The sequence below is a fragment of the Meriones unguiculatus genome, assembly GCF_030254825.1.
Source record: "Meriones unguiculatus strain TT.TT164.6M chromosome Y unlocalized genomic scaffold, Bangor_MerUng_6.1 ChrY_unordered_Scaffold_32, whole genome shotgun sequence".
Taxonomy (NCBI): Eukaryota; Metazoa; Chordata; class Mammalia; order Rodentia; family Muridae; genus Meriones; species Meriones unguiculatus.
In genome coordinates, this window is record NW_026843711.1 from 10808165 (window position 1) to 10880253 (window position 72089).

Consider the following 72089-nt stretch of genomic DNA (forward strand, 5'->3'; position numbering starts at 1 on the left):
TTCTTGATTGATTCCACTTAACCAAAACTGAATCAACCCAGGTACATCTATTAAATAGTGCTATATCCCCCATGGAAATAGAAGCTCTCATCTAAATCTCCCATCCAAAGGAAGGCCAGGGTCAGATGTTTTCAACACAGAATTCTACCAGAATTTCAAAGAAGACCTAACTCCAGTTCTCTACAAAATATTCTACAAAAAGAAACTGAAGGAGCACTACCAAACTCATTCTATGAAGTCACAGTCACTTCAGAATTTAAACCTGTGAAAGACCCAACAAAGAAAGAATTTCAGGCCAATCTCCCTTATGAACATTGATGTGAAAATACTCAACAAATTACTTGCAAATTGAATACAAGATCACACCAAAGATATCATCCACTATGACCAAGTAGGCTACATCCCAGGGGTGGTTCATATGCAGGGGTGGTTCAATATAAGGAAATCCATCAATGTGATCCATCATAATAACAAACTGAATTAAAAAACAAAACAAAACAAAATAAAACATGATAATCTCCTTAGATGCTTAAAAAGCATTTGACAAAATCAAACATCCATTCATGTTTAAAGTCTTGGAGAGATCAGGGATAAAAGGCATATATCTAAACATAGTAAAGGCAATATACATCAAACTGAACAGAGAGAAACTTAAAGCATTCCCACTGAAATTAGAGACAAGGCAAGGCTGCCCACTCTCTCCATATCTCTTCAACATAATTCTGGAACTCCTTCCTAGAGTAATAACAGAGTTGAAGGAGTTCAAGGGGATGCAAATTAGAAAGTAAGAACTCAAATTATCACTAGGTGCAGATGATATGATAGTTTACATGAGTGAACCCAAAAATCTTTCCAGGGAACTCCTACAGCTGTTAAACACCTTCTTCAAAGTGGCTGGATAACAAATATCTCAAAAAGTTCAGTAGCCCTCCTGAATACAAAAGATAAAATGGCTGAGAAAGAAATTAGGAAAACAACACCCTGCACAATAGCCACAAGTGACATAAACAAGCAAGTCAAAGACTTGTTTGAAAAAAAAATTAAGTCTCTGAAGAAAGAATTAGAAGAAGAGATCAGAAGATGGAAAGATCTCCCATGCTCATGCTTGGCAGGATTAACACAGTAAAAATGGCCATCTTACCAAAAGCAATGTACAGATTCAATGCAATTCCCATCAAATTACCAACACAATTTTTTACAGACCTGGAAAGATAAATTCTCAATGTCCTATGGAATAACAAAAAACCCAGAACTGCTAAAACAATCCTCTACAATAACACCTCTTCTGGAGGTATCTCCTTCCCTGACCTTAAGCTGTACTACAGAGCAACAGTAATAAAAACTGCATGGTACTGGCATAAAAACAGAATGGTGAATCAAATGGACCAAACATAAAAGGCAGAAATAAACCCACACACTCACTTATGGACACGTGATCTTTGACAAAGATGCCAAAACCATACAATGGAATAAGATAGCATCTTCAAGAAATGGTGCTGGTCAACCTGGATGTCTATATGTAGAAAAATGCAAATAGATCCATACTTATCAGACTGCACAAAACTAAACTTCCAGTGGATCAAAGACCTCAACATAAAACCAGACACAATAAATCCCTTAGAAAAAAGAATGGGGGAGGCCATAAAACACATTGGTACAGGAGACAACTTCCTGCAGTTCTTTAAGTTGTGTTAAATGCTCTCCTTTCTTTTGAAGTAGATTCCCTGAGGGATTTGACCTCCTGACTGAGTTCAGTTTCAGTGTACTGAGCTGCATCCTCTATGTCAGAATCAAAAGGTAAGGCTGGTGCACAGAAAGGGGGAACTTTAATATATGGAGTCAATAAAAAGGGGGCAGCTGCCAGAGCCAGGAAAGATGGGAGGCGTTGCCAGTCTACATTACAGGATCTGGCAGCTTTTCCTCAAGGGAAGTGGCCTTTTCAGGGAATGTTAGGTCATTAGAACGGTCCTGTGTCTGCAAGTGAAGAGTTGTAAAGGGAGGGTAAAGGAAATGGGCTGCAGGCTGAACTAGGACTGCAGCCTCTGGTTCTGGCATAAGTATGGAGATAGGTAGGGAACTCAGAAATGTTGGGGTAGTGCAGCCTTGTCCCTACCTACTTCAAGGGATTTGGGACTGCCTCTAGAATCATTTTTGAGGAACTTTCCAGTTTGAGAAACTACCTCAGCCAAGTCAGGTTGGGAATGTCTGACCTGAAGAATATCATTAATCAAATTTCAGTAATAAAATGTTTGGATAGGCACCTTTTGTGGACAAGAAGAATCATAAATTTTTTAAAGACAATTTCCAACTTTCTGTCAGAGTCTTAAATCAATAGTGACTAATTGTGGAAACCAGGGGCAAATATTAGTAATTGAAACAAAGAAGCTAACTAAATCCTTTTTCTTAACCCTTACTGAAAGAGTCTGGTAATTGGAATTCTGCCTCTTGGCCTTGGCAGATGCGGGTCTTATACATCATTCTATTTCTCAGAGACTGTCCTTGACATTCAGTCTCTGCAGGCAGGGTCCTCTGAGCCTGCGAAGTAGATAGCAAGCTCCCTGCTACCTTGAGAAACAGACTGCATACTTTGTGCAACCTCGAGTGAGACCTCTCATGTTTTGCCTAAGTAAAATTGCCTGCCTGAGAAACTGCTTGCACCCTTTTTCCAATGTTAATTGTTAACCCGACACCCATTAAATCAGCATGTAGACTAGGTGTCCTTCTTTGGGTTGCCCTGTCTCTCTTTGTGTCCCAATGTCTCTCTCTGTGTCCAGCTTTATCTCAGGTGGTATTTAGCTGACACTGCTGGCAGGTTCCATCCAGACTTTTTAAATGAAGAATATATTTCGTAGTTTTTTTTTACATGATGTATTGTAAAAACTGAGGTTTTTGTTTAGTTGGCTCAAAGAGCATGCCTTGCTTTTTTCTTCTCAAAATTAATAAAATAAATACCAAGATCTTTTGAACTTGCCCAAAGGTTTGAGAACATCCAGCCTTTTTAAATGAAGAATGTATTTCATAGTTTTTTGTTTGTTTGTTTGTTTGTTTTTTTAACATGATGTATTGTAATAACTGCGGTTCTTGTTTACTTGGCTCAAACAGCATGGCTTGATTTTTACTTCTCATAATTCATAAATAAAATACCAAGGTCTTTTTACCTCACCTAAAGGTTTGAGAAACTGATTTAAGTATCTTGTTAGACTTACCAAAGGTTATTGTTTTAAAATACCTGACAAATTTTAAAATGTATTGTAAAATTAAACTCTGATGGTCCAGGACCAAACTCAGAGGTGTTGAGTCAAACTGTCTCGTGTAAAAATATTATTATCATCAGTCAGATTTCAAAATATCATCTGTTTGTCCACAAATAAACATAAACACACATAGAGACATAGCTAAGGAACATAGAAATCCTCCATTGTCACCTTGGAGTAACCAGAATACTCAAATACCAGGGCTTCACCAGCCTTTACTGGACACAAGTACCACAAATTTCAGAAGGAGTGGACCCTCTCATGGGTCCCCTCCACACACATAGATACCAGAAGGAGCAGAGCACCCATGGCCTTCTCCACAGCTTCCAAATGGAGAGTGGGCTCCAGCAGCCCTATTATCACACAAAATACGGTCTCACTGACCCTTTCTCCTGGTGCCAAAAAATGTAGAGATGTATAAGCCTCTTCCCAGGGAATTAGAGAGTCCTTCATATTCCCTTGACCAGATTGCAAACTCTCCCAGTTTCCCCAGACTTCGAGAGCAAACCAAAACCAGAAACCAAAGCAGACAGCCAGCACACAAAAGCAAAATCAGAGACAAGAGAAAGAACAATGGCAGTCCCTGCTTTTTAAACATTTACCTATTTTTTTAAAACCTGTTTTTGTAATATTAAAACAAAGCATGCTCTTTAGGAGTGAAATCATAAAGCACATTTATAATTTTAAAAGTAAACCAACTTTAAAATTTACCAGAGCAAACAATCCAATTTTCTTATTGTTATTATTATTTACTATTACTATTACTTTTATTATTATTATTAAGGATTGTTTTTATTGAAGTTTTTCTAATTCTCTTTTTTATTTTTTATTTTTTTTATCAGTTACATTTTATTAAGTCTGTATCCCAGCCGTGTCCCGATCCCTCATTCCCTCCCAGTCCCTCCCTCCCTCCCTCATCTCCACCATGCCCCTTTCCAAGTCCACTGATAGGGGGGACCTCCTCCCCATTCATCTGATCCTGTTTTATCAGGTATCTTCAGGACTGGCTGCAAAGCCCTCCTCTGTGGTCTAACAGGACTGCTCCTCCCTCCGGGGGTGGGGAGACCAAAGAGCCAGTCATTGAGTTCCTGTTAGAAATAGTCCTTGTTCCCCTCACTTTGGGAAACCAATTGGTTACTGAGCTACCACAGGCTACATCTGAGTGGAGGTTTTAGGTTATATCCATACATGGTCCTTGGTTGAATGTCAGTCTCAGAAAAGACCCTGTGCCCAGATATATTTGGTCCTTGTGGAGGTCCTATCCTTTCCCCATCAGACTAACTCCTCTTCTTTCTTATGATTCCCTGTACTCTGCCAAAGGTTTGGTCATGAGTCTTTGCTTTGAAAACACTGCTAGTTAGAGTTTTTCAGATACGTTCAGTAGACTCCTGTCATACTTTCAATGCACATCCCATCTGTCTTTCTAAATGAGGATTGATCATCTTACCCCATGTCTGTTCAATTGATTATCTTTTTTATGTGTATAGATTTCATTATGTTTATCATATCTTATAGGTCTATATAAGTGAGTATATCCCATGTTTGTCTTTCTCCTTCTGGGATATTTCACTCAGAATGATCTTTTCTAGATCCCACCATTTGCCTGCAAATTTCATGATTTCCTCCTTTTTGATTGCTGAGTAGTATTCCATTGTATAAAAATACCACAATTTCTGTATCCATTCCACCGTTGATGGACATCTGGGTTGTTTCCAGGTTCTGGCTATTACAAATAGAGCTGCTATAAACATGGTTGAGCAAGTGTCCTTTTTGTGTACTTGAACAAACTTTGGGTATATACCTAGCAGTGGTATAGCTGGATCTGGAGGAATCACTATTCCTATTTGTCTTAGAAAGCGCCAGATAGCTTTCCAGAGTGGTTGTACCAGTTTACATTCCCACCAGCAGTGGAGGAGGGTTCCCCTTTCTCCACAACCTCTCCAGCATGTGTTATCACTTGAGTTTTTCATCTTGGCCATTCTGATGGGTGTAAGGTGATATCTCAGGGTTGTTGTGATTTGCATTTCCCTGATGGCTAATTAGGATGAGCATTTCTTTAAGTGTTTCTCTGCCATTCGATATTCCTCTGTCGAGAATTCTGTGTTTAGCTCTGTTCCCCATTTTTTATTGGATTACTTGGATTGCTGCTTTTCAGCTTCTTTAGTTCTTTGTATTTACTGGATATTAGTCCTCTGTCAGATAAAGGGTTAGTGAAGATTCTTTCCCAATCTGTAGGCAGTCATTTTGTTTTGATGATGGTATCCTTTGCTTTACAGAAACTTTTCAGTTTCATGAGGTCCCATTTATTGATTGTTGCTCTTAGAGCCTGTGCTGTTGGTGTTCTGTTCAGGAAGTTGTCTCCTGTGCCAATGAGTTCTAGGCTGTTCCCCACTTTTTTTTCCAATTGATTTAGGGTATCTGGTTTTATGTTGAGGTCCTTGATCCATTTTGACTTTAGTTTTTGCAGGGTGATAAATATGGATCTATTTTCATTTTTCTGCATGTAGACATCCAATTGGTCCAGCACCATTTGTTGAAGATGCTCTCTTTTTTCCATTGAATGGAATTGGCTTCTTTGTCGAATATCGAGTATTCATAGGTGTGTGGATTTATTTCTGGGTCTTCTATGCAGTTCCATTGATCCTCCTTTCTGTTTCTATGCCAATACCATGCAGTTTTTATTACTGTTGCCCTGTAGTACAGCTTGAGATCAGGAATGGAGATACCTCCAGATGACCTGTTGTCGTACAGGATCGTTTTGGAGATTCTGGGTTTTTTGTTTCTCCATATGAAGCTGAGAATCTTTTTTTCAAGGTCTGTAAAGAATTGAGTTGGTATTTTGATGGGAATTGCATTGAATCTGTAGATTGCTTTTGGCAGTATGGCCATTTTCACAATGTTAATCCTACCAATCCATGAGCACGGGAGATCTTTCCATCTTCAGATATCTTCTTCGATTTCTTTCTTCAGAGACTTGAAGTTTTTCTCCAACAGGTCTTTCACTTGCTTGGTTAGAGTCACACCAAGGTACTTTATGTAATTAGTGGCTATTGTGAAGGGTGTTGTTTCCCTAATTTCTTTCTTAGCCTTTTTGTCTTTGGTATATTGGAGGGCTTCTGATTTTTTTGAGTTGATTTTGTATCCTGCCACTTTGCTGAAGGTGTTTATCAGCTGAAGGATTTCTCTGGTTGAATTTTTGGGGTCACTCATGTATACTATCATATCATCTGCAAATAGTGACACTTTGACCTCTTCCTTTCCAATTTCTATCCCCTTGATCTCCTTTAGTTGTCTTATTGCTCTGGCTAGGACTTCAAGTACTATGTTGACGAGATATGGGGCAATGGACAGCCTTTTCTTGTCCCTGATTTCAGTGGGATTGATTTAAGTTTCTCTTCGTTGAGTTTGATGTTAGCTATAGGCTTGCTATATATTGCCTTTACTATGTTTAGGTATGTGCCTTGTATCCTGATCTCTCCAAGACTTTAAACATGAATGGGTGTTGGACTTTGTGTTGGACTTTGCGAAATGCTTATGTGGCATCTAAGGAGATGATCATGTGGCTTTTCTCCTTCAGTTTGTTTATGTAGTGGATTACGTTGATGGATTTCCGTATGTTGAACCACCCATGCATGCCTGGGATGAAGCCTACTTGGTCATGGTGGATGATATCTTTGATATGTTCTTAATACCTGGACTAGTTTCCTTTCCAATTGCACTTTCTCTTGAAGAACAGTAATGTCTTCCTGCAGTGGTCATGTATCTCCTGCACATGTGGTAGTGAAAGCCATGGGGGGAGGGGGAGGGCAGAGGGCACAGGCAGCAAGTGTGCATTATGAGACTTGGCAGTTTCTTCCTGTGACTCCCTTTCATCCTCACTATCTAGCTCTTAAATTATTTTCTGCTCTCAAATTACACAAATCTGTTTGAGCTCCTTTATGAACATTTAAAATCACATTGGAAATATTTTTGTTTTCCTACCTGTTTGGCTGCTCCATTTTCTTTAAGCCTTTCCTTAGCTTGTGAGATCAAAATTTTTCATTTTATCCGTCTCATGCCTAGGATCCAACACATCTCTAATTAGATTCCACAGAGGAACAGATATAACAGGTACCTTCACAGGACCGTTATTAGTGTAAAATTCTTACAATTGTTTCCCTACACTCTCCATGTTTCTATATTTACATACATTACACTGGGAAGGAGGGACATACATCATTTACAAACTAAAGGGTATAAGGGAATTTCTCCCAACTCATCCTGTTTATTTTAACATTGACTGCTATTGTTCTGAACAATGATTGAGCTGCCTGCCTAACTTGTCTTCCTCTGTGCGATGGGCAGTATCACAAAGCACTGTTTTTACTTAGGCATCTGGAGCTCCAAATACCAATGTTTCTCACTTTTGCCCCTTTTTTTCAAGGTCCCTTTTTTGGGCACCAACTGACCTATCCCACAGGCTAGCTGAACAGGATAAACCTGAAAGTGGGAAAATGGGAGACAGAGATGTGAAGTTTGCTTGTGGTTCCCAAGGATGCAGGGAGCTTGCTATCTACTTCTCAGTCTCAGAGAAGCCCACATGTAGAGACTGACCACCAAGGACAATCTCTGAGCAATAGAACTATTGATAAGACCAGCATCTGCCAAGGCCAGGAGGCAGAATTCCAATTACCAGACTCCTTCACCTTGCTCCTCACATCTTGAGGGACTCCTTGAGACCCTGTAAAAATAAGTCAGGATTACACCCATTATTCATCATTCTGACTTACCTCTTACTAATTTACTGCTGCAGAAAATTGCAAAATTGTTTTATGGTTTGAGATACCTCCTGCAAGATATCTCAATTTTCCTTAAGATATCTCAAAGATGATCCAAGACTGAGGAGCTGATGTTCTCACCTAAATCTATCACCCATGACCTAGATTCCTAGTGTAGCTTTTGGTAACTTTTCCACTAAATGGCACTGGCTCGACTAGTTGCCTTTGGCTTCAGTAAATAGTTTTGTATCCAGGCATGCCTGTAGTTCCCACCCTCAGAAAGCTACAGACAGGAGGATCACAGAAAGGTTGAAAACAGCCTGGACTTCATGGCAGGATTCTGTTTCAAAAATGGGAAGAATTCAGGTGGGAGGTTGGTCAACTATCAAGGGAAATGTCTCAGCAATAGCTACTTGCCCCATCTGCACGAGATTCTGACCTCCACCAGCCCCTCCTCTTTCTACTTTCCTCTCTTTCTGCTTCTCCTTCTACACCCCCTCTCACACAAACACAGAAAGAGAGAGAGAAATCTAACTATTTATGTAAAAATTGCCTGTCGTTGTAGTTTTATCAAGCAAAGCATTTTGCAGGTAAATTCAGGTCACTGAAGTATAGTAGAATTAAGCTTCTCAGGATAAGCAAAGAAGTAACAAATGTTAATGGAATTTAGAAAGGATTTCGTAGCTGGATCCATGAAGTCTTTTGTATAGGATGAAATATTTTGTAAATGGAAAATAAAATTAAGAGAAAGAATTAAGATTGAACTAACATTTCAAAGTTCCTTTCACCCTAGTCAGTTTGCAATCACGGCTGCAGTTGCTTACCCAGTGTTTGATCCAAACGATGAGGCCATCAAGAAGTAGCTCATGTAGAAGAAAGCCATAACTCTATTAAGTGTCAACAGCAGCAGTCAACATTTTTACTTTAAGATTTATTTTCAGAGCCAGATGCAATGGTGCACACCTGTAATGCCAGCACTTATGAAGGAAATGTCATGAGTATCTCTATGTGTTCAAGGACAACCTGGTCTACAAAGTGAGTCCAGGACAACCAGAGACACTCTCTTTCAAAAGACAAACAAAAAAGTTTTTTTTTTTTTTTGTTTTTTTTTTTTTGTGTGTGTGTGTGTGTTTAAATTTTTTTTATTAATTTTTGTTACATTATTTTTTCACTTAGTATCCCAACTGTGGGACCCTCCATCATTTCCTCCCAATCTCTCTCTCCTTTCCTCTTCTCTCCCTATGCCCTGCCACTAGTCTACTGTTAGGGGAGATCCTCATCCCCTTCTATCTGATCCTAGCCTAGCAGTTGTCATTAGGAGTGGATGCATTGTCTTCCTCTGTGGCCTGGCAAGGCTGCACTCACCCCCACTCCCCTCAGTGGCAGTGATCAGAGAGGCTGCCCATGAGTTCATGTCAGAGAGAATCCCTGTATTGCATACTAGTGAACACACTTGGAGACTGAGTCTATGGCCTACGTCTGAGCAGGGGGTTTAGGTCCTCCTCGTGCATGGGACCTCAGAGCCCACAGGTAGGGAAAGGATCTTCCCCAAACCTGTATCTGACAGAGGGAGGACTTATATCCAGAATATATGAAGAACATAAGATGTTAATCACCAACAAACCAAGTCATTCAATTTAAAAGTGGGGTTCAGAGCTAAGCAGAGAATTCTCAATAGAAGAATATCAAATGGTAGAGATACATGTAGAGAATTCTTCAATACCCTTACTCATGAGGGAGGTGCAAATTAAAAAAAACCCGAGATTTTACCATACCCCCATTAGAATGGCTAAAAAATAAAAATCTCCTGTGATAACACATGCTGGAGAAGACATGGAGAAAGAGGAACCCTCCCCCATTGCTGGTGGGAACGTAAACTTCTACAACCACTTTGGAAATCAACCTGGTGCTTTCTCAGGCAATTAGGACTAGGCCTTCCTCAAGATCCAGTTATACCACTCCTAGGCATATAACCCTTTATTTTTATTTTTACTGGTGCTTATGTGTGCATGTGTGTGTGTGCATGCCTGCATGAGTTTGTGTGTGTATATGAGTACAGATAGTCACAGAAGCCAGAGGTATAAAATCCAAAAGTGGTATAACTCCCCAGGAGTTCCAATATTCATACCAGGAGCTGAACTAGCGTCCTACTTCACATTAATCCCAACATTTAACCAGTGAGCCAGCTGTCAAGTGTCATCCACATTTCAATTTTTCAGTCATATGCCATTTAATTTTTTTGTCAAAACCTGTTCATTCAGCACTGCCTACTGAATAGAAAGACCCAAGCATGTCACAAACCTTCCCATGTCACAGCTACTGTGAAAACAAAGAAAGAGAGAAACTAAAATATTTAACAACAACAAAAAAAAAAGTTCAATATGTACAGCCAAGTTCTAGATCCTCTCCTGCATACAATTGTTGAATGACCTGAAGGGATACAGAAGACAGGGTCTCTATGACATATTTAAGAAATCAAATAATCCCCATGTATGATTGCCTTCAATCAGCCACAGTTGATTTGTAAGTTTGTTGGCAAGTCAAATGAATACTGACTTTAACTTCTGTGAATATAGAGACAAGCCATGTTTGGATCAAATGTTAGAAGTGTTAAGAGTGGGGACCTAGAGGTGCTGTCCCAACAACCAGAGGAAATTAGCTCTAGCCTATAAGCTTGTATTCTGCTAAACACAGGGTGTGCTTGGGTTTCACATGGTTATAAAATATTGTACACTGTTATATAAAATATACACACTTCCCTTATAAAGCTCACCTAGCAGGTGACACTGTTACAGTGAAAAGAAGTGGTCTTACTCACTTCTTCCCTCACCTGAATAGTGTTATATCAGCCCCAACAGGAGTGTGTTAAACTTTCAGAATCCATCCTCAACATCGTTTCTCCAACTAGATATGCTTCTGCTTTACCTCTGTTTCACTCTTGTGGTATTTTTCTGCAGTTTGAATGCCTTCCAAGCTCTCTTACCCTCCATCAAGGCCCACAGTGTCCCATTTCTTAAAGAACATTCTCAGAACATTCTAAGCCCACTCCACCCCTTCAGAACAGTAGCACATTTTTCAGATTTTATATGAAGACAGCTGGCATTTTCAGGTCCTTACATGTTTGGTGGGTTCCTCCTTTTCCCAGGGTGCAGCAGAATTTATTGGGAAATTTCTACACACAGAACAGTCCTAAAAAGCTTTTGTTTGCCAAGTTGTCTCAGACTTCCCTAGTGAGCAACTGATCTCCCTATGAAGGGCTCTATGGAATAGCTGTCAGTGTTCCCCTTCGATTCCATGGTCTCTTATGGGGTACACAGAACATCCTGGATTTACTCATGTTGAGTGAGTTGTTTGTGTGTGTGTGTTTGTGTGTGTGTGTGTGTGTGTGTGTGTGTGTGAGTGTGCTCATCCTGATTGAGGTGTGTTCACATGCATGTGTACATGTGTGCTCATATGCACATGCAAATGCCTTCTGTATAGCAGGTTCTTTCTAGGTCCTTTATAAGTAGCATCACATTTAAAACTCACCACAGTTGTCTGGGCTTAGTGCTATTGTGATACTCATTCCACAGGTCAGTAACCAGAGGCTACGAACACTTATGTGCCTCAGAGTTGGTAGGCCCAACATTTAATCATGAACAGAGTATTTTATATGAGTTTTATGGCTCATGCCCAACTGTCACTACCTCTCCATCTCTTTCTCTCACAAAATAGCTCTCTAATCTCAAGAGGGAGCATCTTCACCTTCTCCTTTCTCATAACAGGTACTCTGAAACAGAGTGAGAACCCGACAAACACAAGAGCTGATGCAGAGGCCATGGAGGGGTGCTGCTTCCTGTCTTGCTTCATATGGCTTTCTCAGTCTGCTTCCTTATAGAACCAAGAACCACCAGCCCATGGATGGCACTACCACAGATGGACTGAGCCCTGCCCCATCCATCACTAAATAAGAAAATGCCCTAAAGGCAGTACTACACCCTGATCTTATGGAGGCATTTCCTTCCTTGAGAGGAGGCATCTCCTCACATGACTTTAGCTTGTCAAGTTGAGATAAAATAGCTACCACAGATAGGACAAGGTTCATTCACAGCACAGGGCCACCTTATCAGCCACTTGTATGGATGCCCAAATGGTTCATATGAGCAACTGCAGACCTTTATGTGGATGGAAATTATTAGCACATCATAGTCCCTTGCTTCTGCAGCTGCTTGGTCTGGCCACAGGGGAAAGAGGGAAGTGTAATCTTTTAGCAGGAAACCATCTTTCCTAACTCTGAGAGGATATAAAAATGTAGGGTATGGACACTGTAGCTGTTTTGTAGCTGAAAAGAGTCTTTGTAGTGATAGAAATTCTGGGTCCAATGAAAAGGTCATAGGGCTGGCCATGTCTGCTGAGTACTGGGAATAAGGTATGTGCCACCACCCCTGACTGCTGTCTGCATTCTTGAAGAGACTCAGAAAATAGAGAGTTAAAAGATCATTTGGTAACAGCCTAAAACCATGTGATTTTTCTGGGAAGGTTGAGATATAGGGAGAAAAAAAAAAAAAAAAACTGGGTCAGTGAGAGAAAGTTGGCATAGAGTTTATTTAGGATGACCATGACTATTCACATTGCCAGGGTTGTTGCAACAAAATGAACTAGAAGTAGCATCAGGGGACTACAGAGCATCAAGAGAAGGGATGAAGAGAAAATAGAGGACTATTGTAAAGAAATATATCCAGCCTGGGGTGGAAAGGATAATGGTCTCTTTAGCCACTTTCTTCACAGCATCTACAAGGTCACTTGCAGATGTGTCAGGAACAAATGGAGCTGTTGTGAGGTAAGAGTTATTGGGAGAGATTATATGGAACATCTGAGTACAGGGTAAAGTTCAGTAAGTAAAATATTTAAAAGATAGAATAATAATATAAGTACGAGGCTAGTAAGGATGAGAAAGTGATTGAAGGGAGAAAGTTTCCAAAAACTCAGAAATGTTTCTGCCTTCCTCTAATCTAGTTGCTGGGAAAAAATCTGTACAGAAACCAAAAAGCAAATATTAAATTTCCAGGTCCACTGATCTCTATCACTATTCAACTCTGCCTTTGTAATAAAAAATTGACCTCAGACACCATGTAAAATAAATTTCTGAGACTGTGTTCCATAACACACTTTATTTTTTGGCAGTGGTAAAACCAATTTTAATTCACAGCAGACACTCTGTAGAGAGATAACAACAGTAACAACAAAAAGAGCCAGACAAAGTCTCAGAATTGACAAGAGTTTAGCCAGAGTCAAAACAGATTCAAAACTTCCTGAATGCATGTTACAGAAATTACATGCTAATGTTAGAGTTTAACGAGATGAGTAAGTTCACTGCAGATGCCGGAACACCGAACAGCACAAAAACTGCTGCCTGACTTTTAAGGCGAGTAACCACGGAGCTGTACAAACAGACACGATAAAACAAAGAAAAGAAGCACGGCAGCACTCACACGAGCTTCGAGAACGAGGAGGAGCTGAAGAACACTGCACACAGGAGCTACACGTCCAAAGCTTCGCACCAACCCACACCCCAACCCACAGACCAACTCACCACAACGGGAACACTCGGCTGCGGGACCCGGGTAGAGAGGACTTAAAGATGGAGCTGGTTTCCGCCTTCCACCTTCCCGATGGTGAGTGCTCTCTGTCAGGAACAACTCCACAATTGGCTAAGGCCGAGGATCTGGCTTGCTTCCATGTATGTGGACCTATCTGCATTGCCCCCGTGGCACGCCTAGTTTGGCTACCCAGAGGCTATTTAAGCTGTGGGCTGGCTTTCCCCGGGGTCCGAGGACTGCTGAATGTTCCTGAATAAACTGCATTGAAAAAAAAAAAAAATCCTTACACATGGCTTGTGCCTGTTTTGCAGAAGAATAGGCAGAGTAACAGCCATGGGTTCTCACATATAAATGGGCTTCCCATTACATGCAGATCTTTAATCTCCAGTAAAAGATAAGACAATTTTTAGAATAGACATTGAGAAGACACAGAACTCTGTCTTACTTGACCTACTGATAAGCAGTTTGAGGAAAACACCATGGTCACATCTATGGCATTTCTGCCCTTGTGTGTGGCACAGGCCTGAGCTAGGGTGGCACAGGCCTGTAATCTCAGCACTCTGGAGTCAGAGGTGGATTTCTGAGTGGGAGGCCAGCCTGGTCTACAAACTGTGTTCCAGAACTAACCAAGGCCAGAGAAGCCCTGTCTCTGGAAAAAAAATAACAAAGAAAAATCCATCTAGCAAAACTGTACTGCTTTCTGGAGCCCCTTTCTGTGGGTGCTTTACCTGAAGGAAACAAGTTCCTCCTTTACACATCAAAGGGCAATACTCCCAATGGAGGTAATTTGATCTCCTGTTCAAAGAAATACCCTTAGGAAGAATGGGCTCATTTTGAACCATGCTAATGAAATAAATGTAAAAATTAATTCTTTGTACTAGGAGCCTAACACAGGATAGTTGAGTCAACCATTACTAGCCCCAATTGCTATTTCTTATACCAAGATAGAAAAAGGAAAACCAAACATAATGTATTTGAAGAGTATTTTAAAAGAAAACAGAGAAATAAAAAACATGAGTCTTTTCTACCAAATACGATAAAACTTGTACTTAGGAATTATATTGTTGTCTTCCTCATCTTACAAGATTTGCAAATGTTATAATCTCTCCCCTATCTCAAGTCAAATTTTCATTTATTCAAAAGGTCCTATTTCTGTTCTAGAAACTTAATATCCTTAGGCAGCGATTCCGTTCTCCTCCATCCATTTTCCTATGCACCAATTCAATTCAAATTATCAAAATGTGTAAGATGGAGGTCAGACCCCAGCCAAAAGGGAAAAGACACAATCACCACCTTATTCAGAATAAAAAACAATAGTATACTTTCCTCTGTGTATTCCTTCTTCATGAGCACAGCCTTCTGATGAGATGTAGTTTGTTCTGCTGGAAAAAAAATATTGTGACCTAAGCTGGCTGATCTGCATTACTGTGCAATCTGCTAGTGCTTATAGCCTGTGGAAAACACAGGGCTTGGAATCCACAGACCAGTAATAAACAGATTCCTTAGCAGTCCCTCATATGGATACCTGGGCAAGAGGAAATCCCACTTTTTCAACTCTAACACATATAGCAAGATACTCAAACTAGGAGAGAGATATCCCTGTCTAACCCATTCAACCATTAAGATTGAAACTTGTACTCCATTTCAATAGGGTCCACACACAAGGGCAGAAATGCCATAGATGTGACCATGGTGTTTTCCTCAAACTGCTTATCAGTAGGTCAAGTAAGACAGAGTTCTGTGTCTTCTCAATGTCTATTCTAAAAATTGTCTTATCTTTTACTGGAGATTAAAGATCTGCATGTAATGGGAAGCCCATTTATATGTGAGAACCCATGGCTGTTACTCTGCCTATTCTTCTGCAAAACAGGCACAAGCCATGTGTAAGAAACTCATACTAGAGTCCAGTGCCTTGCATGTCCTACGAAGTTCACAAAGGAATGCATTCCAGTCCTTACAAATACTTCACTTATAAAAGAACTTATTATGTGTTATATACCAGTTCATGAAATGGAAATCTTTTAATAATAATAATAATAATAATAATAATAATAATAATAATAAACATTTAGTACTGTATAGGCCATAGGCATATGAACTGTGTTTTCAGACACAGCTTTCAAAACAACCCTGAAAACATGAATCAAATTCATAATATGGTAAGCAAATATTAACAGAAGATAATTTCAAAAATGTCTTCTTAGAAAGCAAAACACATGACAGTGCCCCCATCTCTCAGCACTGCTGTGTCCTGGCTGCTCCCTCTAACACTTCAGAAGATGATCTTATTTTCATCTAACCATTTACCAACAAGCTGAAATTTCCTAAAGTGAAAAGACAAGTATTTAAAGACTTCTCTTCTTATCATTTAACATGTACAATACTAAGAATAAGGGATATATGAAATACCAAACTTCATTCTCATGATTGGGAAAAAACAAACAAACAAACAGAAACCTTACAAGTAACTGCTAAAAGACACAACTACATCAATCAGTGCATCTGTGGTAGCATTTACTTCTTAACCTAAGTATTCCTAAGCCCTGGCAAAATCCAGAAAAGCTGCAGAAACCAACTCAAGAGAACAATGGTGGCACCAAAATCAGCACAAACTACTGCCTAGGACTTTTGTGGTTCATTCTCAAAGTTCAGTCTGTGTTTAACATTTTTAAGTTCAGACATATCAAAACCTAGAAGTATTGAGGGTCTGTGGTCTTCTCTTGCCTTCAAGCAAATATATCACCTTGTTACAAAAAAACAAAGCCACAATAATTTTTTTCCATCTTCAAGAATAAAGACAACAATTCAACTTCTTTTGTACTAGGATATGTTTTCTTTTGGAAATAATCTCTAAGAAACTGCCTTTTTTCCTGAGAGGTTGTAGTCTTTGCATTCAGTAGGATCTAATGCTAGGATCTGGTGTAAATCATTACTGGTCTCAAGTTCCTAAAAGCCACGTGGGACTGGGCTGCATACTTGTGACCTTGTCTAGATTTTCCACAGGCACTTGAAAGATTCTTAAAATGTTCTGCCCTGCAATAAAGAGAGCATTTGCTTAAGACACACCTCTACGGCATGAGAACGCAGCCAGTACCTGCCAATTTCAACCTCAGCTGGCCATGTTTTCAGCCCTCCATTCCACTCCCCTCCCCAAGCTCAGTCACACAATGCCACCCCTGCTTCATTCCTTCCCTGGCTTTTAGTCACATATAGGCCTTGCATCACAGTCTTCCCCTGTGGCTTCACTTCACACCAGAGCATCCAGCCACAGTCCTTCCCAGGCCTCGGGTCATACCTGGGCCTAGAGACACAGTCCTCCCCTGTCCTCCATCACACACAGGCCTGCCATCACAGCCCTCCACAGTCGTTCCCTATCCTCCTGTCACCCTAGAGCCACCATAGCCCTCCGCAGTCCTCCCCCGGCGCCCTGCCCCCGATCCCACACAGACCTCCTCATTCCTCCCCTGTCCTTCAGTCACACATTGGACGCCACAGTTCTCCACAGTCCTCCCCCTGCCTCAGGTTGCACACAGCCCTGCCCAGGCCTCCCCAAGCCTCCAGTCACAAACAGTCCTCCACAGTCCTCCCCCCTCCTCCATCACACACAAGCCTGCAGTCACAGACCTCCACAGTCCTCCCGTGACCTGCTGTCACACACAGTCCTCTCCTATCCTCTGGTCACGCATTGGCCTGACATCTCAGCCTTCCACTGTGGCCTCCAATCACAGTAGGTCCTCCTCCTTCCCCGCCTTCTCCAGTTTCACACCAGCCTTCTAGCGCCAGAGACCTCAAAAATCACATACACTGGGAGGCCCTCAGGCCTCTCCTCAGCCTGATACTTGGCGTGGCTTACCACACACAATGCCTTCCTGCAGGGGCTCTAGAAGACAGAACATGAAGATGCCTTCCAAACAGCATATATAGGAAGTGACGTTTCTTCATTTGCATATACGCAGCAGGCAGCCAATGGCATGAAGAGTGCTTGAGGGTCATCTTCGGCCCCGCCTTTCCCATCATGCCCAACCATCCTCCAGGCACTGATCTCATGCTGCCTGTCAGTGTTCTCTGGTCTCCAGTCATATGTCTTCAAGGGTGAGATACAGACCTCATCCACATTCGTGGCTCCACATCCTGAGCCATACTAGGCACCCACTAAATGTCAGTTCAAGACTGAAGGAAGAAGGAAACAAAAGGCTTCAGCGTTGAATATTTCTGTTTGACACGGTTCTAGAAGGAGAAGATTGCACCAGTTACTTTGCCCAAGGATTTTCCATGCTAGGGTAGGAAATGGTAGTGTCCCTGAGGACCCAATAGAACCTGGTTGAGATGGGGAGGAGCAGCAACATATAACTACTGCTGCTACCCCTTACAGAAGAATGACCTTTAGGACAAAGGAGACTCAAATAGCTCAGACTGAGTGTGGTAATACATGCCTGTGTCCGGACCCGCGGGTGTTCAATGGCTTTCAAAATGGGGGGCCGGGTATGTGTGTGGGGAAAGAATGTGTAGGACACAGAGACACAAGGAGGGAGACTCTGTCTGTTTGTCCGATCAAAGCCTTGTTTATTGGAAATTTTTACACAACTATGTAAGAGAAGGCAGGAAAAGGGGGAAGGCTAATTACTGCTGCAGACGATAGCAAAGATGTTTTATGGTTTGAGGAACCTCCTGCAAGTTACCTCAAGAATGTTTCCTTAAGAAATCTCAAGGATGTTCCAAGACTGACGAGCAGATGTTCTCACATAAATCTATCACCCATGACCTGGGGTCCTAGTGCAGCTGTTGGTAACTTTCCACTAATGGGCATTGGCTCCAATAAATGGCTTTGGCTCACTAATTGGCTTTTGCTTCAGTAAATAACTTTGGATGCCAGCATCTCCTCCCTTTTAAACAATTTAAGAGTCTAGTAGGTAGGCTTTAACCTCATAATGTCTTTTGCAGATTGTTGCCGCTGACCAGTGGGGACTCTTTAGTACCCTTAGAGGTACTAAAGCTACATCAGGCAAGCATTTATCTGGATATTATGATGTTCTCATGAGAGCCAAGTACAGGCAGTCAAGACCCTTGAGATAGACACTCAGCAGTTTCCCTGGGGCTCATCTAAGCCTCTGTCAGCCAAACCAAGTCTGTGATAAGGAACTTGTAAGGGTTTAGATGCCAGGGAATCAATTTGCTGTTTTATACAGCTAGTTAAGTCTTTTAATGTCCCTTGGGCCAATAGATATCAGGAGAAGGAAACCCCCACTGGGTCCCGAAATTGAAAATAGGAGATTGGTGATCCAGGGAGACATTGAAAACCAATTATGAAACCAACTTTCCTCTTGTTCTCTCTATCTCTTTCTCTCTTCTAAGCCTCCCCTAACCTTAGCCATGCTGTGCCTTACAATCCCAGTATAAACCAGCATTCAGCATTTTCCCCTTCAAGGCAGTACAGCAACTCCCTTGCTGGAAGACAAGCAATTCTAGTCCTCTTCAATTAGTAGGACAACTTCAGACAGTGAGAGGAGGGATTTCTCCAATTGGTAATGCCAATCTCTCAACATCCTTCTCAGTTTTCAGGGAAAGGTCAGAGTAATGCTTATTGGAGAGAATGTAAGAGGTCATACCTGTCCCAGCACCAGCAGCTCAGAGTCCAAGGAGCACAGTTAGTGTAACAGCAATTATGGCCTCTATTTTGTTCTGAGCAGTGCATGGTCATTTAAGGTGTCACAAAACTGGCAAAAACTTCCCAAGAATAATAAGTTATGTGGGGAATTAATGGGACAATGGCACAGAATGTCATAGTATTGCTTTTGAGGTGAGGGGTATATATATATATATATATATATATATATATATATATATATACAGGGAGTAATGCCATCACTGCAATTCCATCAGCTATTGTCACCTGGGCGGTTATAATTGGGAAAGTGGCTTGACTCTGTAAAGGTTCCATTACAATGATGTCTGTATCTGAGGAATACAATTCCCTATGCATAACCCAAGGCCAGAAACAGAAGGCAGTGTCAATCTAGCCTCAGCTTATTGTGACCATCTGCATTTAGAATGGTCAGAGGAGTAGATTTCCTCAGTGACAGCAATGCCTTCATAAAAGGGAGGGGATGCTTCATAAAAGCCAACGGAACTCAGTAAGCTCATGAATGTATGAATCAGGGCTAAAAAGTTATGATTAACAAGGTCTAAAATTATATAGTATGTATCAATCCCATCTTCATATAAGGGGGGGATAGGCTTATCAGCAAAGGAAGGAATCAGGAGTTGGGGAGGCAGGGACAGTTTCTTTAGGCTCTGTCTGTGTGGGAAAATCATTTTTCCTGGGTTCTATCTATGTGGGTGGGGAGAGGACAGGATTGGGTCAAATAGCTACAGGTGGAATACCTGATTCTTTCCTTAGGGTGAGGTAAATGATAACTCCTGGAGCATTCTTGGCACACCAGTACTATAGGTGAAGGCCCCAAGTCAGGCCCCTATGCCAAAGAAGTGATTTTTTTTTTCCTTTAGAAGTGAAAGACAGATCTAAGATGGGGACCTGGAGCTGTTGCCAACTCCAGCACCATCTTAGCCTGTCACAGGAATTTTTCAAATCATAATGTGATTTCCAGGAGGTAATATCAATCTTAGATGTATTAGTTATCAAAATGTAATCATCACTATTAAGGTGTCCCCAGATTCCTGTGGCAATTACAGCTTAGGGTTCATATCCCCAGGAGGTACAGTAAAAGGCTCCTGTACCTCCACTTCCCGTAATCCTCTTATAATCTGGGCAGGCATAAATCCCATTTGCATGTTCCCATTGCTAACAGGTGAAGAGGGACTCAGGGGCAAGAAAGGACATGTTAGGGTACCACTCAGTATCCAAAGTGACATGTGATTTTGCATAATATACCTCACCAGTTCTTCAAGAAACTTTCCAAGTATATTTATAGGGTTGGTGGACATTGTTCTTCTGGTCCTTAATCACCTTCTGGCCTTGCATTATCACTCCCAGGAATAGTATCCAAAGTGGTTACATCTGTACAAAAAAAAAAAAAAAAAAAAAAAAAAGAAGTAGGATATCAGTACGGCTCGCCTCCCTGGATGTCTGGAGTCCATGGTTGTTCTCAGGTTAGTTTTATTTTTTTCTGCTGTTTAGAGGAGGGCATTCTATTTGTTTTATTAGCCCTTCTGGCAGCCATCTGGCTGCTCCTTCCTTGGTGTCAAACAGGCACACTGATCCTTAACCCCAGATGTGTCTGTACCATTCAGTTTGTATGTGAGGGGGTCTTTCCACATGACTGTGACATAATTTAAGATATTTAAGATTGCCAAATTCAGGTAAGTGAGTAACATCCATCTGCCACATGTTATTTGGGAAGAGGCCTCTGGGATTAACTCCCAAATGGGGAGTGGGCAAAAGAGTGACACTGGGGGGACATTGTTTGACAATTTGGCAGGCCTGCTCCCTGGTGGTTTTAAAAAGCAGTCAAAACCTATGGGAATTTAAATGGTGCAGGGCACAATTTTTTTTTTTCTGGCCTGCTCAACAGGGAATACTGAAATGGAGAATGCCAAACATGTGGCAGCATAGGCACATGAATTTCCCAAAGAGAGAAGACCTGGAAGGTCTTAATGCTCGAGGAGTTGACCAAGATAAAATGGTTGACTTCTAGAGTTCTTTAACTCCTGGAACTTGACAAAAAGATGAACAACATTTGTAGAAGGTCTAATATAGGGAACCCTTTCAAACTGAATACAAGATCACACCAAAGACATCATCCACTATGACCCAGTAGGCCTCATGCCAGGCATGCAAGGGTTGTTCAATATAAGGAATTCAATCAATGTAATCCACTGTAATAACAAACTTAATGAAAAAATAATAATACACGTGATAATCTCCTTAGATGATTAAAAAGTATTTGACAAAATCAAACATTCATTCATGTTTAAAGTCTTGGAGAGATCAGGGATAAAAGGCTATAACTAAACATCAAACTGAATGGAGAGAAACTTAAACAATCCCACTGAAATCAGAGACAAGGCAAGGCTGCCCATTCTCTCCATATCTCTTCAACATAGTTCTGGAAGTCCTTGCTAGAGCAATAACAGAGTTGAAGGAGTTCAAGGGGATGCAAATTAGAAAGGAAGAACTCAAATTATCACTATGTGCAGATGATATGATAGTTTACATGAGTGACCCCAAAAATCCTCCCAGGGAACTCCTACAGCTGATAAACACCTTTACCAATGTGGCCTGATAACAAATATATCAAAAATTCAGTAGCCCTCCTGTATACAAAAGATAAAATGGCTGAGAAAGAAATTAGGAAAACAACACCCTTCACAATAGCCACAAATGACATAACCAAGCAAGTCAAAGACTTGTTTGAAAAAAAAAAAATTCAAGTTTTTGAAGAAAGAATTAGAAGAAGAGATCAGAAGATGGAAAGATCTCCCATGCTCATGGCTTGGCAGGATTAACATAGTAAAAATGGACATCTTACCTAAAGCAATGTACAGATTCAATGCAATTCCCATCAAATTACCAACACAATTGTTTACAGACCTGGAAAGATAAATTCTCAATGTCCTATTGAATAACAAAAGACCCAGAATTGCTAAAACAATCCTCTATAATAACAGCTCTTCTGGACTTATCTCCATCCCTGATCTTAAGTTGTATTATAGAACAAAAGTAATAAAATCTGCATGGTACTGGAATAGAAGTAGGATGGTGGATCAAATGAACTGAAGAGAAGAAGCATAAATAAACCCACACACCTGTGGGTTATGGACACCTGATCTTTGACAAAGATGCGAAAATCATACAATGGAAAAAGATAGCATCTTCAAGAAATGTTTGTGTTCTAAATGGATGTCTACATGTAGAAAAAGGCAAATAGATCCATACTTATCAGACTGCACAAAACTAAACCTCCAGTGGATCAAAGACCTCAACATAAAACCAGACACATTAAATCACTTAGAAAAAAGTGGGGGGGGGAGGCCATAGAACTCATTGGTACAGGAGACAACTACTTGCAGTTTTTTAAGATGTGTTAAATGCTCTCTTTTCTTTTTTTTTTTTTTTTCCAAATTTTTTTTCCAATTTTTTTTTCAATGCAGTTTATTCAGGAACCTTGAACAATCATCTGACCCTGGGTAAAGCCAGCCCACTTTAAATAGCCTCTGGGTAGCCAACCTCAGCATGCCACCTGGGCAATGCAGATAGATCCACATACATGGAAGCAAGCCAGATCCTCAGCCTTAGCCAAATGTGGAGTTGTTTGTGACAGAGAGCACTCACCATCGGGAAGGTGGAAGGCTGAAACCAGCTCCATCTTTCAGGTGCGGCATTATGCAGCTCTCTACAGTTCCCCGTTTTTGTTTTGGACGCATCAGGCAAGAATAGAGGTCTGATCTCTGATATTAGAAATAAATTGGGACTTTGTACTGATGTTCATTTAGGTGTCATCCACCCAAAGAGCATCAGACCTGTCTGATAACTTTTTCTCAGAGGCGGGACCTGGGGCATCAACCAGCATGCAATCAGACATGCTATTCTCTGGGTCCAAAGCGGCTGACCCTGAGTGCAGTGCTTAAAGCCTCACATCCTGAGCATAACATTTTGAAGTACTTTCCCTGAGGGATTTGACCTCCTGACTGTGTTTAGTTTTAGTGTACTGAGCTGCATCCTCTATGTCAGAATCAAAAGGTAAGGCTGGTGCACAGAAAGGAGGAACTTTAATATATGGAGTTCATAAAAATGGGGCAGCTGCCAGAGCAAGGAAAGACAGGAGGGGTTACCAGTCTAGATGAAGGTATCTGGCAGCTTTTTACTCAAGGGAAGTGGCCTTTTCAGGGAAAGTTAGGTCATTAGGACTGTCCTGTGTCTGCAAGTGAACACTTGTAAGGGAGGGGTAAAGGAAATGGGCTGCAGGCTGAACTAGGACTGGAGTCTCTGGTTCTGGCATAGGTATGGAGATAGGCAGGGAGCTGGGGAATGTGGGGATAGTGCAGCCTTGTCCCTACCTACTTCAAGGGATTTGGGACTGCCTCTACAATCCTTTTTGAGGAACTTTTCAGTTTGAGAAACTACCTCAGCCAAGTCAAGTTGGGAATGTCTGACCTGAAGAATATCATTAATCAAATTCCAGTAATAAAATGTCTGGACAGGCACCTTTTGTGGACCAGAAGATTCATAAAATTTTTAAGACAATTTCCATCTTTCTGCCAGAGTCTTACATCAATAGTGATTTCTTGTGGAAACCAGTGGCAAATACTAGTAATTGAAACAAAGAAGCTAACTAAATCCTTTTCCTTAATCCTTACTGAAGGAGTCTGGTAATTGGAATTCTGCCTCTTGGCCTTGGCAGATGTGGGTCTTATCCATCATTCCATTTCTCAGAGACTGTCCTGGGCAGTCAGTCTCTGCAGGCCGGGTGCTCTGAGCCTGAAAAGTATATAGCAAGCTCCCTGCAACCTTGGGAAACAGACTGCAAAGTTTGTGCAACCTCGAGTGAGACCTCTCATGTTTTGGCTAAGTAAAATTGCCTGCCTGAGAAACTGCTTGCACACTTTTGCCTATGTAAATGTTAACCTGACACTCATTAAATCAGCATGTAGAATAGGTATCCTTCTCTGAGTTGCCCTGTCTCTCTCTCTGTCCAGCTGTATCTCAGGTGGTATTTAGCTGTCCCTGCTGGTAGGTGACATTCAGCCTCTTTAAATGAAGAATGTATTTTATACATGATATATTCATAGTTTTGTTTAATGATGTATTGTAATAACTGTGGTTTTTGTTTAGTTGGCTCAAACAGTATGATTTTTACTTCTCAAAATTAATGAAATAAATACCAAGGTCTTTTGACCTCGCCCAAAGTTTCTGAAACTGATTTAAGTTTCTTGTTAGACTGACCAAAGGTTATTTTTTTCATATACCTGAAAAAATTAAAATGTATTATAAAATTTAACTTTGATATTCCAGGAGCAAACTCAGAGGTGTTGAGTCAAACTTCCTCATGTCTAAAAATATTAATATATGACTAACAATATTAATTTTATCAGCCTGATTTGAAAATATCATCCGTTTGTCCACAAATAAACATAAACACACATATAGACATAGCTAAGGAACATAGAAATCCTCCATTGTCACCTTGGAGTAAACAGAATACTCACATATGAGGGCTTGATCAGCCTCTACCAGGACACAAGTACCACAAATTCCAGAAGGAGTGGACCCCCTTATGGGTCCCTTCCACACACATAGATACCAGAAGGAGCAGAGCACCCATGGCCTTCTCCACAGTTTCCAAATGGAGAGCGGGCTCCAGGAGCCCTTTTATCACACAAAATACGGTCTCCTCGACCCATTCTCTTGATGCCAAAAAAAGTAGTGCTTTATAAGCACCCTCCCAGGGAATTGGAGCTTCCTTCATATTCCCTTGACCAGATTGAAAACTCTACTAGTTTACCCAGACATCAAGAGCAATTCAAAACCAGAAACCAAAGCAGAAAGCCAACACACACTCACACACACACACACTCACAAAATAAAACAGAGACAAAGAGAAAGAACAATGGCAGTACCTGCTTTTTAAACATGTACATATTTTTTTTAAAACCTGTTTTGTGTAATATTAAAACAAAGCATGCTCTTTAGGAGTGAAATCATAGAGCACATTTATAATTTTAAAAGTAAACCAGACTTTAAAATTCACCAGTGCAAACAATCCGATTTTACTTTGGTTATTATTATTTAGTATTACTGTTATTATTATTATTATTATTACTATTGATTTTATTTAATTTTTGTAATTCTCTTAATAACTGAATTTGTTTTCTTTCTAATTGGATTTTATCTTAAAAACAGTAATATCTTCCTGCAGTGGTCCTGTATTTCCTGAACATGTGGCAGGGAAATCCATGGGGGAGAGGGGATGGACAGAGGGCAAGGCAGCCAATCTGAATTATGAGACTTGGCAGTTTCTTCCTCTGACTCCCTTTCATCCTCACTATCTAGCTCTTAAATTATTTTTGGCTCTCAAATTACACAAATCTGTTTGGGCTCCTATATAAACCTTTGAAATAACCTTAGAAGTACTTTTTTTTTTTTTTACTTACCTCTTTGTCTGCTCCATTTTCTTCAAGCAATTCTTTAGCTTGTGAGATCAAAATTTTTCATTTTATCAGTCTCATGCCTAGGATCCAGCACATCAGTAATTAGATTCCACAGAGCAACAGATATAACAGATACCTTTTCAGGACCATTATTATTGTAATATTCTTGCAATATTTTCCCTAAACTCTCCCACTTTTCCATATTTACATAACTTCAACTGGGAAGGAGGGACATAATTAATTTACAAACTAAAGGGTATAAGGGCATTTCTCCCTATTAGTCCTGTTTATTTTAACATTGACATTAAAGTCCCATAAATGACTCCCTGCTACTGCTCTGCCCAATGATTGAGCTGCCTGCCTAACTTGTCTTCCTCTGTGCAATGGGCGGTATCATGAAGACTGTTTTTACTTAGGCATCTGGAGCTCCAAAAACCAATGTTTCTCACTTTTGCCCCTCTTTTTCAAGGTCCCTTTTTGGGCACCAACTGACCCATCCCACAGGCTAGATGAACAGGATCCACCTGAAAGAGGGAAATTGAGAGACAGAGATGTGAATAATGGAGGCAAGACAGATTCCTGATCAAGTCTCAATTTACTGAATGTGCACACAACACTTATAAAGCAAAGGGTACAGAAAATGTTTTTCACAGTAGCAACACATCTGAGCCACCTGGCAAGGCTTGCAGGAATTACCTCAAGGTTACACAAAGTTTGCTGTCTGGTTCCCAAGGGTGCAGGGAGATTGCGATCTACATCTCAGTCTCACCACAGTTGTCTGGGTTTAGTGCTATTATGATCCCCACTCCACAGGTCAGTAACCAGAGGCTAAGAACACTTACTTGCCTCAGAGTTGGTGTCTGTCCATGTGCCAGGCCCAACAATTAATCACCAACATAGAGTATTTTATCTGTGTAGTATGTGTCATGCCCAACTGTCACTACTTCTCCATCTCTTTCTCCCACAGAATAGTTCTCTAATCTCAAGAGGGAGAGCATCTTCACCTTACTCCTTTGTCACATGTAAGCCTACAGAAATTCTGGGTTTTGACACCAAATGACTGAGAAGAAATAAATAACAAACAAGAAGAAGGAAAAGACTTCTTCTAAGTATAGTAGAGAAAAAGTTTTATTGTAGATAAAAGATTAAAGAGAGGCAGAGGCTGAGACATCTGGAAGAGTCCACAGTGAAAATGGCTAGGCTGAGCAGGGTCATTTGTGGGGAGAGGAGAAGGGAGAGCAAGAGAGGAGACAGTCATAAACCAAGAGCAGCTGCCTGGCCAGGAGACTGACCAAGAGGTAAAAGGGCCAGAACAACCAGCCTACCCATAATAACTGGATTATATAGGGATAAGCAGCTGGCAGAATGGCAGGCTAGGCCTGGAGCTAAAGGTTTCAGTGTATGGGCAGGATATGGAAGCCAGGAGGATTTTGAACCAGCTAGAAATGGAGGGATGCTTGGAGAACTTGCCTAGCCAGCCTCAGCTTTGATGTATTAACAAGTACAAAACTTAGCAACTTGTCCAGGGTTTGAGATGTGACATTGTGATGATTTCTTTCCTCACCTTTTTTTTTTTTAACACAATCCAATTCTTTTGCCTCTTCTCCTACATAATTTAACTCCAGAAATTGCCTAGGACCCTAAGCCTGGAAACCCAAAACCACTCCAGTGCTTGTCCCTTGGATGCTGTGACACCCCCACCAGAAGACCCAACACACACACCCCTGTTGTGTGCCTCCAGGTCCCATTGTTTGCTTCTCATTGGCACTCATTGTACCTGAACCCACCCTGGAGGTTGGACTCTTCCAACTGTAGTTTATGACCCGAATACCTCCAGTAATTCCAACTCCCATGTTCCTGTCTTCCCAAGTAAACAAACTAACTTTCAATGCCTCTGCCCATACCTGATGAGACTTCACCCAGGCTTACTCCTTTCTATCCAAAGATGTTTCCTATAGGCTATGGCAAAAGCACAGTACAAGTCCAGACACGTTAGCCACATGCCCCAGTGTGGAGCTTCTTCCACATGGGCTATGACTGGGGGCTGTTTGCTTTAGGACCCTCCTTAAGGCCTAGGTATCTAGTAAGCTAGACTTAACCTCAATCAGACAGGTGTGTCTTAACTGTGGCCCATATGTCTTTACACCCCCAGATTACTATGGTCCAAAATTGTTTTATTTAAAACATTATAAAGCCTGCTTTTGCATTTTTCTTTGTAATTGTTCTTCCATCTATGGTTTCTAAGTGTGAACTTTGTAGACACCAACACAGTTTTGTAGTGGCAATAGGTTGCACATGCCTACCTGTAAAGGATCAGTTTTCAACCTGTGGGTCCCAACCCCTTAGAGGAAGAATGACCCTTTCATGAGACTCTCCAAAGACCATCAAAAAGCACAGTTATTTACCATAGGAAAATTACTGTTATGAAGTAGCAAAGAAAATAATTTTTGGTTGTGGGAAGGACAACTTGAGGAACTGTATTAAAGTGTCATGGCACTAGGAAGGTTGAGGACCTCTGCTCTAGAGGAGATTCAGGCCCCTGAATGTGGAGTCCACCTGCAGTTTTTGCTTATAGGCTCACAGAGGTGGGGCACTGGTTCACATCAGCCTAGGGAGGCCTGCTCTGTAGACAGCACAGACCAAGTGGGCAGGTGTTGGCTATCCAGAAAGAGACTGAGATGAGGTTTCTATGTTCTCTTTCTGCTCTCCCACACTCCTTGGAATGAATGAATAAGGAATTTTCAATTCTCTCAGAAGCAGCTGTATTTTACCAGTGGATAAATGTGAGTCCCATCCTTAGTATGCTAGCCCTGACAACATAAATTATTTTACAGAAAAGGAGTTTGTGCAAAAGGAAACTGACAATGTATCTTGGGGGTGGAGTTAGGAGGAACCTTAGCAGCTGCTTCTCCTCTTTTTCTGCTCTTTACAATCTATCCCACCCCTGGAGACCCTGACTTAAAAGTCAGTGGGGCCTGGTCTGGTCACCAGTGTTAACAAGGATAGCCAAGCTGGAAACTTCAGGTAAAGGCCAGGTAGCTGAAAGGGAGGGTGTTTGGCTAGCTTTCTACCTTCTGTAAAGTTCAGGGCTCTAGTCCAGGAACTGATATTCCTGAGATTTAAGGTACTTCTTCCTATTTCCTTGTACATGTGCCTTGGGGCTTGTTCCATGGCAAGTACAGAGCTCATTAAGATTTGCTATTACAAATGGGAAAATCACTTTTATCCAATGGAGTGTCACTGTGTATATTAACCATACTCCAGGGCTGCAGTCATGACAGGGAGTTTATGGTCAGCTCAAAACAAATTCCATGGTTTTATTTCAGGTTTTGTGGGAATTTTTTTTCTCTTTATTTTTTTTTTTTTGTCTTACTGCCTTTTTGTTTGTTTTGATTTTCATTTGTGTGTGTCTGTGTATTTAAGAGAGAAAGAACATAATGTTATGTGGGGAAGAAAGGAGGGAGGATCTTGCGGGATTTAAGGGAACAGGAAAACGTGAACACAATGTGGCTGTGGCTGTAGAGAAGGCTCAGTAGTTAAGAGCACTGGCTGCTCTTCCAGAGTTCAATTCCCAACAACCACATGGTGGCTCCCAGCTGTTTGTAGTACAATCTAACTCCCTCTCCTGGTGGGTCTGAAAGCAAAGCATTCATATGCATAAAATAAAGGAATCTTTAAAATATATATTATATGAAAAAAAAATAAGAGAAAAGAAAAAAGAAAAGGATAAGCTCTCTGAAGCAGTAATTCAAAATGCAGAGCAGTAAGCTCCTCCTGACATGACCTGGAAAGGGTGAACATATTCAATTCCACACACTTCATTCTGGTGTGTAGTGACACAAACCTCCCAGTGGTTCCATCACCAGTAACAGGATGTCATGTAAGTTAGCTAAACTGCAAGCCTCTGGTGAGTGCCAACTCTGCAGACACAGGTATCTTGGTGATAGAGCAAGGGCGATGTCCACAGAAGTGTAGAGCTCCAGAAAACCTGTTTTCTCTTTCCAGTTTCCTATAGTCTGTCAAGGACTCCCATGCCACTTCAAGGGGTAAGTCTGGTTTCATGCCTATGATTGGTTGGGTGTTAGAGTCTTTCCATGAGTTGACAAGGTACAAATATGTGAGGGTTCTAGCAAGCAACTACTGTCACAATGACTCCTTAGGCAGCAATGGCTCAGAGCATCACAACTTCCCCGTCTGCCTATGAGCACTGGGAAAAGAATCTAGTGAGCTGAGCCTAAAGAGAAGGTACATGTGATAGCCTACATGTGCTTTCATGGATATCTTACAAATCTTTGGAAATTCCAGGGACACTCATGTTATTTTCTGAATTGTTTAAATACAAATTTGGAGTACAATAAGGCACTGTGAAAAAAGACTTTAACCTCAGCCCTGGAAAAAACAGAGGCAATTGGGTCTCTGGGAGCACTTGTGTGGAGTCACACATGTAATCTCCAGAGCTCCCATGTAAATCAAGAAATAGCTGGAACAGAGGATTTGAACATTGTCAACACAGGAAGAAATAAATGATGAGAATGACAGAGAGCTTAAGTTTCCTAATAATTCCACTGTATAGTGTATAAAATTGCACTGAAACACCACACTGCACACAAGAGGTAATTATCCTTATTAATTTTCTTAATTTACAACAGGACTTTGTGTACTCATATAATGTGCTTAGTAACTTCATTGGCATTTCAAACATTCAATTTTTTTTCAAAACATTAACATCTACACTAGCATGCTAACAGTTCTACAAGTACCAAAATAAATGCATCAAGGTCCTGGCCTACAGAAGATAACCATCAATCACAAATGTTTCTCAAGTTCATTCCTGTGTCTAATAAAATAAAAATATCCCATTTTAACAAAAGAGGATGTGACAGATGACATGTGATATCACTGTACATGGAACTCATGTGCAGGTTTAAGCAAGTATCCCTCCTTTGTAAGATCACAAAGAAATTGCAAACAGAGGTTCCAGTAAGTGAAAAAAGGAAACCAAAAAAAGAAAAATGGAGGTCAGTTTCGCTTGAATGGTAGATAGTCACCATCTTATTAGTTTGCAGAGATCACTGTGAAAGGTACCTCCCTTATCAGTGGAATTGGGGAGTGGCATGCATGCAGAAAGGAGAGGGAGGGTGGGATTGGGAGGGGAAGAGGGAGGGGCTTATGGGGGGATGCAGAATGAATAAAGTGTAATTGATGAAAAATTTAAAAAAAGGAAAAAAAAGAAAAGATTATTTAAGAACCTTAAATGACTTTCAAAAGTGTAGGAAAACATTGAGATAGTCAATTTACATGGAGCATGTCTCGCCCCTGGGGGCAATGGTCTCCTGAACCTACTCAGACCGCTGACACCACCACTGCTAGTTCTAGAACTGATGCAGGATGTTCCAATGAGGGGGTTAAGGCTTCTCATAATATTTCCTATAAGTCCACATCTGTTTGTTTATAACCCCCATTTTTATTCATTGTTAGCCAGATAGTGCCAAGTAATTGTGGTAACGATACTTGCTTTTTTGCCCAATGCCGGGATGCTAGTGAATTTAGGTATGCCCTGGTTACTTACATGCCTCGATGGGTGCCTGTGCCCATTGATGCCCCTCACGCTATAACTCTCTTCAGACAGAAAAGGAATCTTGGAATTACAGCCACCATTGTTACTGCCATCTCATTGGCAGCTGTTGGAGCTACCACTGAGGCATTAGCCATGAGTCATACTATGCAGACTGCTCAGACCCTAAATAATCTTTTAGCCAATGTAGGTCATGCTTTAGATGTACAAAAAGGAATTAATGCTCAACTAAATGGAGACTTGATGGTGTTCAATCAGAGGATTGACCTCGTGCAGGAGCAAATTGATACCCTATGGCAAATCGCTCAACTTGGCTGTCAATGGAAGTTTCCAGGACTTTGTGTCACTAGCATAAAATATTAGAATTTGTCCTGACCTGCAAATCTGTCTAAACAATTGTCTAGCTATATTTTAGGTAATCGGGTTGAAGAATTCGATAATATGATGGAGCAGCTGAGAGAGGCCATTGTTACAGCAAATTATACCAGAGTGGATGCAGGACTAGCTACAGGATTATCATCATGGATGGCTGCAGCCATGAATCATCTGAAGGAATGTGCAGGCATGGGAGCGTTAGCAGGACTCCTGGTGTTGGTCTCCCTGGTTTGCCTGTGGTGTATATGCAAGATTAGAGTCTCACAACAGCGTAATGCAGCCATGATCATTCAGGCCTTTACAGGCATTAAAGCAGGACAGTCTCCCCAAGCATGGTTGGCTACCATAAAAAGCTAAAATGTTATGCTCAGGATGCTAGGCTAAGCAGTGCAATCAGGGTCAGTTGCTTTTGATGCAGAGAAGAGCATGTCTGATTGCATGAGGGTTGATGCCCCAGGTCCCACCTCTGAGAAAAAAAGGTATCTGACGGGTCTGATGCTCTTTGGATGGATGACACCTAAATGAACATTGGTACAAAGTCCCCATTTATTCCTAATATCAGAGATCAGACCTCTATTCTTGCCTAATGTGTCTAAAACAAAAAGGGGAACTGTAGAGAGCTGCATAATGCCGCACCTTAAAGATGGAGCTGGTTTCCACCTTCCACCTTTCCTATGGTGAGTGCTCTCTGTCACAAACAACTCCATATTTGTCTAAGGCTGAGGATCTGGCTTGCTTCAGTGTATGTGGACCTATCTGCATTGCCTACGTGACACGCTGGGATTGGCTACCCAGAGGCTATTTTAAGCAGTGGGCTGGCTTTCCCCAGGGTCAGAAGATTGTTTAAGGTTCCTGAATAAACTGCATTGAGAAGAACAAAAAAAAATACATAAATAAATAAATAAATAAATAAATAATAAAAAATAAGGTCAGAAAGAAGGAGAGGAGGACCTCCCCTATCAGTGGACTTGAGGAGAGGCATGCATGCAGAAAGGGAGATGGGGGTGGGACGGGAGGGGAGGGAGAGGGGTTAATGGGGGGATACAAAAGGAATAAAGTGTAGTTAATAAAATTTAATTAAAAAATTAAAAAAGGAAAAAAAAAGTTACAACAAATGAGGGGGCTCTAGCAAGTGTTGATATCCTCATAGTGCTGATGGCCTCTGGCAGGCCAAGATTAGTATTGGCAAGAATTGATTCCCTGAGAGGGTAGTAAAGGACAGAGATGTTCCTGGCTGCCTCCTTGGCTTATTGATTTCCATGTTACTGACCTAAAGGAATCTCCTCTGAATAGTGCTTTGTGCGAATTCCCTCTACATTTCTTTTTAATAAACTCAAAGAGACTGTGTAAACAGAAACTTAATTCAATTGTTGACGAGAGGGCTCACTGCCTCCTGCTGCTAACCTAGAGATGGAAGGCTGTTAACCTCTGAGACTTACTGCTTAATAAGCTCCCCCTTTCTTGTTCTTTCTGAGCTCTGGGCTGGGTGGTTCAACTCAGCTGTCCTGGCTCAAACTCCTCTTCCAGATGACTGATTCAATCAGGCCTCTTGCAGCCCAAGCTTCATTCATCTTTCTTTGTGAAGATTAAATAACACCCTTTACTTCAAGGATTGCCAATAAAGGGCCTTCAATAAATACTGGCTTGATTCCCTTCTTGCTTTGAAATCCCATGGGAAATTCTGTTTAGAATGTACTTGGCAGGACACTATCCATCCTATATATGATACCTGTTTCCTACTATCCTTTAGTGACTCTGTCCTGGAGACTGCAGAACAAATTCCTTGCCCTAGGTATGATAACTGGAACTTCTGAAGGTCCATTAGATTCCACATATCACACCCCCACCTGGTGTTCCTTGTGTTTCTTATAATGCAAAAATGTGAGTGAGTGCTATATCATCCTCCTGTCACACAAGAGGCAACACTCAAAAATAAGTCAGTGGACTAAGTTCATGATTGTTCTTTTCTTAGCCCCTGGACTGTACTGCTCCCTCATGAACTCTTCTGTCAACAGGGATCATGCCTCCATGGTTAGGATCATTATGTAGAGGTATGTGGGCTCTGTGCTGCATAAAGGCACTTGGACAAAGGGTGAGTGGAGGTGAAGTCCAGCCCACAGTACTTGGCTTGTTTTGTACCCATCAGGAGTTAAAAACTTGAAAAGTAGAGGTAGATTTTTCAAACTACAGGCCTACTTAAATGTGTATTTTGTTGTGAAATGAATATTAAGCCTCCATGTTCTAGCAGACCATCCCCTCACAGCTCTCCTATCTGTGATGCCTATGGAACCTGAAGTTTCCCAACCCACCCAGCTTCACCTATGTTTTACTGTTAAGGAACTTGTAGGTCTAGCTTTTACGTTGTATCATAACTACAATTTCTATTACTATGATGAAACACCATAATCAAAAAGCCACTTGGGGAGGAAAAGCCCTATTTGGCATAAGCTTCAATATCCCTGTTCATCTAATTAAAGGAAGGCATAACAGGAACTCTGAAACAGAGTGAGAACCTGAACAAACACAGGACCTGATGCAGAGGCCCTGGAGGGTTGCTGCTTTCTGAATTGCTTCATATGGCTTGCTCACTCTGCCTCCTTATAGAACCAAGAACCACCAGCCCAGGGATGGTACAACCACAGATGGACTGAGCCCTGCCCCTAAGGGCTCTAAATAAGAAAATGCCCCAAAGGCAGTACTACAACCTAATATTATGGAGGTATTTCTTTAATTGAGAGGAGGCACCTCCTCACATGACTTTAGCTTGTCAAGTTGAGATAAAATAGCTACCACAGTTAGGACAAGGTTTGTTCATGGCACAGCGCCACCTTATCAGCCACTTCTATGGATGCCCAAATGGTACATATGAGCAACTGCAGAACTTTATGTGGATGGAAACTATTAGCACATCATAATCCCTTGCTTCTGCAGCTCCTTGATCTGGCCACAAGAGAAAGAGGGAAGTGTAATCTTTTAGCAGGAAACCATCTTTCCTAACTCTGACAGGATATAAAAATATATGGTAGGGACACTGTAGCTGTTTTGTAGCTGACAAGAGTCTTTGTAATGGGAGAAATTCTGGGTCCAATGAAAAGGTCATAGGGCAATGGGAGAGTCTTGAATTGATGGGCTGCATTCAATCATGCAATTGCTGTCTGTCCTCTTCCCTCCTCTAAACCTTCACAAGAAAGTGTTTTTCTGTGTAACAGCCATTGGCTGTCCTGGAATTCACTTTGTAAACTAGGCTGGCCATGTCTCCTGAGTACTGGGAATGAGGACAGTACTCCTGTATTCCCAGTACTCCTGAGTACTGGGAATAAGGACAGTGCCACCACCCCTGACTGCTGTCTGCATTCTTGAAGGGACTTGTAAAATAGAGAGTTACAAGATCATTTGGTAATAGCATAAATCCATGTGGTTTTTCTGGGAAGGTTGAGATATATAGAGAAAAAAACTGGGTCAGTGAAAGAAAGGGGGCATAGAGTTCATTTAGGATGACCATGACTAGTCCCATTTCCAGCATTCTTGCAATAAAATGAACTAGAATTAGCAGCAGGGCACTACAGAGCATCACGAGAATAGATCAGGGGAAAATAGAGGACTATTGTAGAGAAGTATATCCAGCCAGGGGTGAAAGGGATAACGGTCTCCTTTAGCCACTTTCTTCACAGTATCTACAAAGTCACTTGCAGATGTATCAGGAACAAATGGAGCTGTTGTGAGTTAAGAGATATTGGGAGAGATTATATGGAACATCTGAGTACAGGGTGAAGTTCAGTAAATAAAATATTTAACAGATAGGAGAATAATATAAGTATGAGGCTAGTAAGGATGAGAAAATGATCCAGGGGAGAAAGTTTCCAAAAACTCAGAAATGTTTCTGCCTTCCTCTAATCTAGATTCTGGGAAAAAATCTGTACAGAAAGCAGAAAGCAAATATTAAATTTCTAGGTCTGCTGATAATACTAAATTGTAATACAAATTTGACCTCAGACAGCTTGTAAAATAAATTTCTGAGGCTGTGTTCCACAACAAACATTATTTTTATTTTTTGGCAGTGCTAAAACCAATTTTAATTCACACCAGACACTCTGAAGAGAGATTCAACAGTAACAACAAAAAAGCCAGACAAGGTCTCAGAATTGACAAGAGTTTACCAAGAGTCAAAACAAATTCAAAACTGCCTGAATGCATGTTACAGAAACTACATGCTAATGTTACAGTTTAAAAAAAAAAATCCATATAGCAGCTGAGCTATGGTGGCACAGGATAATAATGCCAGGCCTCAGAAGTCAGAAGTGGATCTCTGAGTGGGAGGCCAGCCTGGTCTACGAAGTGTGTTCCAGATCTAGCCAAGGCTATACAGAAAAGCCATGACTCTGAAAAAATAAAAAGAAAAAAATAAGAAAAATCCATCTAGCAACACTGTACTGCTTCCTAGAGCCCCATATGTTAGGTGCTTTAACTGAAGGAAACAAGTTGCTCCTTTACACATCATGAGGTAATAATTAAAATTGAGGTAATTCAATCTCCTGATAAAAGAAATACCCTTAGGAGGAAGCGGCTCATTTTGAGCCATTGTAAGGAAATAAATGTAACAGTTAATTCTTTGTACTAGGAGCCTAATACAGGATAGTTGAGTCAACCATTAATAGCCCCAATTGCTAATTCTTATTCCAAGATGGAAAAAGAAAAAACAAAACATAATGTGTTTGAAGAGTATTTTATTTTATTTTTTTATTATTTCAAAACAGTTTATATAGGGCACTGATATTTCCATTTTATGTAATTTTTTACAAATCAAACATTTTATTTAATATATTCAATATCTAATAGTATCAAGCACTCTTAAGTCTCTGACTACACAAAATTACTTCAGGCTGTATTTGCGTCAATGAGTAAAACCCCAATATGTTCATGATGGGTATCTTTAACAGCTTCTAGTTACACCGTGATTGTGGTGAAGAACAATGGCACATAAAAAAACTACTATACGGGAGGTTCTCCTCTCCTTTCTGATCTTAGTCTATCAGCTCTCGCCAAAAGTGGCTAAACGTCCCCTATCAGTGGACCTGGGTAGGGGCATGCATGCAGAAATAGGAGAGAGGGTGGGATTGGGAGGGGAGGAGGGAGAGGCCCATGGAGGGATACAAACCTAATAAAGTGTAATTAATAAAAAAAGTTAATAAAAATAAAAATAAAAATAACTACTATACGAATATCATTGAGTCACAAAACATACACACATTCATAAATCCAAATGACTTATTTTCACATATTTCATGCTGTTTTACCACAGGTTTTTTTCCTTATACTGATTCCTTATTAATCATGATACATACATTGTATACATAAATCATATATCTTTTTCTTTTCTCACTTTTTTTTTTTTTTTGAGGAGAAAGGGTTTATTTCACTTTGCCCCTCTACATCACAGTTCACCACTAAATGAAGTCAAGGCAGTAGCGTTAGCAGGAATCTAGAGGCAGGAACCGGAGTGCAGAAAACTGGAGAGTGCTGTTTAATGGCTTGCTCCTCCAGCTCATGTTCTTCTGCTTTTCTTTTTTTTTTTTTTTTTTTTTTTTCACTTTTTTTTTTCAATGCAGTTTATTCAGGAACCTTGAACAATCATCTGACCCTGGGTAAAGCCAGCCCACTTTAAATAGCCTCTGGGTAGCCAACCTCAGCATTCCACGTGAGCAATGCAGATAGGTCCACATACAAGGAAGCAAGCCAGATCCTCAGCCTTAGCCAAATGTGGAGTTGTTTGTGACAGAGAGCACTCACCATCGGGAAGGTGGAAGGCGGAAACCAGCTCCATCTTTCAGGCATGGCATTACCCAGCTCTCTACAGTTCACCCTTTTTGTTTTGGATGCATCAGGCAAGACTAGAGGTCTGATACTCAGACCTCAGACACCACCACTGCTAGTTCTAGAACTGATGCAGGATGTTCCAACGAGGGGGTTAAGGCTTCTCATAATATTTCCTATAAGCCCACACCTGTTTGTTTATATCCCCCATTTTTATTCATTATTAGCCAGATAGAGCCAAGTAATTGTGATAATGATACTTGCTTTTTTGCCCAATGCTGTAATGCTAGTAAATTTACTAGCTGGTTACTCACATGCCTCGCTGGGTGCCTGTGCCCATTGACACCCTCATGCTATGACTCTCTTCAGACAGAAAAGGGATCCTGGAATTACAGCCCCCATTGTTACTGCCATCTCATTGGTGGCTGTTGGAGCTACCACTGGGGCATTAGCCATGAGTCATACTGGGCAGACTGCTCAGACCCTGAATAACCTTTTAGCCAATGTAGCTCATGCCTTAGATGTATAAAAAGGAATTAATGCTCAACTAAAAGGAAGTTTGATGGTGTTCAATCAGAGGATTGACCTCGTGCAGGAGCAAATTGATACCCTATGGCAAATCGCTCAACTTGGCTGTCAATGAAAGTATGCTGGACTTTGAGTCACTTGCATACAAAATGAGAATTTTTCCTGTGCTGCAAATCTGTCTAAACAATTGTCTAGCTATATTTTAGGTAATTGGACTGGAGAATTCGATACTATTATGGAGCAGCTGAGAGTGGCCATTGTCATGGTAAATTCTACCAGAGTGGACGCAGGACTAGCCACAGGATTATCATCATGCATTACTGTAGCCATGAATCATCTGAAGGAAAGGGTGGGCATGGGAGCATTAGCAGGCCTTCTGGTGTTGGTCACCTTGGTTTGCCTGTGGTATATATGCAAGATCAGAGTCTCACAACAGCGTAATGCAGCCATGACCATTCAGGCCTTTACAGCCATTGAAGCAGGACTGTCTCCCCAAACATGGTTGTCTACCATAAAAAGCCAAAATGTTACACTCAGGATGCGAGGCTAAGCACTGCCCTCAGGGTCAGCCGCTTTGGACCCAGAGAACAGCATGTCTGATTGCATGACCTTGGTTGATGCCCCAGGTCCTGCCTCTGAGAAAAAGGTATCTGACCGGTCTGATGCTCTTTGGGTGGATGACAACTAAATGAACATCAGTACAAAGTCCCAATTTATTTCTAATATCAGAGATCAGACCTCTACTCTTGCATGAAGAATATTTTAAAAGAAAAGAGAGAAATATAAAACATTAATGTTTTCTGTCAAATATGATAAAACTGGTTTTTAGGAATTTTATTGTTGTCTTCCTCATGTTATAAAATTTGAAAATGTTATAATCCCTCCCCTATCTCAGGTCAAACTTTAGTTTATTCAAAAGATCCTATTCCTGTTCTAGAAACTTAATATCCTGAGGCAGTGATTCCATTCTCCTTCCTCCATTTTTCTGTGCACCAATTCAATTCATATTAGCCAAATGTGTAAGATGGAGGTCAGACCCCAGCCAACAGGAAAAAGACACAATCACCACCTTATTCAGAATAAAAACCAGTAGTATACTTTCCTCTGTGTATTTCTTCTTCATGAGCACAATCTTATGATCAGATGTAGTTTGTTCTGCAGGAAAAAAAAAATATTCTGAACTAAGGTGTAAGATCTGCATTACTGTGCAATCTGCTGGTGATTATAGCCTATGGAAAACACAGGGCTTGGCATCCACAAACCAGTAATAAACAGGTTCCTTAGCAACCCTCAAATGGATACCTGGGCAAGAAGTAATCCCACTTTCTCAACTCTAACACATATAGGAAGATACTCAATCTAGGAGAGAGATTTCCCTATCTAACCAATTCCACCAGTAAGATTGAAACTTGTACTCCATTTCAATAGGGTCCACACACAAGGGCAGAAATGCCATAGATGTGACCATGGTGTTTTCCTCAAACTGCTTATCAGTAGGTCAAGTAAGATAGAGTTCTGAGTCTTCTCAATGTCTATTCTAAAAATTGTCTTATCCTTTACTGGAGATTAAAGATCTGCATGTAATGGGAAGCCCATTTATATGTGGGACCCCATGGCTGTTACTTTGCCTATTCCTCTCCAAAACAGGCACAAGCCATGTATAAGTAACTCATACTAGAGTCCAGCAACTTGCATGTCCTTTGAAGTTCACAAAGAAATGCATTCCAGTCCTTACAAATACCTCACTTATAAAAGAACTTATTAAGAGTTATATACCAGTTCCTGAAATGGGAATCTTTTAATAATAATAATAAAAAAAAACATTTAGTACTATATACGCCATAGGCATATGAATTTTGTTTTCAGACACAGCTTTCAAAACAACCCTGAAAACATAAATCAAATTCATAATATGGTAAGCAAATATTAACAGAAGTTAATTTCAAAAATGCCTTCTTAGAAAGCAAAACACATGACAGTGTTCCCATCTCTCAGCACTGCTGTCTTGGCTGCTGCCTCTAACAGTACAGAAGATGATCTTACTTTCACCTAGCCAATTACAAAGAAGCAGAAAATTTCTAAAGTGAAAATACAGGTATTTATAGACTTCTCTTCTTATCATTTAACATGGACAATACTAAGAATAAGGGATATATGAAATACCAAACTTCATTCTCATGATTGGGAAAAAAAAAAAAAAAAAAAAAACAGAACCCCTAGAATAACTGCTAAAAGACAGAACTACATCAATCAGTGCACTGGAGTAGCATTTACTTCTTAACCTAAGTATTCCTAAGACCTTGCAAAATCCAGAAAAGCTGCAAAAACCAACACAAGAGAGCAAAGGTGGCACCAAAATCAGCACAAACTACTGCCTAGGACTTTTGTGGTTCATACTCAAAGTTCAGTCTGTGTATAACATCTTTAAGTTCAGACATATCAAACCCTAGAAGTATTGAGGGTTTGTGGTCTTCTATTGTCTTCAAGCAAATATATCTTCTTGTGCCAAAAAGCAAAGCCACCATAATTTTTTCCATCTTCAAGATTAAAGACAACAATTCAACTTTTCTGCTAGGATATGGTTTCTTTTGGAAATATTCTCTAAGAAACTGCTTTTTTTTTTTTTTCCCTTGGAGGAGTCATTTTTGCATTCAGTAGGATCTAATGCTAGGATCTGGTAAATCATTACTGGCCTCAAGTTCCTTAGTTGCTCTTTCATTCCTTTTTCTCTTCAAATACACAGCACTAGTCCCTTCTTCTGGATCTGATGCTTCATTGCCCAGTACACACAAGGGACCTTTCCCATCCCTCCTCTGGTATTCTGGACCCAATGGCCATCTGGCCATTTTCTTTTGAAGGGACAGGTAGAATCAGTAACCTTTTACTCACTGGCAAACTACAGTTCACTCTTCTCAACAAAACAGGACTGAACTGGCAGATCTGAGCTGTCTTTGGGTGCATGTGCACAATGCAACAAATGAAGAGTGATAGCCTCCATACTCAAGCTTCCAGGGTAGATCCCACCAAAGTGGACACACCTAAAGGTGGGCGAACTGAGGACTGACCATGGGCATAATATGGTGTCTGTCCTTCAAGTGTAACATGTAGGCATTGGCTACCAAAAATGTTGTCAAACAGAGGGGGCAGGTCAGCTCTCCTTTTCTAAGCTGAATTACAACCTTAACCTAAGACCACATCTTAATATACAAGGGCACCAGAGATATGGAATATGTGCCTGAGAGGACAGCCCAGTGGACCTCCTGTTCTCCAATCTCCTCTCTTGGCAGAGTGATGATGAAATCAAGATGGGGGAACAACAGGTTGCCATCAGCCTCTAGGCTCAACTGGAAGCCCCTGTTAAGATAATCCAACAACAGCTTCTTCCTCCCCAGGTGTTTAATTTTGCTGTGCTCCAAGAGACCCTGAATGCTGTGGAAAGTACCTGGGCAAAACAGGCACCCCAAGCCATGTGTGAGCAAGTGGTATTTTAGCTCCTCCTCTGAGACTAGGCATTTGCAGGAGAGGTAATGCATGGGCCTCTCTCTGTCCACTTCAGAAATAGTGCACACATGGCCACCTTTACTGGTTTAAGACTCTCACTGGAGTTGAACTCACTTTGTCTGTGAGTCCCTTCCATGTGAGCCTGGTACACACCTGATGGGAAGAACACATTGCAAACTGGGCAGATTTTCCACTACTTGGCTTGGGGGGCAACAAGATTCATATCCACTTCAGGTGGATATGAATATGTTCTGGTATGCATTGCTTACCAGCCCCAGGGAGGAAGAAAAGCTGGCTGGAGCACAGGAAATTGGCATACCCACACTGGGGGGTAGGAATTGGGTGGACACCTGGGATGAAACAGTCAAGACAATAGCTCCCTGAGGAATAGGCAGAGTGACAGGCATGGGGTCCAGAATATAAAGGGGCTTCCCCTTGACTTGTGAGCCTGTTGGAAGCAGCTTCCTGAAAACAGAGCCTGACTGGAGGAACTGGGTTTTCTGGGAAGTGTCAGCTCTTACAAACTGGCTCTCCAACAGAGTGCTGGTTCCAACAGACTCACTGAGCTGAAGCATACCGGGCCCAACAAATGGACCTGAGTAAACAGGCTGACCAAGCAGAGGAATACCAGTGCTCACACCCTGGTTCACAAGGACATCTGAGACTACCACATTTTGGGGGGATAGCAACCCAGATGATACCACTTGACCTGTAAATAAAACCCTATCAGACATTGTCTGACAAGAGGTAAGAACCTGTGAGGAGACTGTCTGACCTATATGGGGAACTGTGGACTGGACTGCTTGACCAGTGGGGAGAACCCCAGAAGCGGCACTCTGTGCAGGAATCACAGTAGCAGAGATCATCTGACCCTCAGGAAGGCCTGCCAATGAGACCAGCTCACCCACAGAAATTGTTCCTGGTGGCATGGTCGGGAGAAACCCAGGGTTGTTTGAAAAGACAGAAGTCAGAGTACCATGCCTGACCAGTCCACTGGCCTACTTCTAAGCCCCACTGATCTGACTGCAGGTCCTGCTAGCAACATGTAGACCCCATGGGCTGTGTGGGTGGTAAAATCCCAGGCTGGATGGCTTGACTCACTGAGTGATTGCTCACTCCAACAGACTTATTCACAGGCCCAAGTGGCTGGCTCACAGATAGTGCAGGAGGGTCTACAGGCTTCTTAGGTGAAGCCTTGCCTGAGAAAAGGTCAGTTGAGGGAGATGAAGGCCTCAGTGTGAGGTTGGTCTGACCCACAGATAGAGGGCTAAAAGCCACATGGAACTGGGCCACATACTTCTGACCTTGTCCAGATTTTCCACAGGCACTTGAAACATTCTTAAACTGTTCTGCTCTGCTTAAAAGAGCATTTGCATAAGACACACATCTTGGGAGTGAGAACCCAGCCCTTACCTGCCTCCTTCAACCTCAGCTGGCCATGTCTTCATCCCTCCATTCCACTCCCCACTCCCAGCTCAGTCACACGCTGCCACCCCTGCTTCAGTCCTTCCCGGGCTTTTAGTCACACACAGGCCTTGCATCACAGTCTTCACCTGTGGCTTCACTTCATACCAGAGCCTCCAACCACAGTCCTTCCCAGGCCTCAGGTCACACCTGGGCCTAGAGACACAGTCCTCCCCTGTCCTCCATCACACCCAGGCCTGCCATCAGAGCCGTCCACAGTCGTTCCCTCTCCTCCTGTCACCCTAGAGCCACCACAGTCCTCTGCAGTCCTCCCCCAGCCCCAGGTCTCGGACCCCACACAGAACTCTGCAGACCTCCCCTGTCCTTCAGGCACACATTGGAAGCCACAGTCCTCCACAGTCCTCCTCCGGCCTCAGTTCGCACACAGCCCTGAACAGGACTCCCCCAGCCTCCAGTCACAAAAAGCCCTCCATAGTCCTCCCCAGACATCCATTCACACACAGACCTCCACAGCCCTCCATAGTCCTCCCATGGCTTCACATCACACAGAGCCCTCCACAGTCCTCTCCTGTCCTCTGGTCACACATTGGCCTGACATCTCAGCCTTCCTCTGTGGCCTCCAGTCACAGTAGGTCCTCCTCCTTCCCTGCCTCCTCCAGTCTCACACCAGCCTTCTAGCGCCTGAGACCCCAAGAAATCACTTACACTGGGAGGCCCTCAAGCCTCTCCTCTGCCTGCTACTTGGCAAGGCTCACCACCCACAAGCCTTTCTGCAGGGGCTCTAGAAGACAGTTCCTAAAGACTCCTTCCAAACAGCATATATAGGAAGTGAGGTTTCCTCATTTTCATATTGCACCAGGCATGAAGAGAGCTTGAGTGTCTTCCCTGGCCTCTTCTTTTCCCCTTTTGCCCACCCTTCCTCCAGGCACTGATCTCATGCTGCCTGTCAGTGTTGTCCAGTCTCCTGTCATATCTCTTCAAGGGTGAGATACAGACCTCATCCACATTAGTGGCTCCACATCCTGAGCCATACTAGGCACCCACTAAATGTCAGTTCAAGACTGAATGAAGAAGAAACAAAAGGCTACAGCACTGAGAGTTTCTTTTTGATAAAGTTCTAGAAGGAGAAGATTGCACTAGTTACTTTGCTTAAGGATGTTCCATGCTAAGGAAGGAAATAGTATTGTCCCTGAGGACCCAATAGGGCCTGCTTGAGATGGGGGAGGAGCAGCATATAACTGCTGCTGCTACACCTTACAGAAGAATGACCTTTATGACAAAGAGACTTAAGGAGCTCAGACTGAGTGTGGTAATACATGCCTGTGTCCAGACCTGCGGTAATTCACTGGGTTTCTAAAATGGGGTCCAGGTATGTGTGTTGGGAAAGAATGGATAGGACACAGAGACACAAGGAGGGAGACTAAGTCTATTTTCTGATCAAAGCCTCGTTTATTTGAAATTTTTACACAACTATATAAGAGAAGGCGGGAAAAGGGGGAAGGCTAATTTACTGCTGCAGAAGATAGCAAAGGTGTTTTATGGTTTGAGGAACCTCCTGCAAGTTACCTCAAGAATGTTTCCGTAAGGTATCTCAAGGATGTTCCAAGACTGACAAGCAGATGTTCTCACATAAATCTATCACCCATGACCTGATGTCCTAGTGCAGCTGTTGGTAAATTTCCAATAAATGGGCATTGGCTCCACTAAATGGCTTTGGCTCAATAATTGGTTTTGGCTTCAGTAAATAGCTTTGGATGCCAGCATCTTCTCCTTTCTTAAACAATTTAAGAGTCTACTAGGTAGGCATTGACCTCATAAGCTCTTTTGCAGAGCTTATGAGATGGTTGCTTCTGACCGTCAGGGACTCTGAGGTGGATTGATCTAGGAGGACACCTACCTGTAAAATAAGAATGGCAGGAGAAGAAATGAAGACCAGGCAGTAATGTTTCTTGTAGAGGTCTCAACTTTATTGAAACAGTTTAAGCTTTTTATAGGTTTGGAGGACAGGGGTGGAGAGATCACCATAAGTGGCGGGAAAAAAACGAGAGGCTTCAGAGGGGAGGGGAAGTAGATCAGATAAGCCTGTTGGCAGTTGCAATAAGTCTATCACAGGAACACATTGTGACTCTTCACAGGACCTTGTCCTGGGGGGTGGTAATTTGGTGGGAAAGTTCCTTATGCACTTTCCCAGAGCAGACCTCCTTGGGGCCTTCATATGGCCCCCAATAAATGGTGGGCATTAACCAGAGTGGGAAGTATTGACCTGATCCTCCAAAGGCATTTTATAGCCTTTTTGGGTATCATTTTGGGGAGGAGAAGTAGACCCCAACAACACCTGAGGGCATCCCCATCAGATTGTCTTTAGGGGTAATCAGACACCAAACACAATGCAGTCAGTTTTGATTCTCAGGGGACTCCGAAACTGGCAATTAGGCCCTACCCCTGCCCTACACCATCTTGTACCCCTTACAGGTACCCAAGCTACATCAGGCAAGCATTTATCTGAGTTTTCTGATTTTCTCATGAGACCAAATGCAGCAGTCAAGACTATTGAGATAGACTCTCAGCAGTTGCCCTGGAGCTCATCTAAGCCTCTGTTAGCCAAACCAAGTCTGTGATAATGAACTTGTAAGGGTTTAGATGCCAGGGAATCAATTTGCCGTTTTATAATACTAATTAAGTCTTTTAATGTCCCATGGGCCAATAGATATGAGGAGAAGGAAACCCCCAATGGGTCCCACAATTGAAGGAAGGAGACTGGTGATCCAGGGAGACATTGAAAACCAATTGTGAAACCAACTTTCCTCTTGTTCTCTCTATCTCTTTCTCTCTTCTAAGCCTTCCCTAACCTTAGCCATGCTGTGCCTTACAATCCCAGTATAAAGCAGCACTCTTCCCTTCAGGGCAGCACAGAGTCCCCCTTGCTGGAAGACAAGCAAGTCTAGAACTCTTCAATTTATAGGACAACTTCAGACAGTGAGAGGAGGGATTCCTCCAATTGGTAATGCCAATCTCCAATCTCTCAACATACATCTCACTTTTCAGGCGAAGGACAAAGTAATGCTTATTGGAGAGAATGAAAGAGGTGATACCTGTCCCAGCACCAGCAGCTCAGATTCCAAGGAGGACAGTTAGTGTAACAGCAAGTATAAACTCTATTTTTGTTCTGAGTAATGCATGGTCATTAATGGGTTCCCCAAACTGGCAAAATCTTCCCAAGAATAATAAGTTATGTGGGGAATTGATTGGACAATGACACAGATTGTTGTAGTATTGCTTTTGAGGTGAGGGGTGTGTATATACAGGGAGTAAGGCCATCACTGCAATTCCATCAGCTATTGTCACCTGGGAGGATAGAATTGGTAAAGTGGCTTGACTGTGTAATGGTTCCATTACAAAAATGTCTGTATCTGAGGAATACTATTGCCTATGCATAACCCAAGCCCAGAAACAGAAGGCAGTGTTAATCTAGCCTCAGCTTGTTGTGACCATCTGCATTTAGAATGGTCAGAGGAGTAGATTTCCTCAGTGACAGCAATGTCTTCATAAAAGGGAGGGGCAGCATCATAAAAAAACCTAGAGGACTAGGTAAGCTCAGGAATGTATGATTCAGGGCTATAACGTTATGATTAGCAAAGTCTAAAATAATATAGCATGTATCCATCCAATCTTCAAATAAGGAGGGGATAGGCTTACCAGCAAAGGAAGGAGTTGGGGAGGCAGGGACAGTTTCTTTAGGCTCTGTCTGTGTGGGAAAATCTTTTTTCCTGGGTTCTATCTATGTGGGTGGGGAGAGGACAGGATTGGGTCCAATAGCTACAGGTGGAATACCTGATTCTTTCCTTAGGGTGAGGTAAATGATAACTCCTGGAGCATTCTTGGCACACCTGTAGTATAGGTATAGGACACAAGTCAGTCCCCTATGCCAGAGAAGTGATTTTGGTTTTCCTTTAGAAGTAAAAACAGCTCTAAGATGGGGACCTGGAGCTGCTTCCAACTCTAGCACCATCTTAGCCTGTCACAGGTATTTGTCAAATCCTAATGTGATTTCCAGGAGTTAATATCAATCTTAGATATATTAGTTATCACAATGTAATCATCACTATTAAGGTGTCCCCAAATTCCTGTGGCAATTACAACTGAGAGTTCACATCCCCAGAAGGCACAGTAAAAGGTTCCAGCACCTCCACATCCCTGAATCCTTTTATACTCTGGGCAGGTATAAAGCCCATTTGCTTGTTCTCATTGCTAACATGTGAAGACATTTGGTGACATGTCAAGTCACCAACGTGACTTGTGATTTTGCATAATATACTTCACCATCTTCTCCAGAAACTTTCCAAGTATATTTATAGGGTTGTTGGACATTGTTCTTCTGATCCTTAATCACCTTCTGGCCTTGCATTATCACTCCCAGGAATCAAAGTGCTATCATCTTAAAAAAAAAAAAAAAAAAAAAAAAAAAGAAGAGGTAGGATCGCAGAAGGGCTGGCTACCCTGGATGTCTGGAGTCCATGATTTGTCTCAGGCTACTTTTATTTTTTTCTGCTGTTTAGAGGAAAGCTGTCTATTTGTAATATTAGCCTTTCTGGCCGCCATCTGGCTGCTCCCTCCTTGGTGTCAATCAGGCAAACTGATCCTCAACACCGGATGTGTCTGGACCATTCCATTTGGATGTGAGTGGATCTTTCCACATGACTGTGGCATAATTTTTGTTTCAGGACTCCAATGATGATAAGCAGGTGACTTGCCATAGGCATGCAAGCTTATGAAATTAAGAACAAACAGTGCATGATAAAGAATATTTCTTGGGGATGTGTTTAATTTGTAATTGATGGTAAAATTCCTAAAGGTTTTTCCAGAGTAAGCACGACCATTATGTGTTCTTAAAACCTTAGTTTTGCCCATAAATGAGAAGCATTTTAAAACATGAGCTATAATATTTTTGAGGCTTCTCCTGTATGTAAACTGGCAAAAATGAATCCACTGAAGATATCTATTGTTTCACTAAGATATTTAACATTGCCAAATTCAGGTAAGTGAGTAACATCCATCTCCCACATTTCATTTGGAAAGAGGCCTCTGGGATTAACTCCCAAATGGGGAGTGGGCAAGAGAGTGATACTGGGGGGACAGTGTTTGAAAATTTGGCATGCCTGCTCCCAGGTGATTTTAAAAAGCAGTTAAAATGTATGGGAATTTAAATGATGCAGGGCACATTTTTTATTCTGGCCTGCTCAACAGGGTTTACTGAAATGGGGAATGCCAAATGTGTGGAAGCATAGGCACATGAATTTCCCAAAGAGAATAGAACTGGAAGGTCTGCTTGCTCTAGGAGGCGACCAAGATAAAAGGGTTGACTTCTAGAGTTCATTAACTCCTGGAACTTGACAAAAAGAGGAGCAAAACTTGTAGAAGGTCTAATATAGGGAACCCTTTCATGAAGTGGAACAGAGTGGCCAATATAGGCAGGCTCTGTCAGTATATAGATGAAAAGGGAAATTTACTAAAATCTGAAAAATTTTAACTACGGCAAAATGATCTATAAGTGGTGCTGATTTAAAAGGAGAATGGGTAGATTAGTTTTTCCATTAATAGTATAGGCAAGGACCCCATTATAGGAGCCATTTGTAAGCATTAAATGTGCATTTGACGTTATCTTGGGGAAGATGAGAGTGTGGATTTTAATAATTGAAGTAACTCATTAGCAGGATAATGGTTATCAATTATCCCAGAAAAGGAAGAACAGACAATGGGACAAATATCAGTAGTTTGCATGAGCCATTCTAACTGACCTTTAGAATAGGGCAGTATTATTTTATCACGAACTTTGCCAAAAAAATTACAGCTTTGTCTGTGTCCCACAAGGATGAGTTTTGCAACCAAAGGAGTATTAAGGGCAAGAACCTTTGGGAGAGGTGAAGACATGAGTCCACAACAGAGGATTATGTTGCCAGAACACCCCAGTGTGCTTATGGGATGAGGTACACAGGAGAAAGAGAAGGGGTTCCTAAGAGGAATAAAATGTACCTAGCTTGTTTTGGATAGGTGTTTTCACAACCTGAAAGGCCTCTGTCCCTGCTGTGGTTTGAGAGTGAAAGGAAGAAGGGTTAGATTCTCCCTTGAGAATATAAAAGAGAAGTTTAAGCTCCTTGTAGTGATTTTAAGAATATGTCTTATCTGATTGATATTTCCTAGGATCTTTTGAAAAACATTGAAAGTCTTAAATGGCTAGTTTTTAACTGGATCTTTTTTGTAGTAATTTTTTGACAATGGAGCTCAACTCGTAAATAAAAATATGAGTCTTTTAATTGAATTTTATCTAGTGCAAGTTGTAAACCAAAATCTATTAATTTTTGTGAAAGGTTTGACAAGAATGAAGCAGCAGTGAGCCATCAGGTACAACTAAAAGGATATCGTCCATATAACATACTATATAAACAGAAGGCCAAAATGTTCTAAAAGGATCAATAATCTGGGCTACACACTTTTGACACAAAGTGGGACTATTAGCCATGCCTTGGAACAAAACATTCCATTGGAAGCAAGGCATAGGCCCTTTGAAGTTTGTTACTGGCAGGCTTAAAAAAAAAGCTCTTTTATCCTGTGAATGCAGGTGGATGGTAAAAAAGCAGGCTTTAATATCCATACCTGTCTTATAAAAGTCAGCAGGGAAGTCTACAGCAGTCCTGGATGTAAAGCACCCATGGTAAGCAGAGTTTCATTAACTTCTGTTAGGTCTTGCACTAACCTCCATTTGCCAGACTTTTACTTAACAACAAAAAATAGGTTTGTTCCAAGGAGGAGGAGTAGGTTCAATGTGGCCAGTGGCAACCTGTTCCTGTACTAATGCCATACTTGCTGCTAACCTTTCTGAGGCTGAAGGCCATTGGTCAACCCAAACAGCTTCTTCAGATTTCCAAGTGATTTTGTCTCCATGGAGTTTAGGGACTCCTCACCTAAAGAATTAGGCAAAATTTGTCATGCCTAATCCTGCATGGTCATGTTTTCAATTACCTGGATAGGTTCTTTTATTCCCTGCTAATGTTTTCATAAGCCTTGCCTGGGAAGGAAGGTCTGTTTTATTTTTAGCATTTGCTGGGTAAAAATTTCATTTGGACTACACATAATGATATTTAACTCTGAGACAATATCCCAACCCCAGAGATTATCTGGTAGGCCAGGCACACACTGTATTTCCTTCCTCATCTGTGCATTTGAAAAGTTTCGAACTATGCTGGGGATTGGACTTTCATCTCTAGACCCTGAGGTGGGTTAAGGAAGTTGAAAGGGGCCAGGAGGGAGGCCATTTATGTGTGTGTGTGTGTGTGTGTGTGTGTGTGTGTGTGTAATTATAGTGGCATCAAAGCTTTTTCCATCCAATTTTAAATTGAGGAAGGTTCTATCCTATTGAATAATAGTCTGAATCCAGTAAGCATGGAAGGAGTCAAAATTATTGCTGCCTCTGAATTATAAAAAGTTTTTCTGGTTAAAATGGATGAGGGAAGCAGTAAAAGCTGAGCAATTCTTTGTTTCTAGTTACAAGTTAAGAGACCAGAAGTGGAAGAAGCTAGAATCTTTATCTCTCCTGTATAATCATTGTCAATAACTCTGGCAGAGATATGTAGTCCCTGGAGAATTGAACTAGTGAGACCAAGAAGTAGTACAAAGTTGCCAGGAGGCAAGGGGCCAAAAACTCCCCTATGCAAGACCTGAATTCCCAGGTGTTAGTATTGTGCTGATGGAGGCACACAAGTCCAACCCTGTTCTTCCTGCCTGTTGCTATGGGTAGGGAGGGATGGCTTGAATGTTGGGGAATGGGGAAAATGTTTGAGATGCCTGAGCTTGAGGGGTTGATGTTTGGGGGACAAATGCTGTAGCCCCAGAGGTTTCCTTCTTGTTCGGGCCAGAGACAGGCCCCTTAAGAAGTTACCCTGCTTTGGTAGGGGATTGCCTTGAGTATCCTTTTTAGACATACAATCTGAGGGCCAGTGTTGAGAGGACCTCTAGTAGAAGCCAGCTGGTGCTCAGTTTTATTGGCCTTGCATTCCTTGGCAAAATGTCATGGTTGTTTGCAAGTAAAGCAAGCTTTAGGGAGGGTGCCCTGAGGTAGGCCCTGGAATGTAGCTCCAACAGCTATGCCAATAGAATGAGCTGAGCTGATGCCTGCATAGTACTTGATATAAACAGAAATGTCTTTGCCTTCAGGGTATGGCCATAAGGCAGCTGGGCAGGGAGGGTTAGCATTTGGGTAAGCCAGAGGTTTTATGAATTCACTCTCATTTTCATGTGAGGCCAGAATCTGTTCTGAAATGTCAGTAATATGGCTGATGAAATTATTGTAGGGATCCTCTGGTCCTTGCTGGATTTTACCTAGGGAGTTTGTTTGGGCTTCCTTAGGGGGAAGCTGTTCCCAAGCCTTGAGTCCTGCAGTTTGTATTTGATAAAGAAGACCAGGTGGATACTTGACTTGTTGCTTATTGGTGTCATAGGGGTTATTAGCTCATAATTTCTGCAAGGTCAAGTGTTTGGAATCGCTGCCAAGCCACTGTGATACACCATGTGGTTTCCATGCAAAATACATCAAATTCTGACTTCTATAGGACAAAATCGCCCCCTGACAATACAGCTGGAATCAAAAATTACCCATCATTTTGTGTCAGCCAGTTTTCACTCAGAGTTTCATTTATGGACAGTGGGAAGGGAACAACTGGTCCATATTGTGAAACTGCATTTTTTAGTTCTTTTATATATCTAAGCCCAATGAGACAATACTGTTGTTCATATGTTCCATCCCACTACCCAGCTGAGGTGGCAGAAATTTCATTTTCATCTGCAGAGGCTCCATTACTGGAGGTAAGATTCTCCTCCTCATCCTCTCCTTCAACTTCAGGGCCTGAGGTGGACTGAACCTCTTTGGCAGGGCAAAGGGTAGGAGCCTGTGCTCTGCTAGGAGTTACAGGTAAAACCCGCAGTGTATTATGAACCTTGTTCTTTGGCTTCGGAGGGAGGGAAGAAGCTTCAGTTAGGGGTTGGGTCAATTCAAGATCCAATATCCTCAGTTCTTCTCTTTATTTTTATATTTTTTTTAATTAATTACACTTTATTCACTTTGAATCCCCTCATATAGAGCCCCTCTCTCCTCCCCTCCCTATCCTATCCTGTCACGCCCATCTTCACACTTGCCCCTCCCCAAGTCCACTGAGAGGGATGTTACTCCTCTCTATCCTTCTGATCTTAATCTATCAGAGCTCATCAAGAGTGAATGGATTGTCATCTTTTGAGGCCTGGTAAAACTTCTCTCCCCTCAGAGGATATTGATTAAAGAGCAGGCCAATCAGATTATGTAAAAGGCAGTCTCTCTTCCCATTACTATGTAACCCAATTGGACAAGAAACTGCCATGGACTACATCTGTGCAGTTGTTCTAGGTTATCTCCATGCATGGTACTTGATTGGAGTATGAGTCTCTGAGAAGACGCCTGTGTTCAAATTTCTGGTTCTATTGCTCTCCTTGTGGAGTTATTGTCCTCTCCAGATCTTACTATTTCCCACTTCTTACATAAGATTCCAAGCACATTGGCCAAAGTTTGGCCATAAGTCTCATCATCTGCTCAGATAGTCTGTAGAGAAGAGCCTTTCAGAAGCCCTCTGTGGCTGCATTCTAAGCAAGTGAAAGACCTGTTTGAGAGAATTCTCAATAGAGGAATATCAAATGGCTCAGAAATACTTAGAGAAATCTTCAACATCCTTACTAATGAGGGAGATGCAAATTAAAAAACCCTGAGATTTTACCTTACCCCCATCAGAATGGCTAAAAAATAAAAATCTCATGTGACAACACATGCTGGAGAAGACATGGTGTAAGAGGAACCCTCCTCCATTGCTGGTGGGAATGTACACTTGTACAACCACTTGGGAAATCAATCTGGTGCTTTCTCAGGAAATTAGGACTAGTCCTTCCTCAAGATCCAGCTATACCACTCCTAGGCATATAACCCTTTATTTTTATTTTTAGTGGTGCTTGGGTGTGCATGTGTGTGTGCATGCCTACACAAGTTTGTGTGTGTATATGAGTACACAGAAGCCAGAGGTATAAAATCCAAAATTGTTATAACTCCCAGGATTTCCAATATTCATACCAGGAACTGAACTATGGTTCTCCTTCACTCTAATACCAATATTCAACCAGTGAGCAAGCTGTCAAGCATCATCTACATTTCAATTTTTTAGTCATATTCCATCTAATTGTTTTGTCAAAACCTGTTCATTCAGTGCTGCCTACTGAATAGAAAGACAGAAGCATGTCACAAACCTTCCCATGTCACAGCTACTGTGAAATCAAAGAAAGAGAAAAACTAAAATATTTAACAAAAAATAAATTGATCAATATGTAGAGCCAAGGTCTAGATCCTCTCCTGCAAACAAATGAAGAATGACCTGAAGGGATACAGAAGACAGGGTCTCTATGACATATTTATGAAATCAAATAAGCCCCATCTAAGATTTCCTTCAATCAGCAACATTTCTTTTGGAGGATTGTTGGCATGTCAAGTGAATACTGACTTTAAATTTTGTGAATATAGAGGCAAGCCATGTTTTGATCAAATGTTAGAAGCGTTAAGAGTGGGGCCATAGAGGTGCTGTGCCAACAACCAGAGGAATTTAGCTCTAGCCTATAAGCTTGGATTCTGCTATGCAGAGGGTGAGCTTGGGTTTCACATGCCTATAAAATATTGTACACTGTTATATAAAATATACACACCTGCCTTATAAATACACACATAGCAGGTGTCACTGTTACAGTGAAAATTCATACAATGGATGGTCTTACTCACTTCTTCCCTCTCCTGTATCGTGTTATATCAGCCCCAACTGGGGTGTTTTAGACTTTCAGAATCCATCCTCAACATTATATCTCCAACTAGACATGCTTTTTCTTTACCTCTGTTTTTCTCTAGTGATATTTTTCTCAGTTTGAATGCCTTCCCCAGCTCTCTTGCCCTCCCTCAAGGACCACACTGTCCCATTTCATAACGAACCTTCTCAGAACATTCTAAGCCCACTCAACCCCTTTGGAATAGTACCCCATTTTTCAGATTTTAAATGAAAAAAGCTGGCTTTTGCAGGTCCTTACATGTTTGGTGGGTTCCTCCTTTTCCAGGGTGCAGCAGAATTTATTGGGCAATTTCTACCCCCAGCAGTCCTGAAAAGCTTTTGTTTCCCAAGTTGTCTCAGACTTCTCAAGTGAGCATAGAGTGTTGGGCTCTATGGAATAGCTGTCAGAGCTCCCCTTCGGGTTCCATGGACTCCTATGGGGTACCCAGAACATCCTGGGTTTACTCATGTTGAATGAGGTGTGTGTGTGTTTGTGTGTGTGCTTGTGTGTGTGTGTATGTGCTCATCCTGATTGAGGTGTGTTCCCATGCATGTGTACATGTGTGCTCACATGCAAATGCCTTCTGTATAGTAGGTTCTTTCTAGGTCCTTTATGAAATAGCATCTCATTTAAAACTCACCACAGTTGTCTGGGTTTAGTGATATTATGATCCCCATTCCACAGGTCAGTAACCAGAGGCTATTAACACTTACTTGCCTCAGTGTGGAGAGCTGCGTTTGTCATGCCCTAAAGAGGGCGCTGGTTTCTGCCTTCCACCATCCCATTGGTGAGTGGTCTCGTGATAAACAACTTCTTATTGGCTGTGGTGTGTCTGATGAACTGCCGTCTACCTATCCGCACTTCCCACGTAGCTTCTTGAGATTGGTTGGCTCCAGGGTACTTAGTACTGTGGAGGGCTCTCCCTGGGGTCAGAAGATAGCTCAAACCTTCCTGAATAAACTACTTGGAGAAGAGTTCGTGTGCCATGCCTTCCTTACTGGTCGAGGTGGGCGAGACACCTCAGAGTTGGTATCTGTCCATGTGCCAGGCCCAACACTTAATCACAAACATAGAGTATCTTATCTGTGTAGTATCGGTCATGACCAACTGTCACTACCTCTCCATCTCTTTCTCCCACAGAATAGTTCTCTAATCTCAAGAGAGAGCATCTTCACCTTACTCCTTTGTCACAGGTAAGCCTACAGAAATTCTGGGTTTCAATACCAGATGACTGAGAGGAAAGAAAAAAGAAACAAGAAGGACAAGACTGCTTCTAAGTATAGTAGAGAAGAAGTTTTATTGTAGATAAAAGGTTAAATACAGCCAGAGGCTGAGACATCTGGGAGAGTCCAGAATGAACAAGGCCAAGCTGAGCAGGGTCATTTGAGGGGGGAGGAAAAGAGAGAGCAAGAGAGGAGACAGTCATAAACCAAGAGAAACTGCCTGGGCCAGGAGACTGACCAAGAGATAAAAGGGCCAGAACAACCAGCCTAGAAAAAATAACTGGATTATATAGGGATAAGCAGCTGGCAGACTGGCAGGCTAGTCCCTGGGCTCAAGGTTTCAGGGTAGGGGCAGGATATGCAAGCCAGGACGACCCTGCAACAGCTAGAAATGGAGGGATGCTTAGAGAACTTGGCTAGCCAACCTCAGCTTTGAGTGTTAACAGGTACAACACTGAGCATTTTGTCCAGGGTTTGACACCTGACACTGTGATGATTTCTTTCCCCACCTTTTGTTTTCTTTTTAACACAGTCCATTTCTTATGCCTCTTCTCCTACATAACTTTAACTCTAGAAATTGCCTAGGATCCTAAGGCTGGCAACCAAAAGCCACTCCATTGCTTGTCCCCAGGATGCTGTGACGCCCTGACCCAAAGCTCCAACACACACACCCCTGCAGTGTGCCTCTAGGTCCCATGGTTTGCTTCTCATTGGCACTCATTGTACCTGACCCCACCCTGGAGGTTGGACTCTTCCAAATGTAGATTATGACCTCCAAACCTCCAGCACCTCCAACTCCCATGTTCCTGTCTTCCCATGTAAATAAACTAACTTTCAATGCCTCTGTGCATCCCTGAGGAGACTTCACACAGGCTTACTATTTCTATCCAAAGATGTTTTCTGTAGGCTGTGGCAAAACCACAGTACAAGTCCAGGCATGTTACCCCATGCCCCACTGTGGGGCTTCTTCCACATGGAACCTGACTGGGGGCTGTTTGCTTTAGGACCCTCCTTAAGGCCTAGGTGTCTACTAAGCTAGACTTCACCTCAATCGGACAAGCATATCTCAACTGTAGCCCCTAGGTCTGTACACCCCAAGATACTATGGTCCAAAATTGTTTTATTTAAAACATTATCAAGCCAGCGTTTGCATTTTTCTTTGTAATTGTTCTTTGTCCTGTGGTTTCCAAGTGTCAACTTTTTAGAGAACACCACGGTTTTGTAGTGGGAATAGGTTGCACATGCCTACATGTAAAGGAGCAGTTCTCAACCTGTGCGTCCCAACCCCTTTGAGGTAGAATGACCCTTTCATGGGACTCTCCTGAGACCATCAAAGAGCACAGTTATTTACCATAGGAAAATTGCTGTCATGAAGTAGCAAAGAAAATAACTTTTGGTTGTGGGAGGACACCACAACTTGAGGAACTGTATTAAAGTGTCATGGCAGGAGGAAGGATGAGGACCTCTGCTCTAGAAGAGATTCAGGCCCCCGACTATGGAGGCCACCTGCAGTTTTTGCTTATAGGCTCACATAAGTGGAGCGCTGGTTCATATCAGCCTATGGAGGCTGGCTCTGTAGACAGCACAGGCCAAGGGGTCAGGTGTTGGCTACCCAGAAAGAGACTGAGATAAGGTTTCTATGTTCTCTTTCTGCTCTCCCACCCTCCTTGGAAAGAATTAATAATGAATTGTCATTTATTTCAGAAGCACCTGTGTTTTACCAGTGGATAAATGTCAGTCCCAGCCTTAGCATGCTAGCCCTGACAACATAAATTACTTTATAGATAAAGAGTTTCTGCAATAAAACTGGCAATGTATCTTGGGGGTGGAGATGGAAGGAATGTTAGGAGCTGCTTCTCCTCTTTTTCTGCTCTTTACAATCTATCCCACCCCTGGAGACCTTGATTTAAATGTCGGTGGGGCTTGGTCTGGTCACCAGTGTTAACATGGAGAGCCAAGCTGGAAACTGCAGGTAAAGGCCAGGTAGCTGATTTCCTAGCAACTCAAATACATAAGAATAACACTAGCCACCACATGGATTTTAAAGAAAGCACATAGCTTTCCCAGAAAGTTTAATGTGACTTACCTCATAATTCAGTACAATTTGGACTTACAGTAGTCACCTGGGAACTGCATATATGTTTAGCTCTCTGCCTAACATATTTGTAGAGCTTACTTTCCAACACAGTGGAGGAACACATAAAATAATTCATCTCAAGCAGGTTTTGGTGGCATGCCTTTGATCCTAGGCCTCTGTGGAGGCAGAGGCAGGTGGTTCTCTATGAGTTCAAGGCCAGCCTGTTCTACAGAGAGAGTCCAGGATAGCCAGGACTGTTACACCCAGAAAGACTGTTTCAAAAGCAAAGCTAAAAGAATCCAGTCTCACCCTGACCAATTGTCTAGATCTCTGTCCTTTTGGGTTGAATGGATTAGGATGTCTGACCTAGCCAGACATCATAACAGATTGTCCTTCTGTGTAAGTATGGGCCAAAATAGGTCTTCCTCAGCAGCACTCACTCAGAGCACAACTCCCTGTATCCTGAGGAACCACTTGTTTCTACAGTGGAGGCTCAGTACAACCCTCTCCACAAAGTAAGGCAAGGAACTTCTTCCTCCCTTGGCATGCTGGCTTCCCTGTGGCTATGCCCAGTCTCACCCCTGGCAATGCGAGCCCAGTAGCAGGTTAGATAGGGCATATTTCCCCACCACCTTCTTTAAATGCTTTTGTCTTCAAACTAGAACATCATTCACAGGAGAATATTCAGTAAGTGTTTTGTTGGGTTTTGTTGTTGTTTTGTTTTGTTTTGTTTTGAGGCAGGGATTTTCTGTGTGGCCTTGGCTGTCCTGAATCCAATTTGTAGATCATCCCTAATTCACAGAGAAGAACATGCCTCTGACTCCCTGAGTGATGGGAATACAGGTACAGTCCAACATATCTGGCTTCAGTAAGTTCTATAAACCAAGATTTTGGAGACATGGGTTGCTTTTTATTTATTTTTGGTTGAATATTTTTCTATCCAATTGTTGAACATAACAATAAACTTTCTGGGCATGAATGAGACATTGTTGAGTTTGAGACAGGCTTCATTCTCTGCAACCTTCTGACTCTAAAGACATAGTAGAAGTCACATAGTCCTTTGTACACATTTGCACACACAAACAGATATGCACACACAAGACTCTATATGCCTTTTAATTCAAATTTACATGTATGACCCAATCAGGAAAATCTTCACTGTTATAAAGATCCACACATTAAAGAGGAAAAAAAGATTGAGTCTCCAAAGAGAATGTGAGTCACCAAGCCAAATTCTGGGTGGAGTGGGTAAGGAAAGCCTAGGATCTTCCCAGTGTGTCTGGAGTTACATCACATGGGATGCCATCATCTCTGATATCATATCAGTCTGCCCAGGTAGTAGCTATAATTACTCAGGCCACTTTTTCTCCTCCTGTGACTCAGAATGTTTCCCTGCAGTCCATGCTGACTACCACCTCAAATCTCACTGTTGTTTTGCCAACCCAGCAATCCATTGAGGACATGGACCAGAAAGAGAAACCCTTCTGGTTGTCACAGAACAATAATCCAGCCCTGATAAGGTGGTGTCCTTTATCTTATCTTCCATGCTATATGACTGTAGTCTGGGTGAACATTCCTTAATCCGATGCAGAAAAGGGACAAGTTCCTTCACCAGGATGTCCCAAGCAACCCTTTCCTGAGTCAGGACAATTTGTTAACAGCTGACTCTCAACCAATGGTTCTCAACCTTCCAAATGTAGCACCACTTTAATATAGTTCCACATGTTGCGGTGACCTGAATCATAAAAGTATTATCATAGCCATGTCATAACTGTAAATTTCCCAGTGTTATGTATTGTCATGTAAGTCTGATAGGCAGGGTATCTGACAGGGGACTCCAAAGGGTTGGCAACCCACAGTTGAAGAACCACTGGTAAACCAAGCAATGTGCTTTCTATAATGCTCAGTTGACCCTCTGAATACCTTTGAGATGGTTGTTACACTTTTGACAGATGTGAAAAGTGAGGCACAGGTGGTTAAAGATTACTTCCAGCTAAGGGTCATCACTTCACACTGTGAGTGTGAAGATTGCATAAGGGAGAACATGAAATTTGAAGGTCATAATTTGACTTCAGAGCTGATTTTCCTGTTGCATTTATCCCTGGACATGAATTTATTTATTTTTATTGTGACCCTTATGGCTAGGTGCTTTAGATACCACACAGTCCCAGGCACTTACAGACTGGTGGATCTGCAGACCCTGTCATCCTTGCACATGCTAGCAACATCATTGCTGGGAATCTTCCTTCACCTGGACAAGGCAGATGGGGTAAGGGCACTGTCATTTGGCTCTTTGGGAAGTGGTACCTTTCTGAATTATTGTAATGGAAATTTCCAGATACGTTCACAGAGAGAATAGATGTCTGTGTGAGCATCATCCAGTTACAACAATGATCACACATATACACATATTTAAGAGAAGAAATAGAAAGAGAGGAAAACAATGACAACAAAAACAAAAAACAACTAGCCTACACCAATATATTCATTCATTTTTTGCCCAGGAAATTAACCAAGTGTCTGACAAAAGCAACTGAAGGGTTGATTCTGGCTCAGAGTTTGAGGAAACAGTCTCAAATCAAGGGGAAGTTACCATGGCAAGAGCAGAAAGTAGATGCTCACAGTTAGAGGGCTTAAAAGGGAGGATGCTTGGTTAGCTTTCTACCTTCTGTGAAGTTCAGTGCTCCCGCCCAGGAACTAATATTCCTGAGATTTAAGGTACTTCTTCCTATTTCCTTGTGCATGTGCCTTGGGGCTTGTTCCATGGCGAGTATGGAGCTCATTGAGACTTGCTATTACAAAAGGGAAAATCACTTTTATCCAATGGAGTGTCACTGTGTATATTGACTATACTCTAGGGCTGGCCTCATGACTGGAAGTTGATGGTCAGCACAAAACAAATCCCATGGTTGTATTTCAGGTTTTGTGGGATTTTTTTTTTTGCTGTTTATTTTTTTGTCTTACTGCCTTTCTGTTTGTTTTGATTTTCATTTGTGTGTGTCTGTGTATTTATGAAAGAAAGAACAAATGTTATGTGGGGAAGAAAGGGGGGAGGATCAGGGAGGAGTTAAGGGAACAGGAAAACATGAACACAATATATTGCATGTGGCTGTAGAGAAGGCTCAGTAGTTAAGAGCACTGGCTTCTCTTCCAGAGTTCAATTCCCAGAAACCACATGGTGGCTCCCAGCTATTTGTAGTGCAGTCTAACTCTCTTTCCTTGTGGGCCTGAAAGCAAATCACTCATATGCATAAAATAAAGGAATCTTTAAAATATATATTATATCAAAAAGAATAAAGGAAAAAGAAAAGGATTAGCTCTCTGAAGCAGTAATCCAAAATGCAGACCAGCAAGCTCCTTCTGAAATGACCTGGAAAGGGTGAACATATTCAATTCCACACACTTCATTCTGGTGTGTAGTGACACAAACCTCCAAGTGGTTCCATCACCAGTAACAGGATGTCATGTATGTTAGCTAAACTACAAGTCTATAGTGAGTGCCAACTCTGCAGACACAGGTATCTTGGTGACAGAGCAAGGGCAATGTCCACAGAAGTATAGAGCTCCAGAGAACCTGGTTGTCTCTTTCCAGTTTCCTATAGTCTGTCAAGGACTCCCATGCCACTTCAAGGGGTAAGTCTGGCTTGATGCCTATGATTGGTTGGGTGTTAAAGTCTTTCCATGAGTTGACAAGGTACAAATATGTGAGGGTTCTAGCAAGCAACTACTGTCACAATGACTCCTTAGGCAGCAATGGCTCAGAGCATCCCAGCTTCCCCGTCAGCCTATGACCATTGGGCAAGGAATCTAGTGAGCTGAGCCTACAGAGCAGGGATATGTGATAGCCTACATGTGCTTTCATGGATATCTTACAATTCTTTGGAAATTCCAGGGACACTCATGTTATTTTCTGAATTGTTTAAATACAAATTTGGAGTACAATATGACACTGTGAAAAAAGACTTTAACCTCAGCCCAAGAGAAAACAGAGGCAAGTAGATCTCTGTGAGCACATGTGTGGAGTCCCACAGGTAATCTCCAGAGCTCCCATGTAAAGCAATCAAATAGCTGGAACAGAGGATAAGAACATGTTCATCCCAGGAAGAAATAAAGGATGAGGATGACAGAGAGCTTAAGTTTCCTAATTATTCCACTGCATAATGTATAAAATTGCAGTGAAACACCACAGTGCTCACAAGAGGTAATTATCCTTATTAATTTTCTTAATTTAGAGCATGACTTTGTGTACTCATATAATGTGCTTTGTAAATTCATTGGCATTTCAAACCTTCAATTTTCCTTGAAACATTAACATCTACCCTGGCATGCTACAAGTCCTACAAGTCCCAAAATGAATCCATTAACATCCTGGCCTACAGAAAATAACCATCAAACACAAGTGTTCCTCAAGGTCATTCCTGTGTCTAATACAATAAAAATATCCCGTTTTAACAAAAGAAGATGTGACAGATGACATGTGATACCACGGCCTTTGTACATTGAGCAGGTTTAAGCAAATGTCCTTCCTCGTTAGATCACAAAAAAATTGCAAACAGAGGTCCCAGTAAGGGAAAAAAGGAAACCAAAATAAGAAAAAATGGAGCTCAGTTTCTCTTGAATGGTAGATAGTCCCTGTCTCTATTAATTTGCAGAGATCTCTGTAAAAGGTACCACAAATGAGGAGGCTCTAACAAGAGTTGATATCCTCATAGTGCTGAAGGCCTCTGGCAGGCCAAGATAGGTATTGGCAAGAAATGATTCCCTGGGTGCGTAGTGAAGGAAAGAGATGTTCCAGAATGCCACCTTGGCTTATTGATTTCCATGTTACTGATCTAAAGGAATCTTATGCTTTGTGTGAATTCCCTCTACATTTCTTTTTAATAAAATCAAAGAGACTGTGTAAACAGAAAATTTATTCTATTGTTTCAATTATTGACTAGAAGTCTCACCGCCTCCTTCTGCTAACCTAGACATGGAAGGCTGTCAACCACTGAGACTTACTGCTTACTGAGCTCCCCCTTTCTTGTTCTTTCTGAGATCTGGGCTGGGTGGTTCAACTCAACTGTTCTGGCTCAAACTCCTCTCCCAGCTGACTGATTCAATCTGCCTTCTCTCTCAGCCCATGAATTGCTCTGCTTGACCTCAGTCTAACTCCAGCATTCTGCTTTTTCTTCTCATTATCTGCCTCATTCCTTCTTCACCTCAGTCTAACTTGTTCTCTCTCTGAAACCAAACTGTCACTGTCTCAGGAAAACTGTCTCCTGTCATCTCTCTCTTTCCTCTCCTATTTCTCTCTCTCTCTCTTTTCTCTAAGGAACTTTTCTATCTTCTCATGACAGGTGGGTGTATCCTCTTCTTTCAAATCTTTCTCTAATCATCAAAGTTTCTGTCACTCAATTAGACATCATTTTCAAAAGTGGGTGCTTTTTGTCTATAAACTACAGTTCCTTTCATTGTTTGGGATTAAACAATGAATGTATCACCACACCTGGACCTAAGCTTTTCTTTATTTGCTGCTTGGCCTTCAACTCAGATCTGCTTGCCTCTGTCTCCTGGATTAAAGATGCTGTTTGTATTCCGGCCTAGGTGGTGTTTGGATGTGATCTCTTGCAAGAGAAGCCATGTTTTAAATGAAAATTCCTCTGCAGTGTGGAAAAGACTAACAGTCAGAGAATATCCCTCATGTAGAATATGATTGTGTATCAAATTGTGATGTGAAATTGCTCACAATTTAAAGTATTTAATGGCTCAAAACTACATGGATACGGATGCTCAAAAGGCAGAAAACCCAGAGGTAATACAAAATCAAGTGCACTCACTTTCCCATTGAGTTTGCACTTGCAAAATATCACAATTGGGGGGCATCCAGTGTGGACTGAGACAATGCAGCAACAAATGGAGTGATACACATCATCAACAAGGTAAAGATGTCCCCTCCCACCTGGAAGAGTTTCTTCCCCTCTGTGATGTCTTCCTTTAGAGTGCAGTTTGTCAAATGAGTCTGACTGTGCTTCACTATCTTTGCTAGAATCTCATGATGCTCTCTCCCTTCAATCAGACACTGCTCTCTAATTCACCCCAACTCTCTGGCAGCAGGGCCTCTGTTTCATGTTGCCTCCTGCATATTCTCTCTCTTGTACATGGAAACATCTTAAGAGGCACAAGTCTAAAATCAAGAATAAGGGAGAAAGACATTGGTTATCATTATTCACTCCCCTCCCTGTGATAAGTTATCCTAAGGAAGAAGAGTAATAGGAGAATCTAATGGAAAGAATACTAGGAAAACATCCAAAAGATTTTCACTTTTCAACCTAAGTCCCAATTCAAAAGTACTCATAGGCATGAAAAAGAAGAAAAACATGAAAAATGGGTTGTCAGCTAACTCATGAGTTCCAGTTAGTATGTTAGGATCTTCATTTTAGAAGAAATTTCAAGCACACAAGAAACATTCAGGAGGTGTAAGTCTAGGCAGAGAATTATTTCTTGTATTTCCAATGAATTGTTCTCATTTGGCATTTACATCCTCAATTTTTAAAAACCATAACGGGACAATTGTTGTTCAAAATTGTGGATGTTTCGAGGTCTCCATGATATGGACAGTCCTTCCAATCCTCCTGCATTATCCAGACACTTTTCTCACAGCAGTGTTAAGCAAGAGATTTAGCTTTTATGGGAAATTATGACTCCATATAATGCCAAGTGACACTGCTTACCACAGGTTTCTCTCTAGTCTTGCTTTCAAGAGTAATAAAATGCCTATAAAATTTGATTAAAAGAACATAAAATTGGACTGTGGAGATGGCTCAGTAGGTAAATTGCTTGTCACACTGAATTCAGACTGAATTTACAGCTGAATTCAGACTGTTAGTGTCCCCATAAAAATCTGGTTACAGTTTCCTGGATCTGTAACCCCAGCACAGGGGAGAAGAAACAAAATGATCTTTAGCCACCCAGTCTAGATGAAGTACTGAACACCAGGCTCAGTGAACACAAAATACACACACTCACATCTTCTCCCTTCTTACATAATTTTAATAGACAGGGCTTCCTTAGTAAGATGGCACATCAACCTACCTCTTACTCTGAGGTTATCACCATGGAATCAAGAGTCCCAATACTTCTGTGTCCTTCCCACACAGTCCATATCTACAAAGTATGTTAAAATGATAGAGTCTGAGTTCGTCACTAGCTGAATAATCTCGTGGAAGTCATCTAATCCCTCCAAGCTTCATTTATCTTTCTTGGTGAAGATTAAATAACACCCTCTACTTCAAGGCTTGCCAGTAAAGGACCTTCAATAAATGCTGGCTTGATTCCCTTCTTGCTTTGAAATCCCATGGGTAATTCTGTTTAGAATGTACTAGGCATGACCAATATCCATTCTATACATGATGCCTGTTTCCTGCTAATTTTTAGTGCCTCTGTCCTGGAGGCTTCAGAACAAATTCCTTGCCCTATGTATGATAATTGGAACTTCTGAAGTTCCATTAGATTCCACATATCACACCCCCACCTGGTGTTCCTTGCGTTTCTTATAATGCAAAAATGTGAGTCAGTGCTATATCATCCTCCTGTCACACATGAGGCAACACTCAAAAATAAGTCAGTGGACTAAGTTCATGATTGTAATTTTCTTAGCCACTGGACTTTACTGCTCCCTCATGAAATCGTATGTCAACTGGCATCATGCCTCCATGGTTAGGATCATTATGTAGAGGTATGTGGGCTGTATGCTGCATAAAGGCACTTGGTCAAAGGGTAAGTGGAGGTGAAGTCCAGCCCACATTATTTGGCTTGCTTTGTACCCATCAGGAGTTAAAAACTTGAAAAGAAGAGGTTGCTTTTTTCAAAGTTCAGGCTTACATAAATGTGTATTTTGTTGTGACATGAATATTAAGCCTTCAAGGTCTAGCAGAACATTTCCTCACAGCACTATCTGTGATGCGTATGGTACCTGAAGTTTCACACCCCACCCCACTTCACCTATGTTTTACTGTTAAGGAAACTGTAGATCTAGCATTTACGTTGTATCATAACTACACTTTCTATTGCTGTGATGAAACACCATAATCAAAGAGCCACATGGGGAGGAAATGGCTTGTTTGGCATAAGCTTCCAAATACCTGTTCATCTTATCAAAGGAAGTCATAACAGGAACTCTGAATCAGAGTGAGAACCTGAACAAACACAAGAGCTGATATAGAGGCCATGGAGGGTTGCTGCTTTCTGCCTTGCTTCATATGGCTTGCTCAGTCTGCTACCTTATAGAACCAAGAACCACCAGTCCAGGCATGGCACAATCACAGATGGACTGAGGCCTGCCCCATCCATCACTAAATAAGAAAATGCCCTAAAGGCAGTACTACAACCTGATCTTATGGAGGCATTTCCTTCATTGAGAGGAGGCACCTCCTCATATGACTTTAGCTTGTCAAGTTGAGATAAAATAGCTACCACAGATAGGACAAGAGTTGATCATGGCACAGGGCCATCTAATCAGCCACTTGTATGGATGCCCAAATGGTTCATATGAGCAAATGCAGACCTTTATGTGTATGGAAACTATTAGCACATCATAGTCCCTTGCTTTGGCAGCTGCTTGGTCTGGCCACAAGGGAAAGAAGGAAGTGTAATCTTTTAGCAGGAAACCATTTTTCCTAACTCTGCGAGGATATAAAAATATATGGTAGGGACACTGTAGCTGTTTTGTAGCTGAAGAGAGTCTTTGCATGGGGGAAATTTTGGGCTCAATGAAAAGGTCATAGGGCAATGGGAGAGTCTTGAATTGATGGGCTGCATTCAATCATGCAATTGCTGTCTGTCTTCTTGCTCCTCCAAACCTCCCCACAAAAGTGTTTTTTTTTTTTTTTTTTTTTTTTTTGTGGAACAGCCCTTTGCTGTCCTGGAACTCACTTTGTAAATGAGGCTGGCCATGTCTCCTGAGTACTGGGAATAAGGTATGTGCCACCACCCATGACTGCTGTCTGCATTCTTGAAGGGACTTGGAAAATAGAGAGTTACAAGATCATTTGGTAATAGCATAAATCCATGTGGTGTTTCTGGGAAGGTTGAGATATAGAGAAAAAAAAAAAAAAAACTGGGTCAGTGAGAGAAAGTGTTCATAGAGTTCATTTAGGATGACCATGACTAGTCCCATTGCCAGGGTTGTTACAACAAAATGAACTAGAAGTAGCAGCAGGGGGCTACAGAGCATCAAGAGAAGGGAAGAGGAGAAAATAGAGGACTATCATAAAGAAGTATATCCAGCCTGCGGTAGAAAGGATAATGGTCTCCTTTAGCCACTTTCTTCACAGCATCTTCAAGGTCACTTGCAGAAGTATCAGGGACAAATGGAGCTGTTGTGAGTTAAGAGATATTAGGAGAGATTATATGGAACATCTGAGTACAGGGTGAAGTTCAGTAAATAAAATATTTAACAGATAGGAGAATAATATAAGTATGAGGCTAGTAAGGATGAGAAAGTGATCCAGGGTAGAAAGTTTCCAAAAACTCAGAAATGTTTCTGCCTTCCTCTAATCTAGGTGCTGGGAAAAAATCTGTACAGAAACCAGAAAGCAAATATTAAATTTCCAGGTACACTTATCTCTATCACTATTCGAATCTGCCTTTGTAATACAAAATTGACCTCAGACACCATATAAGATAAATTTCTAAGACTGTGTTCCACAACAAAATTTATTTTTATTTTTTGGCAGTGGTAAAACCAATTTTAATTCACAGCAGACACTCTCAAGAGGGATAACAACAGTAACAACAAAAAAGCCAGACAAGGTCTCAGAATTGACAAGAGTTTACCAAGAGTCAAAACAGATTCAAAACTGCCGTAATGCATGTTACAGAAATTACATGCTAATGTTACAGTTAAAAAAAAAATAATGTAACATTCGAGCTATGTTGGCACAGGCTTATAATCCCAGCACTTTGAAGTCAGAGGTGGATCTCTGGTGGAAGGCCAACCTGGTCTACGAAGTGTGTTCCAGAAATAGCCAAGGCTATATAGAGAAGCCCTGTCACTGAAAAACAACAACAACAACAACAACAACAACGAAAAATCCATCTAGCAACACTGTACTGCTTTCTGGAGCCCCATTCTGTGGGTGCTTTACCTGAAGGAAACAAGTTCCTCCTTTACACATCAAAGGGCAATACTCCCAATGGAGGTAATTTAATCTCCTGGTCAAAGGAATACCCTTAGGAAGAAGGGGCTCATTTTGAACCATGCTAATGAAATCAATGTAACAATTAATTCTTTGTACTTACAGCCTAACACAGGACAGTTGAGTCAACCATTAATAGCCCCAATTGCTAATTAGTATTCCAAGATAGAAAAAGAAGAACCAAACATAATGTGTTTGAAGAATATTTTAAATGAAAGGAGAGAAATATAGAACATGAGTCTTTTCTATCAAATAAGATAAAACTTGTACTTAGGAATTATATTGTTGTCTTTGTCATCTTATAAGATTTGCAAATGTTATAATTCCTCCCCCATCTCAAGTCAACCTTTCGTTCATTCAAAAGGTCCTATTCCTGTTGTAGAAACTTAATATTCTGAGACAGTGTTTCCTTTCTCCTTCTCCATTTTCCTGTGAACCAATTCCATTCAAATTAGACAAATGTGTAAGATGGAGGTCAGACCCCAGGAAACAGGGAAAAGACACAATCACCACCTTATTCAGAATAAAAAACAGTAGTATACTTTCCTCTGTGTATTCCTTCTTCATGAGCACAGCCTCATGATCACATGTAGTTTGTTCTGCTGGAAAAAAAATTATTCTGACCTGAGCTGGCTGATCTGCATTACTGTGCAATCTGCTGGTGCTTATAGCCTGTGGAAAACACAGGGCTTGGCATCCAGAGACCAGTAATAAACAGACTCCTTAGCAGTCCCTCAAATGGATACCTGGGCCAGAGGAAATCCCACATTCTCGATTCTAACACATATAGTAAGATACTCAAACTAGGAAGAAAGACTTCCCTGTCTAACCCATGTCACCATTAAGATTTAAACGTGTACTCCATTTCAATAGGTTACACACACAAGGGCAGAAATGCCAGAGATGTGACCATGGTGCTTTCCTCCAAACTGCTTATCAAGAACGTAGTTCAAGAAAGATAGAGTTCTGTGTCTTCTCAATGTCTATTTTAAAAATTGTCTTATCTTTTCCTGGAGATTAAAGATCTACATGTAGTGGGAAACCCATTTATATGTGGGACCCCATGGCTGTTACTCTGCTTATTCCTCTGCAAAACAGGCACAAGCCATGTGTAAGTAACTCATACTAGAGTCCAGCGCCTTGGATGTCCTAAGTTCACAAAGGAATGCATCCCAGTCCTTACAAATACTTTACTTATAAAAGAAATTATTATGAGTTATGTAACAGTTAATGAGATGGGAATCTTTTAATAATAATAAAAAAAAAACCGTTTTACTGTATAGGCCATAGGCATATGAGTTGTGTTTTCAGACACAGCTTTCAAAACAACCCGGAAAACATAAATCAAATTCATAATATGGTAATCAAATACTAACAGAAGTTAACTTCAAAAATGTGTTATTAGAAAGCCATACACATGTCAGTGCTCCCATCTCTCAGCACTGCTGTGTCCTGGCTGCTGCTTTTAACACTCCAGAAGATGCTGTTACTTTCACCTAAACATTTACAAACAAGAGAAATTTCCTAAAGTGAAAAGACAAGTATTTATAGACTTCTCTTCTTATGATGTAACATGGATAATACTAAGAATAAGGGATATATGAAATACCAAACTTCATTCTCATGATTTGGAAAAAAAAAAAAAAAAAAGAAACCTTAGAAGTAACTGCTAAAAGACACAACTAAATCAATCAGTGAATTGGAGTAGCATTTACTTCTTTACCTAAGTATTCCTAAGCCCTTGCAAAATCCAGAAAAAGCTGCAGAAACCAACACAAGAGAACAAAGGTGGCACCAAAATAAGCACAACCTACTGCTTAGGACTTTTGTGGTTCATATTCAAAGTTCAGTCTGTGTTTAACATTTTTAACTTCAGACATATCAAAACCTAGAAGTATTGAGGGTCTATGGTCTTCCATTGCCTTCAAGCAAATATATCTTCTTGTTACAAAAAACAAAGCCACAATAACTTTTTCCATCTTCAAGAATAAAGATAACAATTCAACTTCTTTTCTGCTAGGATATGGTTTCTTTTGGAAATAATCTCTAAGAAACTGCTTTTTTTCCTCAGAGGAGTAGTCTTTGCATTTGGTAGGATCTAATGCTAGGACCTGGAGTAAATCATTACTGGCCTCAAGTTCCTTAGTTGCTCTTTCATTCCTTTGTCTCTTCAAAGTCACAGCAATAGTCCCTTCTTCTGGATCTGATGCTTCATTACCCAGTACACACAAGGGACCATTCCCATCCCTCTTCTGGTCTTCTGGACCCTGATGGCCATCTGGCCATTTTCTTTTGAAGGGACAGGTAGAATCAGTAACGTTTTCCTCACTGGAAAACTGCAGTTCACTGTTCTCCACAAAACTGGACCGAACTTGCAGGTCTGAGCTGTCTTTGGGTGCATGTGCACAATGCAACAAATGAAGAGTGATAGCCTCCACAGTCAAGCTTCCAGGGTAGGTCCCACCACAGTGGACACACCTAAAGGTGGGCGAACTGAGGACTGTACTTTCCATAGGAATAATATGGTGTCCTTCCTTCAAGTGTAACATGTAGGCATTGGCTAACATAAATGTTGTCAAACAGAGGGGGCATGTCAGCTCTCCTTTTCTGAGCTGAGTTACAACATTAACGTGAGACCACATCTTAACATACAAGGGCACCAGCGATGTGGAATATGTGCCTGAGAGGATAGCCAGGTGGACCTCCTGTTCTCCAATCTCCTCTCTTGGCAGAGTGATGATGAAATCAAGATGGGGGAACAACAGGTTGCCATCAGCATCTAGGCTCAACTGCAAGCCCCTGTTAAGATAATCCAACAACAGCTTCTTCCTCCCCAGGTGTTTAATTTTGCTGTGCTCCACGAGACCCTGAATGCTGTGGAAAGTACATGGGCAAAACAGGCACCCCAAGCCATGTGTGAGTAAGTGGTACATTAGCTCCTTCTCTGAGACTAGGCATTGGCAGGAGAGGCAATGCATGGGCCTCTCTCTTGTCCACTTCAGAAACGGTGCACGCACAGCCAGCTTTACTGGTTCAAGTTTCTCACTGGAGTTGAACTCACTTTGTCTGTGAGCCCCTTCTGTGTGAGCCTGGTAGACACTGGATGGGAAGTACACATTGCAAACTGGGCAGATTTTCCACTGCTTGACCTGGGTGGCAACCAGATTCATATCCACCTCAGGTGAGGAGACCTGAACAAATATATTCTGGTCTGCATTGCTTTCCAGCCCCGGGGAGGAAGACAAGCTGGCTGGAGCACTGGAAATCGGCATACCCACACTGGGGGGTAGGAATTGGGTGGACACCTGGGATGAAACAGTCAAGACAATAGCTCCCTGAGGAATAGGCAGAGTGACAGGCATGGGGTCCAGAATGTAAAGGGGCTTCCCCTTGAACTGTGAGCCTGTTGGAAGCAGCTTCCTGAAAACAGAGCCTGACTGGAGGAGCAGGGTGTTATGTGCACTGTCAGATCTTACTAACTGGCTGTCCGGCAGGATTCTGGTGCCAACAGACTGACTGAGCTGAAGCATACTGGGCCCAACAGATGGACCTGAGTTAACAGGCTGACCAAGCAGAGGAATACCAGTGCTCACACCCTGGTTCACAAGGACATCTGAGACCACCACAATCTGGGGAGATAACAACCCAGATGATACCACTTGACCTGTACGGAAAACCCTATCAGACATTGTCTGAGAAGAAGTAAGAACCTGTGAGGAGACTGTCTGACCTATATGGGGAACTGTGGCCTGGACTGCTTGACCAGTGGGGAGAACCCCAGAAGCTGTACTATGTGCAGGAATCACAGAAGCAGAGGTCATCTGACCCTCAGGAAGGCCTGCCAATGAGACCAGCTCACCCACAGATATTGTTCCTGGTGGTATGTTCTGGAGAACCCCAAGGTTGTTTGAATAGCCAGAAGTCAGAGTACCAGGCCTGACCAGTCCACTTGTGGGCTCCACTGGCCTATTTGTAAGCTCCACTGATCTGACTGCAGGTCCTGATTTTTGACTTGTAGACCCCATGGGCTGTGTGGGTAGTAAAATCCCAGGCTGGATGGCTTTACTCACTGAGTGATTGCTCACTCCAACAAACTTATTCACAGGCCCAAGTGGCTGGCTCACAGATAGTGCAGGAGGGTCTACAAGCTTATTAGGTGAAGCCTTGCCTGAGAAAAGGTCAGTTGAGGGAGATGAAGGCCTCAGTGTGAGTTTGGTCTGACCCACAGATAGAGGGCTAAAAGCCACATGGAAATGGGCCACATACTTCTGACCTTGTCCAGATTTTCCACAGGCACTTGAAACATTCTTAAAATGTTCTGCCCTGTAATAAGAGAACATTTGCTTGAGACACACCTCTTGGGCATGAGAACCCAGCCCTTATCTGTCTCCTTCATCTTCAGCCCTCCAATCTTCTCCCCAACCCCAGCTCAGTCACACACTGCCACCCCTGCTGCAGTCCTTCCTGGGATTTTAGTCACACACAGGCCTTGCATCACCTTCTTACCCTGTGGCTTCACTTCACACCAGAGCCTCCAGCCACAGTCCTTCCCAGTCCACAGGTCACACCTGGGCCTAGAGACACAGTCCTCCCCTGTCAGCCTCCATCACTCAGGGGCCTGCCATCACAGCTCTCCACAGTCCTTCCCTGTCCTACAGTCACCCTAGAGCCACTGCAGCACTCTGTAGTCCTCCCCCGGCCCCGGAATCCAAACAGACCTCCTCATTCCTCCCCTGTCCTTCAGTCACACACTGGAAGCCACAGCCCTCCACAGTCCTCCCCAGGACTGAGTTCGCACACAGCCCTGCACAGTCCTCCCCCAG